Raw genomic sequence first — 60,948 nt, 5'->3', positions numbered from 1 at the left:
GAATGGCATCAATTTCATTTGAGTATCACTTTGCATTATGTTCCATTTTATTGATGAACGCATCAATAAATTTACTTGCAAATATGGAAATCCATATTCATATACAAATATATTTTTTATGGAAATAAAACGTAAGATGCATTTACTTCGTTATTTGGATGCATTTAAATATGAGTAATGTTTACTTATTGTGTTTTTTTATTAATACAGGGTGTGAGTTTTTGAAAAATAAACTAAATTCAATTCAGTATTTCAGATATATTTTCCAAATCAATAGTAATTAATTTGTCTTATACATTTGGAAATCCTGTTATAACTCAACTGATGGTTTTCTTTCATAAACTTTCCCATTTCGAATTTAAAAATTTTGCACAAATGTTAAAATACCTACATTTGAACCACCCGTTTTTGTATTGAGATTAAAAACTGTTTCTTTTGATTTAAATGCGTATAAATTTTGCATACGTGCATTTTTAAAAGAAACGTTTTACGAGCAAAAAAGCAAAATAAATTATATTATGGTTAAATGTAATATATTTTAATAACTCAAAAATTTATAATTTTCTCTTTGTTATGTTACGCAATCAATGAGTTATGAGTTCCTGGATTCATATGCGTCATTAGTTTTTTGCTTTTATTAAAAATACAAAAAATTTCAACTAAAATCCTTTGTTCTTTTTAGATTTTCTTTTAGTGTCTTACTGAAACGCTTAAGATTTAAAGACCAAAACTTTGAGTCGATTCCTCGTCCTCATTGACACAGGAAACGGATTCAACCCAGAAAGTATTTGATTGTTTGTGTAACGATAACGCCAACCCGATTATTCGGAGGAGCATTCGTCTCCGTTTTAAGAATTCTCATTATAGCTTAGTGTAGTTTTTAGATAGATAGATAATAGATCGATCGATAGATAGATCGATCGATAGCTCAGATAATAGATCATCGATAGTATAGCTCCTCTCTCGCTCGCTCGCTCTCGCTCGCTCGCTGCTCGCTCGCTCGCTGCTCGCTCGCTCTCGCTCTCTCTCTCGCTCGCTCTCGCTCGCTCGCTACGCTCGCTCGCTCGCTCGCTCGCTCGCTCGCTCGCTCGCTCGCTCGCTCGCTCGCTCGCTCGCTCGCTCGCTCGCTCGCTCGCTCGCTTCGCTCAGCTCGCTCGCTCGCTCGCTCGCTCGCTCGCTCGCTCGCTCGCTCGCTCGCTGCTCGCTCGCTCGCTCGCTCGCTCGCTCGCTCGCTCGCTCGCTCGCTCGCTCGCTCGCTCGCTCGCTCGCTCGCTCGCTCGCTCGCTCTCGCTCGCTCGCTCGCTCGCTCGCTCGCTCGCTCGCTCCTCGCTCGCTAGCTCGCTCGCTCGCTCGCTCGCTCGCTCGCTCGCTCGCTCGCTCGCTCGCTCGCTCGCTCGCTCGCTAGCATCCGTCGCTCGCTCGCTCGCTCGCTCTAGCTCGCTCGCTCGCTCGCCGCTCCCGCTCGCTCGCTCGCTCGCTCGCTCGCTCGCTCGCTCGCTCGCTCGCTCGCTCGCTCGCTCGCTCGCTCCTCGCTCCCCCCGCTCGCTCCTCGCTCGCTCGCTCCTCGCTCGCTCGCTCGCTCGCTCGCTCGCTCCTCGCTCGCTCGCTCGCCTCGCTCGCTCGCTCGCTCGCCTCGCTTCGCTCCTCGCTCGCTCGCTCGCTCGCTCGCTCGCTCGCTCGCTCGCTCGCTCGCTCGCTCGCTCGCTGCGCTCCTCGCTCGCTCGCTCGCTCGCTAGCTCGCTCGATCGCCTCGCTCGCTCGCTCGCTTCGCTCCTCGCTCTCCTCGCTCGCTCGCTCGCTCTCTCTGCTCGCTCGCTCGCTCGCTCGCTCGCTCGCTCGCTCGCTCGCTCGCTCGCTCGCGCGCTCGCTCGCTCGCTCGCTCGCTCGCTCGCTCGCTCGCTCGCTCGCTCGCTCGCTCGCTCGCTCGCTCGCTCGCCTCGCTCGCTCCGCTCTCTCGCTCGCTCGCTCGCTCGCTCGCTCGCTCCTCGCTCGCTCGCTCGCTCTCTCGCTCGCTCGCTCGCTCGCTCGCTCGCTCGCTCGCTCGCTCGCTCGCTCGCTCGCTCGCTCGCTCGCTCTCTCGCTCGCTCGCTCGCTCGCTCGCTCGCTCGCTCGCTCGCTCGCTCGCTCGCTCGCTCGCTCGGCCGCTTGCTCCCCTTTCTCTCCTGGTTCTCTCCCCCCCCCCCCCCTCCTCTTTTCTCCTCGTCCCGCCTTTTTCCCTTTTCCCTTTCTCTCCACGCGGCCTTCCTCCTCTGCCCGGGCCTTCCTCCTCCTCCCTCCGTTTTTGGCCTTTCTCCCCCTGGTTTCTTTCTGCCCGCGCTTCTGTCTCCCCCCTCCCTTCCTTCCTACTCTCTCCCCCTCAGTCCTTTCCCCCTAATGTCGATGACAATTTAATTTAAACAAATAATAACGATGTGTTAAAAACGCTTGTAATCAATTATACTTTGATGAGCAATTATAATTTATTACAAGCAAATTCCTCTTTAACAATTTAAATCTTTATTATCGATTAACATTTTTTATATTAATAAATTGTAAACGTGTTAAACCAAAGTCTATAAAAAGCGTAGCGATTTGCTTACGTTTAAAATTTAAGTAAATTAAATAAATTTCATGCATTTTTTTTTCTTTTTGCTTTAAACAATGCAAATTTTAGCTTTTTTTCGTTTTAATACCATAAATAATTTTATAGCTTTAAGCCAACAGCAAAGTGTCATCTAGAAAATAAAAATTGTTTATAAAATTTATTAACAAATACCTATCTTGTATTCGTTTTTTTATTTATTGTTTTAAATAACTTAAAACCTAATAAATAATTTTTTATTTAATATTTTGACTTTTTGACTGAAAATAAATCTATTCTATTGCATTCAAATGGCTAATTAAAAATGTTGATTGATTTTAATAATTAAATTGATTAATTGCAGCCCAAACACCATAACAAATGTACAAAAAAACTTTGTTTTTCAAGGTTATTTAAGCAACACCTGATAAACAAGTTTGTGGTGTTTTTTCAAAATAATTTTTAATTAATTATAAGTTTTTTGTTTTTTTTTAGTGTGGCAATTTTTGATTATTGTTTTTGTTAAATTATTTTTCATTTTTTATTTCAGTTTTTTTTTGGGAGGCAAAACTGTATGTATTTTCAAATATAAATAAATGCCAATATGGCTACTAAGAAAGTCAAGTTAATTGACTTATCATTAATCCTCCTATAAAAAAAAAACAGCTACATGAACATACACACTCACTCATACACTCCTCTCATATGGAGAAAAAAATTAACTAAAACAACAACACAACAACCGCATACCAAAACAAAACAGTAATATTTATATTTCTCTGTTTGTTTTTAGTTATCATTTGCTGAGCATGTGAGTGAAAGTAACAACTAGTGTTTGTTATTGGAAATAGGGAAGAGTATTATTATTAAGAGAGGGCGGAGTTATAAAATGAAAACAAAGCAGAAAAATTGATTTTACCAAAATGTGATAGATATAAAAATGTTGAAACATGAACAAATTTAAAGATAAATACAAGTTTTTGTAAATAATTAACATTAATTAATTTTCACGCATTTTATTGAGAAATGAAAAAATAAAATGGGAAAGGTCTAGGTAGAAATAATTGTAATTATTGAACTGTTAAATAAATGAAAAAAAAGGTTAGATTTTAATATTTCAAATTAAACTCAATGAATTAAAGTGAAACCTAAATATAGAAATTTCTATGACAACCCCACTGTTATAGCAAGTAATTTCAGAAGTGGGCCCTTATGAAATCCTATAACAAACATTTCCAAGTACAATGCCTGATCCAAAGAAAACGTTTTCTTTAATGTTATTAGAATTATTACACTATTTTTTATCTTAATAAAATGTAAATGAGATACCTATAATTTGTTCTAATCCAGTTAATATTATAGAAAGTATACTTCTTTAGGTTTTAGAGTACTAAATATTTCCCGCTAAACTATAGACTAACTAGGTACATATCAGACTATGACCACAGAGTATGCTATAAACTAAACTATATATGGACTAGATTCTAAACGATACAAGACTATAGAATAGACCTCGGACTATACTATAAACTAGACTATAGACCAGACTTCAGACTAGTCTAGACTAGAATAAAATATAATAGCCTAGAATAGACTATAGACTAGGCTATAGACTAGCTATAGACTAGACTATAGACTAGACTATAGGCTAGACTCTAGACTAGACTATAGACTAGACTATAGACTAGACTATAGACTAGACTATAGGCTAGACTAGACTATAGGCTAGACTAGACTATAGACTAGACTATAGACTAGACTACAGCCTAGACTACAGCCTATAGACTAGACTATAGACTAGACTATAGACTAGACTAGACTAGCTATAGAAGACTAGACTAGACTATAGACTAGACTATAGACTAGACTATAGACTAGACTATAGACTAGACTATAGACTAGACTATAGACTAGACTATAGACTAGACTATAGACTAGACTATAGACTAGACTATAGACTAGACTATAGACTAGACTATAGACTAGACTATAGACTAGACTATAGACTAGACTATAGACTAGACTATAGACTAGACTATAGACTAGACTATAGACTAGACTATAGACTAGACTATAGACTAGACTATAGACTAGACTATAGACTAGACTATAGACTAGACTATAGACTAGACTATAGACTAGACTATAAACTAGACTATAGACTAGACTATAGACTATATCTAGACTGTAGACTTGACTATATACTAGATTATAGACAAAACTAAATAGACTATATACTTGACTTATACCGTAGTCACTAGACAGTATATAAGTTAGAAAATGTACCAACGTAAAGAGTATATTTTCATAGTTTTGTAATTTTTTCACACAGTGTTATTTTCTGTTTGATTGATTTGCCTTTATTTGAATACCAAACATTTCTTGTCAACAGAAAATTCTTTGGAAATACATACTTAATATTCTTCTCTAGATGGACTTCATTTATAAGTTAAATTAAAACCCGTTAAATATATCTTTATATTCCCATTTAAATTTGTTAGGTTTTCAGAACTATCAACTTTTATATATGAAAGTTAACTCTCCACTATTACTATAGTACTGCCATACTGCTTTAAAAATATTTTTAACTAAGTTACCATATTATTTTAAAAACTAAGAAAAAATAACTTCCCTCACCGGTCACTATCAACAATAATCTTTTAAGCGCCGTAACATCACATCAAATGAGCTGTTTTTTACTAATACAAGAGAAAATTTAGTTTTAGAGCTAATTTTATGTGTGGTAAAAACTAAAAAAATACCGCTGAAAACAGCCGAATTAAAGTGGATTTTAAACGTCGGCGTAGTGTTTAGGGTCTGCCGCCGCCGTTGCTAATGTTTGTCGGCGCTGGTCTTGGCTCATTACCGGCTGTTTTTGCATTTGCGAATTTTTTTTCCTTTTTTTTTTTTTTTGTAAGAAAAAAAGAAGAACAGAATAAAGAAGACAAAGAAAAACAAAAAAAAAATTGGGTGTAACTTGTTTAAAATTGTTAAGAAATTAGAAAAACTAAAAAAATATATTACTTTTAATAAGAAAGCACAAAAAAGATCGAATATTAAAAGGTTTAATACAACTTTTTGGAGCAACTAGTGGCCAAAAATATTTAAAGGAAAATGTCGAAGAACAAATTGAATTTAACACTGCCTCCAGTGGATGCGTCAGCAGCTTCTTCACAAGTGGTACCAACACCACCGTTTAAAACTCCTTCTGGCACAGAGTAAATATTGATTTTATTATTTTTCTTTTAAATTAACTTCATTTTTACTTTCATTACTGTTGTTTTTTCACATTTAAATTGCTTTAAAAAATCAAATAAACACAATCTTTGTATTTAGCATTAAAAATATGTACATACCTATAACGAATGACGGAATGAATGATCTAACTGTTGTAATCTATACCAAAAGCACTTGAATATCCTACACCTTTATAATGGCCGAGGGTATTATGCGTTTGTGCTGAATGAAAATATTAACCAACTAAAAGTAAAGTGTAACATGTCTGTCTGCCAGATTCAAAGTACAGGGTTTCTATTTGTAAGATACCTTAAAGAAATTTGAAATATTTAGCTACGCTTTTTGAAAAACCTATTGTAAATCATAAAATTCTGCTTATGACTCCATGTAGGTCTTGTTTAAGTTCAACACTGGGTCTCCTAAAAAGTCATATCATAAATTTACATTAACAACTAAAATTGGCTAGCATTGTCTACATTCTAGTGTTGAGTCTGACCTCTAATATGGTCTATGGTCTAATCTATAATATAGTAAACAGTGTATTTTATGGCATTCAATCTACACTATAGGCTTGTCTATCTACTAGTCTATGGCCTAGTCTATAGTCTAGTCTACAGCCAAAATTATAGTATTATAGCACTATATTATACTAGGCTATATACTTGACAATAGAACAGTCAAGTATATAGCCACTTGACAATAGAACAGTCAAGTATATAGCCTAGTATAGTCTGGTCCATAATCCAATATATAGTCTAGTCTATAGTTTAGTCTAAAGTCCAGTCTATATGCATTCTAGTCTAGTATTTATTCTAATCTGTAGAGTTGTCAATAGTCGTAGCAAATCGGGTCATTAAAAGATTTAGCCTTCAAAATTAGACCCTCTGGTGTAAGGTATCATATGGTCGGCTGATCCGACTACAAGTTATTTTATTAATCAATCGTCATCACCTAAGGGTATTTTAGGAAAACAACAATAACAGATTTTTTTTTTTTTATAAACCTACACTTTACTCCACTTTAAATCTTTGAAATTGAAATGGGTTTTTCTCTTAACCATTAATAACAGCCACGAGATGATTTTAATAGCTAGATATGGTAAATCGAAGATCGTCATCACTCTATTAACTTAGTTTGGAAAATATTGAACGTGCAGTGATGTTTTCTGTTTTAACTTTATGATGTCACGTCTTGTTGTGATTTAGAGCTGTTGTCTTGATGTCTAGCGCGTTGTAATTTTGTGTAAAATCTTCTCTTCTTCTACGTTAACCATAACTAATCCTCCTTTCAGTGTGTGTGCGAGTAGAATAGTATTGTAACTTCAACATCTTCCACACATCTTCTCTACATCTACCACTTCTGTTTTAAGACTTTATTAGTTTCCTCTTCATTGTTTGCTTGCATACTTTTTTGTTTTGTTGCACAAAAATTCATTAAAAAGTTAATTAAAGAAAACATAGTTTGCTGGGCAAGCCGAAGACGAGCATTGAGGCGCTGACCGAAACCCTGGAGGAATTGGAGATGGATGACACAGCCCGTAAGCGTATTAAGGTGTTCCTAAGCCAAAAGGAGAAGATCGGCGAGTTGTCAGATGATGATTTGGAAAAGCTAGGCGAACTGGGTTCCGGCAATGGTGGTGTGGTCATGAAGGTGCGTCACATACCCACTCAATTGATAATGGCCCGTAAATTGATACATTTAGAAGTAAAGCCCGCCATTAAGAAACAAATTATACGTGAACTTAAAGTATTGCATGAGTGCAATTTTCCTCATATAGTGGGCTTCTACGGAGCATTTTATAGTGATGGTGAAATCAGTATTTGTATGGAATATATGGATGGTGGTTCCTTGGATTTGATACTCAAAAGAGCTGGCAAAATACCCGAACCCATATTGGCTAAAATAACTTTAGCAGTATTAAAAGGTCTAAGTTATTTAAGGGAGAAACATGCCATCATGCATCGGGATGTAAAGCCCAGTAATATTCTAGTAAACAGCAGTGGAGAAATAAAAATCTGTGATTTTGGTGTATCGGGTCAATTGATAGATTCTATGGCAAATTCCTTTGTGGGCACACGAAGTTATATGTCGGTAAGTTATTTAATTTCAAAATCATAAAATTTGTACTAATTTCATTCCAAATTGCAGCCTGAACGTTTACAGGGCACCCACTACTCAGTGCAGTCAGATATTTGGTCTTTGGGTTTGTCATTGGTAGAAATGGCTATAGGCATGTATCCCATACCACCACCAGATGCTGAAACCATTAAAGCCATTTTTAAGAAAAATGAGGATGGTACTCAGACTGTGGTTGAACCCAAAGTTATGGCCATATTTGAGTTATTGGATTACATTGTCAATGAACCACCACCCAATTTGGATTATGATGAATTTACCAGTGAATTTAAAGATTTCGTGGATATATGCTTAAAGAAAAATCCCGATGAAAGAGCTGATTTGAAAACATTATTGGTAAACTACTTAATATTTAAGAAATTTCTAAGAAATTGTTTTTTTATTTGAAAATTTTCTTTACAGAATCATGCTTGGATACGTAAGGCTGAGGTTGAAGAAGTTGATATTGCTGGCTGGGTTTGTAAAACAATGGATCTACCACCCTCTACACCGAAACGTAATACTTCACCCAATCAATAAATAAAAACTTTATTTATGAAAAAAAAATAGCAAACAAATACCCACTCATGCATTATACTTATACTTTTAACTTAATGTAATATCTTGTCAAACACAACACTAATGAAGAAAACAACAACAGAAACTAAACACACAAATTTCTTTAAATAAAATATCTCAATTAAGCGATACGATAAGAAAAATAAGAATGAATAGTCTGTGATTCAATGATATTGACTCATCGTTAATAATATCAAAAGAAAACTATCTTCAGCATTCATTCTATTTCTATTAAACATTAGTCACCAACATACATACCTTTCTAAAGACCTTATCCGAACACTCAAAAGCTTTAGGTCCTTGAAATATATTTTTGTAAATATTGCAAATGTTGGTAGTAGGATCCACAATATCGGATTTGTACATACAAGGTTCTAAAGAAAATTATGAGCGACAGTCAGGTTCCTATAAAAGTTTTAGGCGCCAAGCAAATTTCTGGAGGAAAATCGTTCAAATCAATTAATTGCAAAATTATAGGCAACACACAAGTTTCCAAAGAATTTTTGGCAAATAACTGGCTTCTGTAGAAAAAGTAAGCGACAAATATAATTGTAAAACAAGTAAGAAATTATAGTCGGGCGAGGCCGACCATATAATCCCTACACCTTTGACAAAAATATAATGTGATTTATTTGCCATAATAAAGCATTTAAATTGAATTGTACCTTGCCTCAGATATACATACTTAAGCCGTTTATTGTTGAATAAAATTGTGGACATTTAAGTGAAATTTTGATGGGGGCTTTTCATAGGGGCTAGGGTCATATGAGGACCTATTATTATGGAATTCGTGAGGGTCATCAAATCTTCAGTTGTATGGGGGCTAGGTGAAATAATGGACCGATGTACACCATTTTCAACAGGCTTCGTTTACGGTACCATAAAAGATCATGTGCCAAATTTCATTGAATTATCTCCAAAATTGCGACCTGTAGTTTGATTACAAAGTTGAAAAGCCCTATTCGGGGGGTTCAGACGGGGGGCTAGGTAACATAATGGACCGATGTTACCCATTTTCAATAGACTTTGTCTACGGTACCATAAAAGATCATGTGCCAAATTTCATTGAATTATCTCCAAATTTGCGACCTGTAGTTTGATTACAAAGTATAAAAGCCCTATTCGGGGGTTCAGATGTATGGGGGCTAGGTGAAATAATGAAACGATCTTAACCATTTTCAATAGGCTTCGTCCCTGTGACAATAGAATATCATGTACCAAATTTCATTGAATTATCTTCAAAATTGCGACCTGCAGTTTGATTACAAGGTTTACATGGACGGACGGACAGACGGACTGACATAGCTAAATCGACTCAGAAAATGATTCTGAGCCGATTGGTATACTTTAAGGTGGGTATAGGACCAATATTATTGTGCGTTACAAACATCAGCACAAACCCAATATACGCTCCCCACTGAAGTGGTGTAGGGTATAATAAACCTTACACAGATAAGTTTTGTGTGAAAAACAAGTTTCCAATGAATGTCTTGGTCATTCGATAAGCTCTAAATCTAGTTTAGGACGACAAAAATCATTTCAAGGGCGAAAAATATTTTCTAAAAAATGCTGGGCGAAATTAAGTTTTCAAAACTAATTATGGTTTTAAGAAATTTGTATAGAAATTATGCGGAAAATTATCGACTTACTTTTTTGAACAAAATAGTAGATTTTTCGACTTTTTTTTTGACAAAAACACGATTGTTCCAAAATCGATTTATAGAATCTATGTAAAGTTTACTTCTTAATATTTACATTTATTTGCTGTTGTACAAAAACTAACGATTTTTATCATAATAAAACAATAATAGTTCTTTTTTGTTTGACTTAACAAGACAGAGAATTGACAACTGATCCCTACTGATTCTACCTTTCTATGGTTGTATCATGGATTTTTATTAAAAAAAATTCATAGCAAATTTCAAAAATTTTCCTATAGTTTCATTCAAAATAAACCATCCAATAAAAAAATATAGGTTTATTTCCGTTTTTTAATTAATTTTACTAACTTTTTGTTGCATACCCTGACTATCACCAATTTTAACAGTCTGGCATCACTCACAATTTGTAAATAAAATATGTATAAACAAAACGGATAAAGCAGAAAAAAATTCATCAAAACAAAGAATAGCAACTGACAACAGAATACAGACAAATTAGATACAAAAGAACAATAAGAAAAAAGTAAACAACATGTATAAATTAAGCAAACAATGAAATTTAAATAAAATAATTACAGAAAATAAAGAAAAGCCCCAAAAGTAAATATAACAAAAAAGAAAACTACTGCTGATGAAAGAGAGTGTAATAAATAAATAAGCAAAAAATCAAGAAAAAAAAAACAAGATCTACAACGACGTTGTTATTAGTACATCCATTTATTAATCAAGTGCAAGTGCGTCTTTTTTTGTTACTTTGACTCTTGTTTATGAGATAGTGAAAAAAAAAAAGAAGAAAAGACAATAACAACTATTGTGGTGTATGATACCCCTGGACGTAACCGCCTCCTGATCCATCTACTAAAAGCACCATAAATTATATTAAGAAAAATTACCAACTACAATCTCGTTGACGATGTTACTTGCTGTTGCAGTTCCATTGTCAGATTACTAGATACAACCATATTGGTAGACGGGAGTGTGTGTTTTGTCTTTTGGATTTTTTTTGCTTTATTTCGCTGGTTGAGCAGAGTGGCGTGGAGCAGTGCATTGTTGTCTCAAGAGCTACTATAGCTAGCAATTGTAAGAAGCAGCCAGGTGCAGTTGCTGCTGTTACTACTAACACTACTTACTGCGAAGCTTACCACATTAAGAATGCTGGTTGTACTGGTTCAGTTCTTTAACGTGCGTTCACCACGACGGTCATAATTAAATAAAAATTATAGCAACACAAAAATCACAAAAAAAATTGCACTGTCTTTCCTCTTGCATTCGTTTCCACCCAGCAGCGAACTACATATACAACCATTAACAGCAGTGAGATTTTATTTTGCGTCTATTGAGAATAATTTTAATAAAAATTAGTACAAAGAAATCTTGATTTTTGTATTATTTAAAAAAAAAAATCAACAAACCAAAAAATAACCTAAATACTACATGCATAAAGTTTTTAAAAGTCTATAGTAAATATATTTAATAAACCAATTCATCAAATAAAGAAGAAAGAAAGAAAAAACCGGAAACGATAACACATTTAATATTCACATTGCATTTTCCTGCTAAAAGAACTAATGTTTTGTGCTTGATTAAGATCATGGCCAATACTACTACTACTAATGCAACAAACAAAGAGAGCCCCAGTCGTGAATCTACAAATTCCTCCTCGGCCCGTTTATCTTTACTCACCGATGCAGAATCTTTGACCCGTGATTACAGTTTGGGCAGCCTGAATTCGTCCGTCAGCCAAGATGAGTTCTTTCGCTGTCGCGATCATGCGGAAAGTGTCCTCAAACGTATGCAATTATATTTGGAAAATCAACAGCTCTGTGATGTTGTACTAATAGCTGGCATTGATGGTCGTAGGTAAGTGAAGACTTATTGAAAGGAAATTAATTTAAACGTGAGCTCTGACTGAGTTTAAACTGCAATTAAATTTAGAATAAATTAAGTGCAATTAAATCATTTATTGTCTGCAATTTCTATTTTTTTAAATTTTTTGTAATTTATAATTAAATATGTAAAGTAATAGATAGATAGATAGATAGATAGATAGATAGATAGACAGATAGATAGATAGATAGATAGATAGATAGATAGATAGATAGATAGATAGATAGATAGATAGATAGATAGATAGATAGATAGATAGATAGATAGATAGATAGATAGATAGATAGATAGATAGATAGATAGATAGATAGATAGATAGATAGATAGATAGATAGATAGATAGATAGATAGATAGATAGATAGATAGATAGATAGATAGATAGATAGATAGATAGATAGATAGATAGATAGATAGATAGATAGATAGATAGATAGATAGATAGATAGATAGATAGATAGATAGATAGATAGATAGATAGATAGATAGATAGATAGATAGATAGATAGATAGATAGATAGATAGATAGATAGATAGATAGATAGATAGATAGATAGATAGATAGATAGATAGATAGATAGATAGATAGATAGATAGATAGATAGATAGATAGATAGATAGATAGATAGATAGATAGATAGATAGATAGATAGATAGATAGATAGATAGATAGATAGATAGATAGATAGATAGATAGATAGATAGATAGATAATAGATAGATAGATAGATAGATAGATAGATAGATAGATAGATAGATAGATAGATAGATAGATAGATAGATAGATAGATAGATAGATAGATAGATAGATAGATAGATAGATAGATAGATAGATAATAGATAGATAGATAGATAGATAGATAGATAGATAGATAGATAGATAGATAGATAGATAGATAGATAGATAGATAGATAGATAGATAGATAGATAGATAGATAGATAGATAGATAGATAGATAGATAGATAGATAGATAGATAGATAGATAGATAGATAGATAGATAGATAGATAGATAGATAGATAGATAGATAGATAGATAGATAGATAGATAGATAGATAGATAGATAGATATGCTCATGTATTTTTAACAATATATTTACAATGTGGAAATTATACTTTTTAAGATAATAATTATGTTGAACTTAAGTTTAAAGCTTTAGATAGATCAGAAACAAAATTCAAATCTAATCTTAAACTTTAGGTTACGATATCTTGTAAAAAGAAGATATTGTAACAGATGTTTTTTAAGCGGATTCAGCGCAGCTTGATCCTTAAGAAAAATATAAATTGATCTTTGGATTTTATTTTTTTTAAATTAAAATTATAACATCAATTTCAATTTCGAATTCAAAACTTTAAAAATAATTTCTTGTATTTTTACCCCCTTATTCATAAACAAAAGTTTTATAAAACAAAATTTCCATACGAAATTTGATTTATAAATCGTTTATAAAATAAAATTGTGTTTGTGTATAAGGGGGTAAATAGTTAAAGTCTAAAATATTGCTATTGAAAAATGTATTTAAAATAATTTGTTTGCAATTCTTTTAAATAAAAAATATACCCTCTTTAAAAATTTAAAAGTTTTCAATTGTTACGATCCTGTTTTAAAGTGATCGCTGTGCTTTGTATTTGCTATTTCTTCGTCGTCATTATTCTTTATAGAAATAATTTTATTTATTTGTATCCAAAACAAACAAATCCATTAATTTCCCACCATTATACGATCTACTACAGCATCATCTCTTTGTTTTTATAAAACAACAACAATATATCTGCAATTGCAAGTTTTCTTTGTTTGTAATATATTTCTCAGATTTGTTTTTTTTTTTTTTGATTCCTTAACTCTAGCTGGCTGCAGCTTTAGTTGTTGACGATGAGAAGCGATCGAGAAGAGAGAAAAAAAAAACGAAGAAAGTGAATTGACTGTCTTAAGTTGTCTGGAGATTTTACTAAAGTTTTCAGTATAGTCACAGTTTCTTTGTAATAATTTTACATACATAAATTAATATACATACATATATATTTTTTATTATTTGTTTATTATGCATATTTGTATTCTTACAATATGCTTATGACTTGACATATGCGTTTATACATAAAATTGTAACTGGCAGCAACTGTTTAAAATTCATCTATTCTTCGCCGTGTTAGGAATGATCAATTAGTGTCTTTATAGTATTTTGCAGTTGGTCTGTCTGTCCATTCATCCGTCTGTCTGTCTGTCGTTCATTCACTTCTTTATTCATATTTGGCGTTGTTTTATTGTTGTTGATATTGTTGCCTTTTGTTGCAAGTTTTTTTTATATTCTTGTTTCTTGTTAAACCATCAAGCAAGTGTAGGTCGTAGTAAATAGAGAGTATATGCTTATGTACATAAACAAAAGAATAGACGTCGAACAGTCAGCCACAACCAAACAGTCCACTTTAAAATGAACAATTAAAGAAATACGTTGATCAAAAAAAAATACATTTTAAAATTGCGTTGGTAATGTGGGGGAATATTAACAAAGGTCATTGATGTCCTTTCCGTATAGCCTTTAGCATTGTGAAATATCGTTATAATAGGTTTATCGATAGAAATGTTTATTCGCAAAATACGTTTATTTCAGAATCTTTTAAATATATGAAAAGTTTTGAAATTGTTACATAAATAGATATATAGTTAAATAGATAGATAGATAGATAGATAGATAGTAGATAGATAGATAGATAGATAGATAGATAGATAGATAGATAGATAGATAGATAGATAGATAGATAGATAGATAGATAGATAGATAGATAGATAGATAGATAGATAGATAGATAGATAGATAGTAGATAGATAGATAGATAGATAGATAGATAGATAGATAGATAGATAGATAGATAGTAGATAGATAGATAGATAGATAGATAGATAGATAGATAGATAGATAGATAGATAGATAGATAGATAGATAGATAGATAGATAGATAGATAGATAGATAGATAGATAGATAGATAGATAGATAGATAGATAGATAGATAGATAGATAGATAGATAGATAGATAGATAGATAGATAGATAGATAGATAGATAGATAGATAGATAGATAGATAGATAGATAGATAGATAGATAGATAGATAGATAGATAGATAGATAGATAGATAGATAGATAGATAGATAGATAGAAGATAGATAGATACATAGATACATAGATAGATAGATAGATAGATAGATAGATAGATAGATAGATAGATAGATAGATAGATAGATAGATAGATAGATAGATAGATAGATAGATAGATAGATAGATAGATAGATAGATAGATTAGATAGATAGATAGATAGATAGATAGATAGATTAGATAGATAGATAGATAGATAGATAGATAGATAGATAGATAGATAGATAGATAGATAGATAGATAGATAGATAGATAGATAGATAGATAGATAGATAGATAGATAGATAGATAGATAGATAGATAGATAGATAGATAGATAGATAGATAGATAGATAGATAGATAGATAGATAGATAGATAGATAGATAGATAGATAGATAGATAGATAGATAGATAGATAGATAGATAGATAGATAGATAGATAGATAGATAGATAGATAGATAGATAGATAGATAGATAGATAGATAGATAGATAGATAGATAGATAGATAGTAGATAGATAGATAGATAGATAGATAGATAGATAGATAGATAGATAGATAGATAGATAGATAGATAGATAGATAGATAGATAGATAGATAGATAGATAGATAGATAGATAGATAGATAGATAGATAGATAGATAGATAGATAGATAGATAGATAGATAGATAGATAGATAGATAGATAGATAGATAGATAGATAGATAGATAGATAGATAGATAGATAGATAGATAGATAGATAGATAGATAGATAGATAGATAGATACTAGATACATAGATAGATAGATAGATAGATAGATAGATAGATAGATAGATAGATAGATAGATAGATAGATAGATAGATAGATAGATAGATAGATAGATAGATAGATAGATAGATAGATAGATAGATAGATAGATAGATAGATAGATAGATAGATAGATAGATAGATAGATAGATAGATAGATAGATAGATAGATAGATAGATAGATAGATAGATAGATAGACATAGATAGATAGACATAGATAGATAGACATAGATAGATAGAATAGATAGATAGATAGATAGATAGATAGATAGATAGATAGATAGATAGATAGATAGATAGATAGATAGATAGATAGATAGATAGATAGATAGATAGATAGATAGATAGATAGATAGATAGATAGATAGATAGATAGATAGATAGTTAGGTAGATAGATAGATAGATAGATAGCTAGATAGATAGATAGATAGATAGATAGATAGATAGATAGATAGATAGATAGATAGATAGATAGATAGATAGATAGATGGATAGATAGATGGATAGGTAGATAGATAGATAGATAGATAGATAGATAGATAGATAGATAGATAGATAGATAGATAGATAGATAGATAGATAGATAGATAGATAGATAGATAGATAGATAGATAGATAGATAGATAGATAGATAGATAGATAGATAGATAGATAGATAGATAGATAGATAGATAGATAGATAGATAGATAGATAGATAGATAGATAGATAGATAGATAGATAGATAGATAGATAGATAGATAGATAGATAGATAGATAGATAGATAGATAGATAGATAGATAGATAGATAGATAGATAGATATATAGAGACAGATAGATAGAATATGAATTGAAGTTCTCGATGTATTAAAGATTTTCAATTTCCGCTGCATGTGGGCAATATTAGCATCTGAATGTTCCGATTTTTATGACACAGCTTCTTAAATATATATTAATATTTATATTCCAATTTTAGAGTGCCTGCTCATCGTCTAGTATTATCAGCTTCCAGTGCCTACTTTTCGGCAATGTTTACTGGATCTTTGCGTGAAACCAAAGAGGAAGAGGTAACACTAGGCGAAGTACACGGAGATGCATTACAAATTCTAGTACAATACTGCTATACGGGCTTTATTGAACTAAGAGAGGATACAGTGGAAACTCTATTGGCCACAGCATGTCTTTTGCAATTAAATGCTGTGGTAACAGCCTGTTGTAACTTTTTAGCTAGACAATTACATCCATCAAATTGTTTGGGATTTGCATTTTTCGCCGAACAACAAAGTTGTAATACACTATTAAGATTGGCCAAAGCCTATACTTGTCAGCATTTTATGCAGGTTGGTAATAATATCAAATTGGTAATAATTATTTATGACACTAATGTTGTACGGTTTCTTTTTAAGGTCTGTAAAAATCAAGAGTTTTTCCAATTAAATGGCGAACAATTGGGCAAATTACTGGCCAGCGATGATCTCAATGTACCCTCAGAACAGGATGTTTTCCACAGTCTAATGTCTTGGATACAGCATGATCCCTCTGCACGAGAAAAACACATTCCTGAACTATTAGCGTTGGTAAGATTGCCTTTACTACAGCCGTCCTTTATAATGGATCATGTGGAGAGTGTTTGCGCCTCAAATGAATGTCAACAATTGGTAATGGAGGCTTTAAAATGGCATTTATTACCCGAAAGAAGATCACTAATCGCGTCAGAACGTACAAAACCCCGGAAATCCACGGTGGGCAGATTATTGGCGGTGGGTGGTATGGATGCTCACAAGGTACTTTTAAATAATACATTTTTAAATTTCGAAATAATAATTTCTTAAATGATTTTCTTATTATAGGGAGCCATTAGTATTGAAAGCTATTGCCCTCGTTTAGATAAATGGACTGTGTGGAAAAATATGTCTGCTCGTCGTTTGCAATTTGGCGTGGCTGTTATGAATGATAAGTTAATTATTGTGGGTGGTCGTGATGGCCTTAAAACCCTTAACACTGTAGAGAGTTTAGACTTGAATACTTTGGCCTGGGCCCCTTTGAATCCAATGGGAACTCATCGCCATGGTTTAGGTGTTGCTGTTTTGGAAGGCCCTCTATATGCGGTGGGAGGTCATGATGGCTGGAGTTATCTGAATACGGTAGAAAGGTAAATGAAATGTTTTTAACATTTAGCAATATGTTAATAAAAGTATGATTTCTGTGTAGATGGGATCCTGTGGCACGCACTTGGAGTTATGTAGCTCCCATGTATTCCATGCGTTCTACTGCAGGTGTGGCTGTTTTGGGAGGACGTTTGTATGTTGTGGGTGGTCGCGATGGTTCGGTTTGTCATAGATCAATAGAATGTTATGATCCTCATACCAATAAGTGGACTATGCGTGCTCCCATGAATAAACGCAGAGGTGGTGTTGGTGTAAGTTGTTATTTAAACTTAACTTTTTTCAAAAAAAAAATTAAATTTTAATAAAAATCTCTCATCAAAATTTTAAATTTTTTAAAAAATAAATTTTGAAATTTTTTCAAAAATTAAAAATTTATAAAATTTGTTTATAAAATACTGCAAACTATTTTCCTCATTAAAGGTTGCTGTTGCTCATGGTTTTATTTATGCTTTGGGAGGTCATGACTGTCCAGCTAGTAATCCTTCAGTTTGCCGTACCGATACAGTTGAAAGATATGATCCTGGTACAGACACCTGGACTTTGGTAAGTAAAAAAATAAATTAAACTAAAATATATCATGAAACTATACATTTTATTTTTTTCCCCAGATTTGTTCCTTAAGTATTGGTAGAGATGCAATAGGTTGTGCTTTATTAGGTGACCGTTTGATGGCCGTTGGCGGTTACGATGGTAATCACTATTTAAAAACGGTAGAGGAATATGATCCAGAAGCTAATGAATGGACGCAAGTATCATTATTGACATTTAGTCGTGCTGGAGCGTGTGTCGTGGCCATTCCAAATATAATACCCCCTTCTGCACCTATGCCCAGTTCTACAGTTTAGTTGATTTTAATACTATTTTCCTACTACGTATAAATAATAATTATAATTATCTGTTGTAATCTGTCTGCCTACATAAGTGTTGTTAGTTAGTTACTACAGCCAATTAAGCTTAAATAACTTAAAATTTTAAGAAAACCAAAACAAACTGAGCATGATTCAAAACAAAACAAGAAATTAAACTAAATCAAACTGCTAAATGATGTTGATCGTCATTTAAATGAAAAAAACTAAACAATTTTTATTATGAACATTTGCTATATGGAATGGAATGAATGAAAAAATGCCTTTTGCTTTTTAGGTGCTTTTGAATTAAACGCAGCAACAACATAACTCTCTTTATCACTATTTTGCTCTTACTTTTTAACTTATTTTAATTTTCCTTTTCTAAAAGAATATGCTGTAAAATTTATTATCTATCATAAATTCCTTTATTGTTCATATATGAATGATTTTGTTTATTACTTTTTTTCTAAAATATTTTAAACTACTTATTTTAATAACTGCTTTCCTAAATTGTTTATATTTAATATCTTTTTTCTTTTCTTTTATTTTTTTTTTTATTTTGCATAATATTTTTTAAATTATTTAGAAGCAATGGAAACCAGTGAGATTGAATCCTAGTTGCTATCGTCGTACTGTGGAATTTGTGGATTATTATAATCTATAAGATGCATATATACACACACACACATATACACATATTAACATACAAATATGATTTTCACTTTTTCACTATATCACCAAACCACTTTAAAAACTGTCACTGCACATTAGGGCTAAAATTTTGGCAAGTCTACAACAATTGGAAAATGAAGCCTTTTAAAAGGAAATGTCGCTTTGGAATTGTAATTATATTCAAAATTATTTATATTTGTTATAATAGATAAAAAATTAATTTAATAATAAATTTCTGAAAAAAATCCATTTAAATTTGTTTTCAAATTTTTGCCGATTTCTTTAAATGTTCATTATCCTTTTCGTTTGTTTGCCAAATTTTAATAGTTACTTGCTATAAATTTAAATTTATAGCGGTAATACTACTATGCACACACGAATCAATTATTACTTTCATATAAATATACATATTTATAGAAATTTACTTTTTAAGCAATCAAATGATATTTTATGGTATTTTAATTTTTAATATTGTATTTACTATAATTCTGACGATAATAAAATTTACTTTTATTAAGCACTATAATTATTACCGTTTTCGGAATTAAATAATTTTTGAAACAAGCTTGGGCAAAGGTAATAATAAGAAAATAATTATAAAGTGATTGATATACTTTAGAGTATAAAGACTGACCCAATGTATTTTAACTCATCCTGTAAAGGATTTGCTATAATATCGCCCCTAATGGGGATAATATTATTACATTTCTGATAACCTTATTTTTAACTTTGGATTTTTCAATAACAAAATCTTCATAACTGTAAAATTGAATTTTAAAATATTTATTTAAAAAATGTTTGATTTCGCAAAAACTCATCATTCTACATTCTTCATATTTGTCTACAAATTCTTCCGTGAATTTGTTTATTATATATTTTTGAGAAGGGTATATGTATGTATATAAAATTGTCATTATAATCAATGTCTTTACAAAATTTAGTTATAAGTGAAGGGTATTTACGATTCGACATGACCGAATATAGCACTCTGACCTGTTTTCTTACCAGACATTTTATAAAATAGCGTTTTTTTCTAATATATTAGTTTTCGTATATAAACAGCAATAATCGAGGGTAATTTAAAGCACTAGTAGTAGCAATACCTAACAGCTGTTTATTGTTGTTCTTTTTTTCATTTCATAACACCACAAAACAAAACAGCATTTTCACATTAAATTCATTTCATTTTAATTTATTTAAAAAAAATTGAATGAAAATATAAAACAACAATGGCTTTATCAAGGGCTCGTAGCAATGAAATACCTAAGGATGCTGTTGTCATCAGTGAAGAGCAGGCGCTAGCCTATCAATGGAAAATCATATCCAATTGGGAAAAATTAAGTGAAGTGTAAGTAGCAAAAATGTAAAGAAAGCATTATAAGTAAAGTAATTCTTATTGCAGATGGTCATTACGTTATGCTCCCGGCATCATTGCTGCCTTTGCCACCGGTACGGGCATTTTTGTTAACAACCACTACCGGCAAAAACTTAAATTAGGCACCTATGGACGTTTTTCCACTTATCTTCCAATCGTTGTTATACCGGCCTTATTTACTCTGTCGTGTCATAAATTATTTGTACAACGCTCCATTTTACTGCAACCCATGTCCGAATGTCCAACATGTGTGCAAATGAGAGCTGCTGCATTTCAAGTGGGTTTTGGTGTTATATATCCTACAATTTTGGCTCCCATGGCTGCCTGTATGTTTGCTACTCGCCATTACACTTATAGATTGCCTTCGATTACAGAAAATCCTTTGGAAGTTTTACAATTATTGAAGAAATTCACTAAACCAATTGTTCCTATATTGGGTTCAATACTTGTGGCACAATCATTGGCTACCGTGTATTTGACGTATAAGGAACAAGAACAGAATATTAAAGTTTTAATTAAAATGAGAAAGTTTGAACAGCAAGTGGAACAAGAGTTGGGAATGTAGTTAAAATTAATATTTAAGTATGTAAATAAAATTGTTACATATAAAAATTAACAATAATTAAAAAATTTTAATTTAAAAATAGTTTTTACCTTAAATTATACGCCTTAAACCTGTTCTGTAAAACAAACGTAATGAAATCGGTCAAACTTATTTACAAATATTATAATTATTAATTGCAATTCAAAGGTAAAGATTTGAACTCAAATAGTGAAACCTTTTTGATTAGAAAATAGGTACATATAACTGTAATTCTTAATATAGTGTCGGTCCAATGAATAGTAAATATGGACCGATCCAGGTTTTAGTTGATAATACAATTAACAATAAGTCCATTTTCTAATCTAAAACTATTCCAAATGAGAATAAAACGTTATATTTCCATGGGATGTTAAAGAATTTTGATTTATATCCCCTTTATTTATGAACCGATTTGCTGATTCTAAATATGAAACTTTTCAAAAGCATGTTATATAGAATCATTGAAGATTCGGGTCTCGCAAACATCTGCAATCTTCAGAAAACTGATTTCAACATACATACGGACGAACATAGCTAAATCGACTCTGTTATCTATAACGATTTAGAATATGTACATATATACTCTATAGGATTGGAAAATTATATTGTCGAAATTATAAACGGAATGCAAACTTATATATGCCCTTCTCCGGATGGTGAAGGGTTTATTAAGAATCTGAAACAAAACTTAAATATAATCTACTGTATTGGAACAATTCTTATTGGAATGTATGAAATCATAAAATTTCTATTAAATAAAACAAGTAAGAAAGTATAGTCGGGCGTGGCCGACCATATGATACCCTACACCAGTTATGAATATTAAATGTGATTTATTTTTCATAATAAAGCATTTATCTTCAATATTCCCTTGTTCCGATACATTTAAGCAATTTATGGATGAAAAACTAATTTTCTGAAAGAGGTTTTATATGGGGGCTAGGGGCAAATATGGACCAAGCCTGATAAAATTTTGTGAATATATTTATATTTACATAATATTTTATTGTGCTGAATTTCATCGCGATATTTGTGTTTATATGTTAATTTGGGACATTCAAGTAATTTTCTGAAGGGGACTTTGTATGGGAGCTAGGGTCAAATGGGGTCCGATCTTTATGAAATTTGGCAGGGTCATCAAGACGTCTATAAAACTTAGTTGTGCCGTATTTTATCGATATATCTGTATATTTAACATAATTACGAGCTCAGAAGCCCTTTTCGGGGGGTTCTGTTCTATGGCGGCTAGGTGAAATAATGGACCGATTTTAACCATTTTCAATAGGCTTCGTCCTTGGATCAAATAAAACGTGCGTCCCAAATTTCATCCAATTATCTTGAAAATTGCGACCTGTAGCTTGCGCACAAGGTTTACATGGACAGCCAGCCAGCCAGACGGACGGACGGACATAGCTTAATCGACTCAGAAAACGATTCTAAGCCGATTGGTATACTTTAAGGTGGGTCTAGGACGAATATTTTTGTATGTTACAAACATCAGCACAAATCCAATATACCCTCCCCACTAAAGTGGTGTAGGGTATAAAAATCGCCAAAAAAAATAAAAATTAAAGATATGCATAAAAACGTTAACAGAAACAAAACTAATTAATTTTATTGAAAATAAATCTATTTGAAAAAAGTCTTAACGGCAGAAATCAATTCAAAAAACTCAAATTGCAAATTACCGATATTCAATGTCAACGATTTTAAAAACGCTATAAAAAAGTTATCTTTTAAAAATCACAGTTTTAACAACACTGCAAAATAAATTCGAAATCGCTAGACTTAACAGGAAAATCATAAAATTACCATCACTGGCGAGAAGTAGAAAAAAATATATTCGCAGAAATTTTCACTGCTCTAAAAATAAACTTAAAAATCATCAATTTTAATTGCAATTTAATAACTTTAAAGTAAGTTTTTAACAAAAACAAAAGTTATTTAACGCTAATAAATGTGAAAAAAAGTGAATGAATAAAAAAATATTAGTGATTTAACCAAATTGAGAGCAGACGACCTCGACTATTACCACTACTACTACGACGACGACAGCAAGCAGAGCCACCATTCAACCAACCAACCAGCCTGCCGACCTCATCATCAAATTAACGTCATTATTATTGAAATCATAATGTGTTACGAGAGACTCGTAGCAAATACTCGTAGTAGTATGTTGTTGTTGTATTGCCATCGCAACCAATCAACCAACCCACAATTATTACCACCACCATCATCACTAACAATATCATCATCATCATCATTACCACCACTATCAAGTACAACTACCAACCAACACCACCCCACTGCTGACTCTTTTTCCTGTTACCACTTGGGCACTTAGCCAGCCAGCCAGGCTGGTCGGTTGGTTTGTTTTCGTCATCATTATGATAATAACACAATTATTAAAAAAACTAACGTGTTTTCATAATATTCCTACAATCTTCAATGATAATACAAATGATAATTAACTTTTTTTACACCTTTTTTATAAATTTTCCATTTTAAGTGAAAAAACAAAAATGTTTTCATTTTGCGTAATTCGTGAATCGCTCACTTTAAAAATAGATTTTTTTATGATTTGATTTGACTTTTCAACAACAACAAAACGTGCGATAAAAATGCTGAAAATTTGAGAGAAAAATTAAATAAATAAAAATTCAATAAAACACAAAAAAGTGCAAAATATTATCAAAAAAGAAGGAATGTTGAAAAAAAAAACTTGTGAAATATGCAGTGAAAAATGAGATCTATTTAAAAAAAAATAAAAGAAAAACAATTTTCCTTACGTGAGTGACAGAGCTGCCAGAAAAAAATTTATGAGGTCTCCCAAACGTAGTGCTAACAAATCCCAAATGCAAAGTTTTAAAAGAAAAAATCAATAGTACATTACAAAAACAATAAAAAGTTGCAAAATGTTTTTGTTTTTGGAATTATTTAAAACAATTTTGGGTTTTGTTTATGTTTTTACCAATAATAAAACTTATTAACAATTCCAAGATTAAATAATAAAGTGGCAAAAATCGATATTTATTGAATTTGAACAGGTGCCGAAGGTATCTTGTCCTTTTATTTGTTCTTAAGGTTATTTTGGATAATAAACCACTTAAATCCTAGTCATATGGGTCAATATTGCCCAAACTGATTTTAAGCTTCAAAACGGGATATTGCATTAAATTTCACAGAAATTAAAGTGAAGCATAAGAAGAGTTAGTTTCTTATTCCAAGTATGTAATTAACTTCACCTGCATAAGAATAGTATGTGAAGGTTTTTATACACTCGCAATTGACTTTTAAGTGATGTATAACAACTAAAGATTATTCATCCTGTCATGGCAATGGCTGTAGCAATATGTGGTACATAGTTTATTGTTTCATATTCATGAGAAAGATAATACTCTTGTCCATTGCAGGCTCATTTTTGGTTGGTGAGTTTGTGACCATTGGGGTAACGTGTCATACATTTATTTTTAAGGTTAAGGTAGTTGGAAGCAGTGCCAAGGGCCTGAATGTTTAATTAGTGCACAAATAATGTAGTTAACTGCTTCTCTCAGCGTTAGGGTAACGCGCTGTTGTAAGATAGTTACCCAGTCCTTGAACGCCGTCACTGGAACATGTATGTTCCATCCGAACTTAGAAAATCGTCTAAATAAGATAGAATCTAAGCAAATAAAATAAAAAAATGGGGAAAAATTACGAAAGTTAAGTAGAGTTGGATTAAAGGATTGTTCTTGTCCAAACAACCGATCGTATGTTTAGAACTTCCCTGGCCCATATCTAAAAATCAACTTCTTATAAATCTACAGAATATAGGTATGAACAGTTTGTTCAAAGGCATGTCAAATATTTGTAACTTATGTTAACCTTAATATTGCCAGTAAATCTACTACAAAAGTTCATTAAACTTTTCTAAACTTGTTAGCCCTAGTCCAAATATTTTGAAAATAAACTACATATTTCTAAACTGGCAGCTCTATTTGCAGCACTCTCTCTCTCTCTTTTACTAATTAATGAAAAAAGAATTGTTTGGTTGTTTGATATTTGACAATGAATGTTGAATGATGATCATCATCATTATAATCATCTTGATCGGAGAATGAGAATATACGGTACAAATCTATATATTACATATTCGTACATTCGTCGTTCTGGTGGTGATGTTTGCATACACACAATTTTATTTTCTGAAATTTGTATGTCTGTCCATCTGTGTATTTATTTAATTTTTCTTGGTCGCATAGTGGTTTTCCTTTGCATCTAAAAATAAATATCTGATATATTTTTTTGTCTGTCTTGATCCAAAAATCAAAATGTGCTATATAGTATCATTAATTAAGATGTTTCTTTTCATTCTTTTTATTTTTATTCTATTGTGTCCTATTTGAAATGTTTGCTATTTGGAGTAATTAAAAGTAATTAGCCTAATTTGGTAAAACGGTGAAATGTGTGTGAAAAATAAAAACATATTTTTTATTTACATCTATGTATGAATGAACTTTTGAAGTGGTCAATTGCTAAAAGTTATTTAAATTCAAACATTTTGTTTGAATTAGCTAATAAAACTTAATTTTTTAAACAAATTTAGAATATTGTTGGTTAATAAATTTATAAATATATACATAAATGAATAATCAATCAGTTAGTAATCTTTATAATACCAGCAATATATAAAAAACTGAACTGATCGAACGATTTACTTAAGGTTTATGTATATAAAATCTTAATTAAAGTTCAATTAGTTAGTAGTATTCAATAACTTAGGTCTTTGTAAGATATATAATTAAAATTCATCTTGTTCTATAGTTTTCAGGTTTTGTTCTCGAAACGATTAATAACTAAACAACACTTAAATTCAATATCAAGTATGTAAGAAGAATAGCAACTAAATGAGAAAAGTACCACACCCATGAGGGAAATTAAGGGTAAATATTATAAATTTTATATTAAATGTATTAAAAATTATATTAATATTTTCTTTTACAGAAACGAAGCAACATATTACATATATTATAAACTCTACTTTCTTGTTATATTAACTAACAAATTGAAAATATATCAGCATAAAAATACGCCTTAAAGAAGCGTATTAAAACAGACTTATAATTGTTTAAACGTTGACGTTTTTAATATGCCGGTTTCGATATCGCCACGCCGATCATCAACTTCAGCCAGTGGCAACATCTACGGCTCGTCAACTTCGTCGTCGTCAACTGGTGTTAGCGGTTCATCAGATTCAGCTTCAAGGTCCTCAATTACCGATCGCACCAGCAGTGGCTATAAATCGTATTTAGATCGTGCTAGTAGTCTATCAAAACTAACCTCATCCTCTTCGTCGTACAGTCCCAGCAGTTATTTGGGCTCTAGTTCTTATTCATCCTATTCGCCACGTTCTTATTCGAATTACCGTTCGACAGGTTCTGTTTTAACTGGTGGTTCTACTGGTGTCGGTACCTATCGCAGTACATTTTCTTCGTTAGGCTCAACAGGCGGCAGCAGTTATGATACAACTACGCTCAGCCGATATGGAGTGAGTAATTATTAATTATTAATGTTAAACATATACGTTTAACTACTTATTCAAATATGTTTATCAACATATCTACATATTTATATAAATATTATACTACTATATATGAACCTATCTTTGGAATTTTGTGATACAAGCTTTTGAGGTTTTTCCTATTGATTTCTGGTAACTGATGATCTCACACATAATCCATGCACAACACACACACACATTAGTTTGATATGAAACTCTTTTTCCTAACATTGTGAATTAAAAGTTTCTTGTGCATTATAGAATTTAAATTCAAAACTCACAGATTTCATATTAAACCAATAAGGGCTGTTTTAGATTTACTCAAAAATACTCTGGCTACAGTAATCATGCATTTCTGTTAATTATATCCAATATCAAACACTTATGCAAAAGTCATGTATATTGTGCTAGTTATCCTTCCAACATTAACTAAACCCCTTCAAAATACACCAAATTGTGAGTTGGTTTTTGTTAATAAGTATTTGTTAATGAACTGATTGTTATTTTTTTGTATGAAATAATATTGTAATTCATTCAACATTTTTGTAAAAACTAAATAGTATTTATAATTATTTTTGTCAAAGTACACAATTTCTTTTTTTATATACAAAAATAATACATGGTATCATTAACACACTCGTACTCTGAAGATTTGTGAGTTATTTTTATATTATGCATAATAATTATTTCAGTTCTAGTTTAATTTCTGTTCAGTCATAGTTCAAAACTAATTGAGTTCTATTTCAGTTCTAGTACAGTTCTAGTTCAGTTCTAGTTCAGTTCTAGTTCAGTTCTAGTTCAGTTCTAGTTCAGTTCTAGTTCAGTTCTAGTTCAGTTCTAGTTCAGTTCTAGTTCAGTTCTAGTTCAGCTTAGTTCTAGTTTCAGTTCTAGTTCAGTTCTAGTTCAGTTCTAGTTCAGTTTCTAGTTCAGTTCTAGTTCAGTTCTAGTTCATTCTAGTTCAGTTCTAGTTCAGTTCTAGTTCAGTTCTAGTTCAGTTCTAGTTCAGTTCTAGTTCAGTTCTAGTTCAGTTCTAGTTCAGTTCTAGTTCAGTTCTAGTTCAGTTCTAGTTCAGTTCTAGTTCAGTTCTAGTTCAGTTCTAGTTCAGTTCTAGTTCAGTTCTAGTTCAGTTCTAGTTCAGTTCTAGTTCAGTTCTAGTTCAGTTCTAGTTCAGTTCTAGTTCAGTTCTAGTTCAGTTCTAGTTCAGTTCTAGTTCAGTTCTAGTTCAGTTCTAGTTCAGTTCTAGTTCAGTTCTAGTTCAGTTCTAGTTCAGTTCTAGTTCAGTTCTAGTTCAGTTCTAGTTCAGTCTAGTTCAGTCTAGTTCAGTTCTAGTTCAGTTCTAGTTCAGTTCTAGTTCAGTTCTAGTTCAGTTCTAGTTCAGTTCTAGTTCAGTTCTAGTTCAGTTCTAGTTCAGTTCTAGTTCAGTTCTAGTTCAGTTCTAGTTCAGTTCTAGTTCAGTTCTATTCAGTTCTAGTTCAGTTCTAGTTCAGTTCTAGTTCAGTTCTAGTTCAGTTCTAGTTCAGTTCTAGTTCAGTTCTAGTTCAGTTCTAGTTCAGTTCTAGTTCAGTTCTAGTTCAGTTCTAGTTCAGTTCTAGTTCAGTTCTAGTTCAGTTCTAGTTCAGTTCTAGTTCAGTTCTAGTTTCAGTTCTAGTTCAGTTCTAGTTCAGTTCTAGTTCAGTTCTAGTTCAGTTTAGTTCAGTTCTAGTTCAGTTCTAGTTCAGTTCTAGTTCAGTTCTAGTTCAGTTCTAGTTCAGTTCTAGTTCAGTTCTAGTTCAGTTCTAGTTCAGTTCTAGTTCAGTTCTAGTTCAGTTCTAGTTCAGTTCTAGTTCAGTTCTAGTTCAGTTCTAGTTCAGTTCTAGTTTCAGTTCTAGTTCAGTTCTAGTTCAGTTCTAGTTCTAGTTCAGTTCTAGTTCAGTTCTAGTTCAGTTCTAGTTCAGTTCTAGTTCAGTTCTAGTTCAGTTCTAGTTCAGTTCTAGTTCAGTTCTAGTTCAGTTCTAGTTCAGTTTAGTTCGTTCAGTTCTAGTTCAGTTCTAGTTCAGTTCTAGTTCAGTTCTAGTTCTGTTCTAGTTCTGTTCTAGTTCTGTTCTAGTTCAGTTCTAGTTCAGTTCTAGTTCTGTTCTTTTTAATTTTAATCATAAAATAGCTTTTTCTAGCAGTCGTATTTGGTTAAAAGTACAAAAAAAAAAAAAAAAATAAAAATTCTGATTTAAAATATCATACGAAAGGTTACATAACTTAAAAACTTAACTTAAAGTGGCCCGATTGTAAAGAGTAAAATTAAGCTACTATTTTTTTATTAACCTATATAAAAATTATAACATGAAGTAATCATTAAGTTAAGGGAACATCAAATATAATCAAGTTAAATTACAAAAAATGATAAAATTATGTTGTTAGTATTCGATAGGTTACAATGTACGGTTATTTATTTATTTATTTAAATCAAGTTATTCACTGAACACATTAAAAAATAAAAAAGGAAATATAGTTAAGGTTGTTGTAGGTATTGCATTAAAATTATTCTATTAAATTTAAATAAATCACAGTTTTCTTCATATGACAATCTTTAACGATAAACATATTTTCATCTTATTATATTCAAACCTGTAATGTTTGGAACATATTTAAATACATCATCAATTGCTGCTACTACTGATCATCTCCATCATGATTATCATTATTTTACCACTTGTTGTAATTGTATCATGTATACTCATCTTATAAAACAAAAACTACTCTTGTAATTTTCGGAACCATTGTGTAAATATTTCAAAATGTTGTGACATCGTACGAAATTTTTTAATTTTGTGTAAAACCCAAAACATCATCAATACTACCAACCAACACACATATGATGAACTTTATAAAACCCGAAAACAAAAAACAAATCCATTTCCACCAATCAAAATAAATTTGAAAAATAAAAATAACCAAATTATGAAATGTGAAAAATGAAGGTGAACAGACGTAGCAAAGCCTCGGATATATTGAATAAAGACTCTAAAGATAAGGCGGTAACGAAGAAACCGCCTTCTGGTTCAGAAACTGGCGGTGGCAGCAGTAGAGATTCTAAACGTTTGTCAGGCTCATGTTCATCGTCATCCCTGGCGCGTTTAGTTGCCACTTCTGGTCTGGACCTTTATGAAAAATATAGTCCGGCTCATTATAAACCAAATACTCAATTGGATTCTGGTTCTAGATCTTCGCTCAATGAAGCCGGCACCGATTTAGAGGAGAGACGTGCGACAGTTGGTGATATAACAGCTAACATCACTTTGGATCGACCCCGCACTAATCGCTATAGTCGTATATATAGTCGCAATGATTCAGATGAAACAGATAATGTTGCCGCAGCTTCTTCATCTATCCGTAGATCTACAAGTGGTACTAGATCTTCAATATCCGGTCGTATAAGTGCTGCCAATTCAAACTCAAATCTTAATACATCAGACAGCACTGATGATATACCAACTGCTACTTTTACCCTACGTAGTACTCGTTTGCGCAAATCCAAAGTAAATGATGAAGACAAAAAGCCCTTACAAAATGGAACTAGTGGTACTGAAACCAGAAAGAAATACAATACGGATATATCACCATCTCCATCGTTTTCCTCATCAACTGCAGCAACATCTACAGCCACCAGCAATGGCATCGATACTGTGGCTTATGTTAAACTTAATAAATTAAAAATTTCCGAGCCCAAGCCGGAAATAGAGAATAACGCAACATTGGGAGTGTCATCTGCCTCAAGCATAACAAAGAGTGGTAGTAGTAGTAAATTAAAAACGTCCTCATCCCATGAAACCATTGTTCCCGACTTAGAAATCAACAGTTATAGTAGTAAGAATAAAACAGATGAAAATAATGAATTGGAAGACACCGATACAAGCAAGGTAATAATTAACGCCAAATAAAAGCCAACAACGTCCTATAATTATGACTGAAATATGGCTGAGCGGTTTTTTTTCTTACATGTGAAACAAATATACCACCTAACCCGGCAACTAACCCATAAACCTAAATACATAAGATGCATTCTAACCAAGTGCATGACTGCAACTAACACAACATGCACGCACACTTACAGAAAGTGTGTTGTACAACCAGCAAACATGTAGTTAAAAATTTTGTAATATGGGCTTTGCACGTGCCTATGATGATTGTTTGAAATTTTGCTTTTGTTTAAAAAAATGGTTTGGCTTAAAAAGATTTTTAGGGACGTTTTGAGAGTAATTAGATTGATTTTTTGATGAGAAAATATTTTTTTAAAGGTGAAATTAAGTTCTGCTACATATTTTTGGTAACGATTTCATAACATTTGTTTTTAGATTCATAGGTAATTTAGTACAAAAATTAAGTAAATAATTTTAATGGAGAAATAATGATTTGTTGAGATTTATGGTCTAGTTCAGTTCTAGTTCAGTTCTAGTTCAGTTCTAGTTCAGTTCTAGTTCAGTTCTAGTTCAGTTCTAGTTCAGTTCTAGTTCAGTTCTAGTTCAGTTCTAGTTCAGTTCTAGTTCAGTTCTAGTTCATTCTAGTTCAGTTCTAGTTCAGTTCTAGTTCAGTTCTAGTTCAGTTCTAGTTCAGTTCTAGTTCAGTTCTAGTTCAGTTCTAGTTCAGTTCTAGTTCAGTTCTAGTTCAGTTCTAGTTCAATTCTAGTTCAAGTTCTAGTTCAGTTCTAGTTCAGTTCTAGGTCAGTTCTAGTTCAGTTCTAGTTCAGTTCTAGTTCAGTTCTAGTTCAGTTCTAGTTCAGTTCTAGTTCAGTTCTAGTTCAGTTCTAGTTTCAGTTCTAGTTCAGTTCTAGTTCAGTTCTAGTTCAGTTCTAGTTCAGTTCTAGTTCAGTTCTAGTTCAGTTCTAGTTCAGTTCTAGTTCAGTTCTAGTTCAGTTCTAGTTCAGTTTAGTTCAGTTCTAGTTCAGTTCTAGTTCAGTTCTAGTTCAGTTCTAGTTCAGTTCTAGTTCAGTTCTAGTTCAGTTCTAGTTCAGTTCTAGTTCAGTTCTAGTTCAGTTCTAGTTCAGTTCTAGTTCAGTTCTAGTTCAGTTCTAGTTCAGTTCTAGTTCAGTTCTAGTTCAGTTCTAGTTCAGTTCTAGTTCAGTTCTAGTTCAGTTCTAGTTCAGTTCTAGTTCAGTTCTAGTTCAGTTCTAGTTCAGTTCTAGTTCAGTTCTAGTTCAGTTCTAGTTCAGTTCTAGTTCAGTTCTAGTTCAGTTCTAGTTCAGTTCTAGTTCAGTTCTAGTTCAGTTCTAGTTCAGTTCTAGTTCAGTTCTAGTTCAGTTCTAGTTCAGTTCTAGTTCAGTTCTAGTTCAGTTCTTCTAGTTCAGTTCTAGTTCAGTTCTAGTTCAGTTCTAGTTCAGTTTAGTTTCAGTTCTAGTTCAGTCTAGTTCAGTTCTAGTTCAGTTCTAGTTCAGTTCTAGTTCAGTTCTAGTTCAGTTCTAGTTCAGTTCTAGTTCAGTTCTAGTTCAGTTCTAGTTCAGTTCTAGTTCAGTTCTAGTTCAGTTCTAGTTCAGTTCTAGTTCAGTTCTAGTTCAGTTCTAGTTCAGTTCTAGTTCAGTTCTAGTTCAGTTCTAGTTCAGTTCTAGTTCAGTTCTAGTTCAGTTCTAGTTCAGTTCTAGTTCAGTTCAAGTTCAGTTCTAGTTCAGTTCTAGTTCAGTTCTAGTTCAGTTCTAGTTCAGTTCTAGTTCAGTTCTAGTTCAGTTCTAGTTCAGTTCTAGTTCAGTTAGTTCAGTTCTAGTTCAGTTCTAGTTCAGTTCTAGTTCAGTTCTAGTTCAGTTCTAGTTCAGTTCTAGTTCAGTTCTAGTTCAGTTCTAGTTCAGTTCTAGTTCAGTTCTAGTTCAGTTCTAGTTCAGTTCTAGTTCAGTTCTAGTTCAGTTCTAGTTCAGTTCTAGTTCAGTTCTAGTTCAGTTCTAGTTCAGTTCTAGTTCAGTTCTAGTTCAGTTCTAGTTCAGTTCTAGTTCAGTTCTAGTTCAGTTCTAGTTCAGTTCTAGTTCAGTTCTAGTTCAGTTCTAGTTCAGTTCTAGTTCAGTTCTAGTTCAGTTAGTTCAGTTCTAGTTCAGTTCTAGTTCAGTTCTAGTTCAGTTCTAGTTCAGTTCTAGTTCAGTTCTAGTTCAGTTCTAGTTCAGTTCAGTTCTAGTTCAGTTCTGGTTCAGTTCTAGTTCAGTTCTAGTTCAGTTCTAGTTCAGTTCTAGTTCAGTTCTAGTTCAGTTCTAGTTCAGTTCTAGTTCAGTTCTAGTTCAGTTCTAGTTCAGTTCTAGTTCAGTTCTAGTTCAGTTCTAGTTCAGTTCTAGTTCAGTTCTAGTTCAGTTCTAGTTCAGTTCTAGTTCAGTTCTAGTTCAGTTCTAGTTCAGTTCTAGTTCAGTTCTAGTTCAGTTCTAGTTCAGTTCTAGTTCAGTTCTAGTTCAGTTCTAGTTCAGTTCTAGTTCAGTTCTAGTTCAGTTCTAGTTCAGTTCTAGTTCAGTTCTAGTTCAGTTCTAGTTCAGTTCTAGTTCAGTTCTAGTTCAGTTCTAGTTCAGTTCTAGTTCAGTTCTAGTTCAGTCTAGTTCTAGTTCAGTTCTAGTTCAGTTCTAGTTCAGTTCTAGTTCAGTTCTAGTTCAGTTCTAGTTCAGTTCTAGTTCAGTTCTAGTTCAGTTCTAGTTCAGTTCTAGTTCAGTTCTAGTTCAGTTCTAGTTCAGTTCTAGTTCAGTTCTAGTTCAGTTCTAGTTCAGTTCTAGTTCAGTTCTAGTTCAGTTCTAGTTCAGTTCTAGTTCAGTTCTAGTTCAGTTCTAGTTCAGTTCTAGTTCAGTTCTAGTTCAGTTTTAGTTCAGTTCTAGTTCAGTTCAAGTTCAGTTCTAGTTCAGTTCTAGTTCAGTTCTAGTTCAGTTCTAGTTCAGTTCTAGTTCAGTTCTAGTTCAGTTCTAGTTCAGTTCTAGTTCAGTTCTAGTTCAGTTCTTAAATAATATGTAAATAAATTGAATTATTATTTCTATGGTTACTTTTATAGAACTGGACATAGGAGAAAACATAAAATGTTATCTCCATGGTCTAATGTAGTGTTATTAAACAATACGAAATGTATTATTAAGAACTATAAATCCACCCTTCTTAAATATAATTTGAATTTTTTACTTCGCTTATAATTTTTCTCGTTTTATGGCAAACTGAAAAATTCATAGTTTTTACCCAAGTTCCCAAAAAGTTTTCCTTATCTACTGATATAGACATCAGTGAATTATTATATTTGGACATTTTCCCATTATACATCATAAAATCACACTTTTTAACTAACAATTATCATATTTCATCATCATCATTTTCTAACAAATTTTTCCTTTTCCAGCTAATTTTTTACAGGTCCTACAATATACTAGCTTGTTAAACAAAACAAACATAAACACAAAAAAAGACTCTAATAATTAACAGCTTAGGATTACGAATTAAAGTGTTTTTACAAATTTACTTAAATAATAAACTTAATAAATTAATAAGAAAAGTTCAGTGAAAAGGGGAATAGTTTAATGTTATACCGCCAAAATTGTAACCAAGTGATTTATTATTTACATATAAATGTTTGTATATGTATGTTTTGCAAATAATGCCACAGCAACAACACCTTAACAAAATAAATAATAAAAAAAGTGAATAAACAATATGTAAAGGAAGCAAAAAAAGTATAGACAAAATAAATACAAACAATAATAAAAAAATTATAAAATGTTTATTTTAAATAATTAAATAATGATAGATGTTAAAAAAACAAGAAATAATTTTCAAAAATTTCCATCACTCAAGCAAAGATGTGATCCTGTAGTTAAACCACAAACTGCTGTAAGAAACACAAAACAAACGGCGACAACACTTAAAAATAATATTAAAAATCCAGCAACCGATTCAGCAACGAAAACCAAATCAATACATTCCACAAAAGCAACAAACGCTACAGCGAGCCCGTCTAAAACTAACGACAGAACAACAAATTCCAATCCTGTAAGAGAAGCAAATCAACATTTTTTCTTAGTCCAAGAATTCAAAGATCAAAATTTTCTAAAAGCCGAATGTGAACTGGCCCATGCTCAAGTGTATAAACCCTCTACGAGTGAAAATAAAACGTTACATAAGAATTTTTTACCAGCTGTGGTTGATAATCGTCGTTACAACAATAGTTTTATTAATAAATTTTCCACGACTAACAATAATTTGGTAAGCATTTCAAGGTGTCAAAAGAAAAATCTAACTTAAAAACAAATTTCAAACATTTCAATTTGCAATAGAAGAGAAACTTATAGACAAGATAAGTTGGCACAATTCTATATAGAGTTAAGGTATAAAAAGTGAAAGAAATTAAGAGAAACTTATTTCATTTCTATAAGAAATAATACTTTAATTCTTGCCTTAAAAATTTGTTTAAACTATTCTTGGCTTTTTCCGTTCAAATTTCAATTTTAGTATAGTAAAGTTAAAGTTAAAATATCCCTAATGTTAATCTAACAGAATAGCACAACGTTTTTTTTTTTCGAACTTTAAATTTGGTGTTTGAAATTAGTGTTAAATAAGTACATAAAAATAACAAAACATACACGTTTATAGCCAGGGAAGTCTGCAGCTTTAGCTGCCACAATAAATGGGATGCGACGAACTGGTAATGGGAGTCATTTGGGAACAACCACAGCGGTTGCCACATCTATCAATAAGGCAGACTATTCTGGTAGCCAGTTTAAAGGATTATCATCTGCCACAGCCACATCATTATCATCATCATCCACATCGTCTTCAACACCTGGCACCTCCAATACAACAGCTTTAAAAAAACCCACATCAGTCTATACGACAACAAATTCTTCATATAATTCGGCAAAATTATTATCACGTACCACAGTGAAACCTTTGGTGCATCGTAGTGGCGCTACCACATCAGCGGCATCAGTTTCAAATTCTGCTAGTGGCGCATTGTCGTCAGCATCGTCGTCTTCGTCCCCAAACCAAAGTAATAATAACAACAATAACGGTAGCAATAGTAGCTTAAATAGTATAACAAATTCCGGTAATAACAATATGCAGACGTCTTTGGATCAAGACGACATTAAATTCATCGATAGTGATGAACAGCCCGCAACAGGACCCATGATGTCCGAACGTAAATGTGAACAGCCACGTTGTTGCTTAAATCATTCGCATAGTTCTGGCGTATCGAAAAGTCGCGTTAGACCAAAGTCAACAATAATATGTTCCACATCGTCTACCACAGGCACCTGCTCTTCCTCGTCATCGGGTAATAGTTTGGTTTTTGAAAAAGTCAACAACTATAAATATGCTAATGGTAGTTTACCCTCATCAGCCACCACCGATAGACGCAGTGAAACGGCCATTGACTCGAATAGTATTCGAGCGTCCATTGAAAAGTTCAATAGTTATAGTGAACAGAAACGTTTACCCCTTAGTTCCGTAACGCTGCGTTCACACAGTGGCAGCGGCAGTACTAGTAATCTGCAACATCATCGGCACAGCAGTGATTTAGACAATTGTAATCTGCGACTAACGAGTGGAGGCGGTGGAGGCTCTCTAACTCGTACACCTTATCGCAGTTCTGGCTCGACGGCGGGCAAAGTAATAACTAGTATTTATCCAAATGCCTCGGCTGCTGTATCATCGGCTACGGCTCGTCATCATCATCACCATCATCATCATGCGTTAAGCAGTAGTCCGAGTAGTACTGGTAGTCTGCCACTGAAATCGAGTAAACATTATGTCCAAACGGAAACGGATTCATCATATACAGGACTGTCCAGTTCTGTAGATGGTGATGTGAGCAAAAAGAAATTAACCTCCATATCCGGTGGTCTTTGTAATAACACAGACGACAACAGTGTAAGTTCACCTTCAGCAAATGAAACAAAATTTACAACCCCCCCCCCCCCCAAAAAAAAAAAAAAAAAAAATCAATTTTTAAATTTTATTTCTTCAAAAAAAAAAAAAAAGATATGTAGTTGAAAATGTTGAATAAAAGAAAAGGAAATTGTACTTATTAAACGGTTTAGATTCATGATTGAAATGTATATTTGTATTTTTTTTGATTAAAAATAAAAAACTATCTTTTATTTAAACATTTTAACTACATATAATTTTTTTTACAATACTCTCAATTTAATTCGCCTTTGTATCATCATTTTCATTTTAATAATCACCCACAGCAAATATCACCGTATATTATTTTGTAATTTATTTTACAAGATTTTTAATAATTTAAAACTTTAAGAACATTTTCCTTAGCACCAATATTGTTTTGTTTAATTAGTAGGAATTTTTGTTTGTTGTTTTATTTTTTTCATTAAAATATTTGTCTGCTCTCTAGAGTTTAGGCACATTTTATATTTTTATTTATTTTTCTTTTCACAATATTTTCTGGTCGCAAATTAGTGGGCGTTTGTCGCCTCATGATCTTTTTGAAAAATGCTTTCGGTTGGGTGGTCGTATTCTCTCTCTTATGTTTTTGTTTTATTTTTTAATTTGTGTACTTTTGCATGCTTTTTTGTTGTTGTTATATTTTTATGTTTATTTAATTTGTTAAAATTGTTTTCATTGTAGTTTCTGTTTGCTTTTTTAATATCACACTCATACACGTAATGTAGACACTTTGTTTTGAAACACCAACAACAAACACATTTGTTTAACCTTGCCCTCTTAAATTTCCCTTGATTTCCTTACACTTTCTTCTTAACTCGCATCGAGGTAGAAATTGTGCCAATTTTGTTATTATTTGATAATCACTACTTATGCTTTTATAATTTGTAATGTTTTACGTTTTTATTGTTGGCTTTTTTTTCTAATTTTTTATTAACTTTTTTTCTATAGATTTTAATTTGCTTTTATTTTTTGTGTTTTTTTTTTTTTTTTTTTTTTTTTTTGGAAAAAGATTGTGCAAATTAATTTTATTGATGTTTTGTTTTAATAAATTGTTATTATGCTTAATTAGGTTCGCAGTTCCGCAACTTTACGTAGTGTTCTACCGCCGGCTTCACCGACTTCATCTCGTTACTATGATAGGGACAGCTCAAGATCAGCCCTATTAACTTCCTCAACGTCGTCTCATAATAATACAGACGAAAATAAGAAATCAACAGCAAGTGATGAGGAAACTGAAGGTGAGTTTAATAGAATGTTAAATTAAGGCCCAAATGAAAATGAGTTAAAATTCTATTAGTGTTTAAGTTAAAATTGATTTAACTACCTTTTTGAAACACTATTTATAACAACGTTAGAATCCTATAAAGCTTCCCTTTTTTTGCAACTTTGTTGGAATATTCTAACGAGTAACCGCTAACGGTGCTTAAATATTGTTTGCCACCAAATTTATGCTTGTTTCGTTTGACATTATAAATCACTTTTGATTTGTCTACGACACAAGCACTACGTGCAATTACATTTACAAAACCATCTACTTCTACGAGGTAATATTTTGGTTTAAATAAAAAGAGATCTTCATCTCTAATAAATTCGAAATACACTTTTGTTTTATTTTTATATAAAATCTTGGGAATCTTGTTGGAGCTGAACAATTAGCGAAATATAGAATTGAAAAAAATATCAAATTTTTAGTTGTTTTTGTAACAGCTTAAACTATATAACTTTTAATAAGGGGTTTCTGTATTTAGATCCAAGCCAAGCAATTGGGATACTTCTACAGGGTTAGTGCATAAATGCATTAGTCTAAGTAGAGTAGGGTAGGCTGAACAGTTGAATATGTGGTGGTTATCATGGAGATTCTGTTCACATGCTGGTCATATATTTGGGACGGCACGGTCAATCCGTAACCAGTAGGCGTTGCTACATCTGATCTCAGTTGTGCCGAATGTCAAAGCGCTTTACGTGAGTACCTGCCGTGTTGGCCTATCTCACGGTGGTCTTTTTCATCCACTGTGTAGCCTTGAGAATGGTCTACTATCGCCCCTTTAATCTTCAATGAAGAAATCAGGTGGCAATTTTTGAATATGGATAAGGCGGTCCATGTACAAGCATCTCAGTTGTGCCAGAGCAACTCTTGTTTTCCGCAGCAGGTTCTTCTCTAGACGGTGGGCGACCTCCAAGACATTCATGTGATAACTTGAAACCGCGGTATTGAGGGCGTCTCTATGAATGGCGTTCAAAGCTGCTGTACACGAATTACCCAAGGGATCCTGCAGATATTTTCATAGCATCCAACTGTGTGATGTTAAAGTTGGGAATACTCCTCCGGTGACATCCCAGGAGGAACTGTTTAGTCAGCATGACATTATATTGCTTGATTGGGAGGACGTTTCTTTGCTTGTGAAGGTGGTGTTGTGGTGGTGGATGTTATTTACATTCAGCCCGTTCCGTAGGGCAGCATTTTGGCAGCTTTGAACATGTCTCCACTGGGTATCACTCCGCGAACGAGACAACACTGGAGCAGCATAATTGACCATTGACCGGGTAATTGTTTTACAGGTAGCAAACAAGATTTCTTTGTCCATTCCCCAATTGCTGCCGGCTAGTGCTTTGAGGTCCTTGTTTTTACTTCGCAATCTGTGCGTAATTCCAGTGACATGAGCTAAGGAGGTAAACAGGTTGTCAAAGGTGATCCCCAAAATCTATGGTTGGTTCACAGTCAGTATTTGGGTTTCATCTACTACGACGCCTAAATTCATGTTTACATTCTCCGTCCAGGTGGTGTAGAGTGTTGCTGAAGACTTCGTTGGTGATAGTTTCAGGTTACGGCCAGTGCAGAAGTTATGTATTTCTCCGAGATAACCATTCACTCACAATTTTTAGTAATTTTCATTAATTGTCTCTTTTTATGTCAAAAGAATTCCAAATTATTTAAAAACAACTCTGTTTATAAAAATTTTCAAATTGTCATAAATTGTTGTTATTTTATTTTATTAACTTTATTTTGTTTTAATTTCTTTCCAAACGTTAAAAACCGAATGGTTTATAGGGAGAATAGAGGTCTTAATACTGAATAAAATAAAATTCTGAAAAAATCCTTCAAACTCAAACAAATAAATAACTTTTTCATTCTTATACTTTTTTTAGGACTATGTGGACTGAGAAATATTGGTAATACATGTTTTATGAACTCGGTTATACAGTGTCTTAGTCACACAAATGAATTGACAAAATTCCTACGAAATTATAATGCCACTAAATCGCCAACGTCCAAGGATCAACAAATTTTATATGGTATGAAGGAAACACATTTCATTTAATTTATTTAAAATTTATAAATAAATGCTTTCGCTTGCAGAATTTTCCAAATTAATTAAGGAAATGTGGACAAATAATGTAAATAGTGTTACACCCATGGAATTAAAACGATCCTTCTCCGCCAAACATCGCATGTACAGTGATTACAATCAACAAGACGCTCAAGAATTCTTAAGATTCTTTTTGGATTCGTTACATGGTGCCCTAAATAGTGGTACTAAAGGTGAACATTTAAAAATAGATGATAACTTAAGGTAATAATAATTTTATTTACTCCTACTCAATAGAACAATGTTATATATTTATGTTTCGTTCTTGCTTTCAGTGACAATAAAAAGGCCGAACTTACTTGGGAATGGTATGGCCGTCATGAGAATTCTTTAATACGTGATTTATTTGTGGGTCAACTTAAGAGTACATTAAGATGTACCACCTGCGGCAATAGCAGTGTTACTTTTGATCCTTTTTGGGATTTAAGTGTTCCCCTGCCTTCCTCATCGCGTTGCAAATTAGATGCCTGTCTTGATTTATTTATACGTGAGGAAGTTTTGGACGGTGATGAAATGCCCACATGTTCGAAATGTCAAACACGGCGGAAATGTACGAAAAGTTTTACAATTCAACGATTTCCAAAGTATCTTGTTATACGTAAGTGTTCTGTTGCTAAAATGTGATCAATATTTAATTGTATTTTTTTAATATTTCAGATTTAAAACGTTTCTCAGAAACACGCTGGAGTAAATTATCGAATATTGTTGAATTTCCAACGGGTGAACGTGAATTGAATATGGGTCCCTATGGTGCAAATGCCAATTCAAATCAATACTATTCTTTATATGCCATTTCAAATCATATGGGTAAGTTTAATGTAATATACCATTTGTATCCGAATCTCTTCCTGATGTCTATCTATCCATTTTAACGTTGCAATTTTTAAAATAGTTTAAACAAATTATAACAGAAAGTCTCCTTTTTTCCAAGGGCTTTTTGAACTGTTTAAAATTGGTTTCAAACTTTAAAGTTTTTAAAATAGTCCATATAGTGTAGTCTATAGTCTAGTCTATAGTCTAGTCTATAGTCTAGTCTATAGTCTAGTCTATAGTCTAGTCTATAGTCTAGTCTATAGTCTAGTCTATAGTCTAGTCTATAGTCTAGTCTATAGTCTAGTCTATAGTCTAGTCTATAGTCTAGTCTATAGTCTAGTCTATAGTCTAGTCTATAGTCTAGTCTATAGTCTAGTCTATAGTCTAGTCTATAGACTAGTCTATAGTTTAGTCTATAGTCTAGTCTATAGTCTAGTCTATAGTCTAGTCTATAGTCTAGTCTATAGCCTAGTCTATAGTCTAGTCTATAGTCTAGTCTATAGTCTAGTCTATAGTCTAGTCTATAGTCTAGTCTATAGTCTAGTCTATAGTCTAGTCTATAGTCTAGTCTATAGTCTAGTCTATAGTCTAGTCTATAGTCTAGTCTATAGTCTAGTCTATAGTCTAGTCTATAGTCTAGTCTATAGTCTAGTCTATAGTCTAGTCTTCTATAGTCTAGTCTATAGTCTAGTCTTCTATAGTCTAGTCTATAGTCTAGTCTATAGTCTAGTCTATAGTCTAGTCTATAGTCTAGTCTATAGTCTAGTCTATAGTCTAGTCTATAGTCTAGTCTATAGTCTAGTCTATAGTCTAGTCTATAGTCTAGTCTATAGTCTAGTCTATAGTCTAGTCTATAGTCTAGTCTATAGTCTAGTCTAGTCTAGTCTAGTCTATAGTCTAGTCTATAGTCTAGTCTATAGTCTAGTCTATAGTCTAGTCTATAGTCTAGTCTATAGTCTAGTCTATAGTCTAGTCTATAGTCTAGTCTAGTCTTCTATAGTCTAGTCTATAGTCTAGTCTATAGTCTAGTCTATAGTCTAGTCTATAATCTAGTCTATAGTCTAGTCTTCTATAGTCTAGTCTATAGTCTAGTCTATAGTCTAGTCTATAGTCTAGTCTATAGTCTAGTCTATAGTCTAGTCTATAGTCTAGTCTATAGTCTAGTCTATAGTCTAGTCTATAGTCTAGTCTATAGTCTAGTCTATAGTGTAGTCTATAGTGTAGTCTATAGTGTAGTCTATAGTCTAGTCTATAGTCTAGTCTATAGTCTAGTCTAGTCTAGTCTAGTCTAGTCTAGTCTATAATCTAGTTAGTTATTCCAATTGATACAATTTGTAATATTATTGCATGTTTAGTTTCAGTCGAATTTTTCTTTTGAATTTACAAATAGTTTTTGTTGCTATAATTTGTTATGTTAAAATTTTAATTGTATTAATTATATTTCATTTCCTTTCAATTCTAGGCTCAACAGCTGGTGGCCATTATGTGGCTATTTGCAAACATCCTGTCTCAAAGAAATGGCATGAATTTAACGATAATCTGTAAGTTTAACTCTTGACCACTTCAAACCCTTTACAAACATAAAATTTAAATTTTATTATTTCTAGTGTGAGTGATTCATTGTCTGAACATCATCTTGTCTCGTCCAGTGCCTATATATTGTTCTATGAACGTGCGTAAGTGATTATGATGTTAAACTTCCTCGTGCATATAAAATTACCCCCCAAAAGAAAAACGAAAAGAATATTAAACAAAACCAACAAACAAAAAAAGTAGACAATTTAAAAACAAGGAAACTTCCATCACTCAGCAATGTTTATTTAATTTAATTTTTTCTAAATAACAAAAGGAATCTACAATTAAGAAAAAATACTAACCAGACTGAGTATAAAAGCAAGCAACTCAGTTTAAATACAAAATGACCTCAACAGGACAACAAAATGATTAAATGATTTGAAAAGAAAAAAAATTGAGCTTTGATAAAAATAAAAAAATAGAAACAGAAATTAAGCCAGTGCTAACAAAAAATATATATATTTCCTTTTTTTTTTTTTTGAAAATTTACAACTAAAAACAAGCAACAACTATATATATGAAGAAATAAACAAACCGGCCATTCATGCAGTGAAGTGGTATTGCTGATTAACTGATTTACTACTAGGAAAATTTACTTAAATTCTTAAATCTTTATGTTAACTTATATATATTTTTGACTATCTATAATCCCCTTCCCCTAAAATTATTTGAAAATGTTTTTTTGTTTTGCTAAATAAGGTGTAAGTTTAAGTTATTATTTTATGGCCTCTAGTGACCCTTGTTAAAAAAAAATCTCGCTGAAACCGTTATTTATACTTACATTACATAGTTTAACAAAAGAAAAATCCTAATAGTTATTAATGACAAACAAATAAATTGACATAGAAATAGATTTTTATGAAAATGATGATAAATTTGATGAAATAAATAGAAATTATATATTTATTACAAAACTAGTCGTTGCAAATAAATAATGAGAACAAATTTTTTGATAGTCAGGAAAGTAAATTTAATTAAAAAAATCACTACAACAATACTTACAATTTATTATTGAAACAAGAAAGAAAAAATAAAATATTCTTGCTCCTTACTCCTAACTTACTGTATGAACAAAAGAAAAAAAAAAAACAAAAACAAAACTAATAATAATAATGTTAAACTGGCTTCATGATAAATTTTAAAGTATAAAAATTTGACACAAAATGTTAGCAATTGTTTATAGCTGTATTTCTAATGAAATATTTGTATTTGTGTTAATAAAATTTTATTAAGTTTAGTAATTAATTATGAATATTTCGTTTGGAATACAGAAATAAACAATAAAGTTTTGAAAATTTGTTTTAAAATAAACTAATGGAATTTTTTTTAATGTTTATTTTTTTAGCTAGAATTTTGATTTTTGTTTATAAAAAGTGATTTTGCTATTTAGAGTGAATATAAAGAATTTGTATTGCGTTTTTCTAAACTTTATGACTGATCAAATTTTATTAAAAGCTTTACTTTGTAAAAGCTTTACTTTTTAAAATATCGAACTTTTGTTTTGAAAATTTTTGAAAACTTTAAAATAACTTCTAAATTTTGAGGTTTAAAATCATATTTGTTACCAATTTCTTTCACTTTTCAATACGAAAATTTTTAAAAGCTTTAGAATAATCCTTAAATCCTGAGGATACATAAAAATAAAGTTTTTGTTGTAATTGGGGCCGATTTCTTAGATTTTTCAATTTCGAATTTTAAAATTATAAAAAATTTTCAAAACTTTTTATGATTTTTAATCTATCCTCAATGTAGTTTCAAAATATAAGCTTTTTAAGTCATGTTCGAAAATTCGAAATTAATTTCGAAAAGTCGAACTTAAGTTCGAAAAATTTTTAAAAGCTTTAAAATAATCTTTAAATCATGAGGACACATAAAATTATAGATTTAGTTATATTTTGGGGCCGATTCCTAAGATTTTTCAATTTCGAACTTTAAAATTATGAAAATAATTTCAAAACTTTAAAATTTTGAAAATATTTTCAAAACTTTTTATGATTTTTAATCTTCTTTCAATATAGTTTTAAAATATAAGCTTTTTAAGTCATGTTCGAAAATTCGAACTTAAGTTCGAAAAATTTTAAAAGCTTCAAAATGCTATTTAAATCATGAGGATATATAAAAATATAGTTTTAGTTATATTTTGGGGCCGATTACTTACATTTTTCAATTTCGAACTTTAAAATTTTGAAAATAGTTTCAAAACTTATAATGATTTTTGATCTACTTTCAATGTAGATTCAAAATATAAACTGTTTAAGTCATGTTCGAAAATTCGAACTTAATTTCGAAAATTCGAACTTAAGTTCGAAAAATTTTTAAAGCTTTAAAATAATTTTTTATCATGAGGATACATAAAAACATAGATTTTTAGATTTTTCAATTTTGAACTGTAAAATTTTGAAAATATTTTCAAAACTTTTTATGATTCTTAATCTATTTTTAATGTAGTTTCAAAATATAGCCTTTTCTAGTAATGTTCAAAAATTCGAAAATAATTTCGAAAACTCGATCTTAAGTTCGAAAAAATTTAAAAGCTTTAAAATACTCTTTAAATCATGAGGATTTATAAAAATATAGTTTTAGTTGTATTTAAAAGCCCAATTTAAGATTTTAGAAACAATTTGGAAAATTTTCAAGAGTTTTAACTCATTTCATAAAACATGTTCGAAAACTCAAAATTAAATTCAAACTTTACTTTGAAGTTTCTGCTAAGTTTAAAGCTTGTTTTAAACAATATTTTTCACATAAATTTCTGTCATTGTCATAAAGTTTAGAAGATTCAAAACAAATTTTTAATCTCATAAAAATGTTCACATGAAAATCACTCCACATGTTAACTCGCAGAAATTTTTAGCGTATCACATGAAAGTATATCTTTGTTTTTATAAAAGTAATAAAAACTCTTAAATATTCTCGAAATTAGTTTTAAAATTAGTTAGATTTTCTTATAATTACAGATTATTCTTTTTTTAATTCCAATTTTTATTTTAATTCGAATTTTCAAAACAAATTTGTAATAGCAACTAGTGATTGTCTTTTACTACGGGTACACACTTAATATATATTTATTAAATACATTAAAACAAAATAGGAAATTACAAAAACCACATTACATAGGTATGACATATTTATATGAATTACAGTGTTGTAACGAATACCACTCACGTCAGTGACTGATAGAGCCTAATTAATATTCATTTATTTATTTTGCATACATTTTTTTTAGTGACTAACTTACATATGTGCAATAATTTAAATGTTCAATGAAAAAAAAAAAGAAGTAAAGAATTGTTAAAAGGATTAAGAAACAAACAAAATTTTGGTCTAGATTTTTTGTTTATAAAAAACACACTTTCCAGGCAAAAGTTTTTGTTTGCCTTTGTAGATATATATTTTTTTAAAATTAAATAGTACAAATTTATTTTTAATTATTTTAAACACTTTGTTTTTTTGGGTGTTTTGTCATATTCCCTCCATTAAAAAGCCTTAATAAGTATTTTTGTTACTATTTTTTTTGAAATGGTTTTAGAAATTCTTAAATTTGTTATAAATTTTTCATTTTAATTTTTTAGTTAAATTTTTTTTACTCATAAGATTTTTTTGTTGGAATTCGCAAATTAGTATTATTTAGTATTTTAAAATATATATGCAGCAAACTTTTTTCTTAACAGTTTTCTTCTTTTTTTCTACTTTAACATTAAATTATTGTACATATATTTATAAACAAAATATAAATCATTCATAGTTAAATTAAAATAAACAAAAAAAACTTTAAATGCTATAATAGTAATTATTGAAATGCAAACAGAAATATTAAGATTTAATAAATATACATACAGTTATATACATACATACATAAATATATATAAAATAACAAGCGATTTCATATATTTTTGAGAGTAATTTATACAGTTTACTTGCAACAAATGGCAACAACAACAACACAATCATCTAAAAATTATAAACATAACCAATTAACCAAACTCATACATACAACTTCCTTTTAATTATTACTCTACAACAGCAACAGTCTTAATATTAAATATGTAAGAGAAACAAATCAATTACATGTTTTTTTTAGTTTTTTGTTGATTTTTATGTTAAATAGTGATGTGTTAAAAAAAAAATGTTTTTCAACTTTGTTAGTTTTTAAATAATTTTATAAAAAAAAATTATTTGTTTCGTTCAAGTTTATATACAAAAATTCTTAATTATGTTTGAAAATTATACAAAAATTTAGAAACATTCTTTAATTTTGAAAATAGTTTGAACATTTTTATGAATTTTTTAAAATTTTAAATCCATACCTAGATTAAAGATTAAAAGCTTAAGCTTGTTTTAAAGCTGTTATTATAATCTCTAAATCATTAAGATTTTAAAGAAATTTTCGAAATTTCGTAACTTATATTCGAAAAAATATTTAAGCTTTTAAATAATCTCCAAATCATTGAGTTTTCATTTTAATTTCATTCGAAAACAATGTCTTACATTTTCAAATTCGAATTTGAAAATTGTGAATTTTTCTTGAAATTAAGTTTTTTTTTTAAAGATTTTTCTAAAATTTTCGAATTTGTAGGCAATTTTTTATATTTTTCATTTTCGAACTTAAAAAATTTTCCAAATTTAAGATCTATTTTGAACATAAAAGTTCGAATTCGAATATTTGAAGTTTTATTCGAAACCCCTTAAAAACATATTTCTTACATTTTCTAATTTCGAACTTTAAAATTTTGAAAATATTTAAAAAATTTTTCATAAGTTTCAATCTGCTTTCAGTGTAGTTTCAAAATATTTACTTCTGTTCAAAAAATCGAACTTAATTTCGAATTTTCAAAACTAAGTTTTCAATGTAATTTCAGAATTTATAGCTTTTAAGAAATGTTCGAAAATTCGAAATCATGATCAATTTATTTTGAAATATCGAACTTTTGTTTTGAAAAATTTTGAAAACTTTAACATTAACACTAGATTATGAGATTTGAAATCATATTTGTAATCAATTTCAAACATTTTTCAATTTCGAACTTTAAAATTTTGAAAATATTTTCAAAACTATTTCATTTAATTTCAATGTACAAAGTTTTTAATAATCGAACTTTTATTTTGAAATATTTTGAAAACTTTAAAATTAACTCTCAATTATGAAATTTGAAATCAATTTCTTACATTTTTCAATTTCGAACTTGAAAATTTTGAAAATATTTTCAAAACTTTTTCAAAAGTTTTGATCTAATTTCAATGTAGTTTCAAAATATATACTTCTTAAGACATGTTTGAAAATTCGAACTTAATTTCGAATTTTCAAAACTAAGCTTTCAATGTAATTTCAGAATTAAGAAATGTTCGAAAATTCGAATATTTTAACTCTAAATCATGATCAATTTATTTTGAAATATCGAACTTTTGTTTTGAAAAATTTTGAAAGCTTTAAAATTAACTTTAAATCTTGAGATTTGAAATCATATTTGCAAAATCGAACTTTAAAAAATTTGAAAATATTTTCAAAACTTTCTCATAAGTTTTAATCTACTTTCAAATATATGTATACACTTCTTAAGACATGTTCGAAATTAAGTTCGAATTTTCGAAACTGAATTTTCATAAAACAATAAATTTAAATGAACTTTTCAACAATTTCGAACTTAAAAATTTTTAAATATTTTCCCCCAATTTAAGCATTTTAAACATTTTTCGAAAATTTATCGATTTTCTAAAATTTTTCGATTTCAAACATAAAAATTTTGAAGAAATTTTAAAAATTTGTTTCAAAATTCGAACTTAATTTCGTACATAATTTTAATGTTTTAAAACGATCTTACAATCATAGGGATTCATAAAAATATAGTTTTTCATTTTCAAAAACCAAAAATTTTTAAAGAAAATTTAAAAAAAAGTTTGAAATTTTAAAAAAATCTTAAAATTTTCATGAATAGTACAAATGTTTTTTAATTTTAAAATAAATTGTTAAAAGTTTTCAATTTCGAAAAGAAATAAATTTTTGAATTTAAAATTTTTGACACTTATTTTAAACTGATTCTAAGAAGTTGTTTCGGAACTAGTATGCGTAACATTCAGCAATAACTAGTGTCAAAGAACTAGTTCCTTGAAAACTCTTTGGAAGTCTTTTACAACCACAATAATGTTCCCAGGAACGGGTTCTACAAGTAATGACGATATCACTAGTTCCAAAGTAAGTGTTTAAAAATCTGAAGTGGTTCTCTTTGCTCTAGTTCTAGAACCAGTTTTTTAGGAAAAGTTCTAAAATTTTTCCTAGAAATTTCATAGTTTTTTTTTTTGTTAAAACTAAAAACAAACAAATAAGAAAAATTTTATAAAATTTTTTTAAATAATTTTTAAAAATTTGCAAATTGTGTAAAATTTTAAAAATTTCCACAAAAAGTTGAAACTACAGACATTATTATTTCACAATTTTTTCATTTAAATCTAAAATTTAACTAAAAAAAAACATAAAACTTAAACTAACAACATCACATCATAATTAATAAAATTAATTTTGAAGAAAAAACCAACAACATTACATAACACAAAAAAAAAGAAGAATAAGAAAAAAGATGCTTTATTTTACTTAATTTATTTTTATATTAATTAATAACATATTTATTTTTTATTGTTTATTGTTTTGTTAATAAAATTTATTTATTTAGCTTTTTTTGTTTTTCTGCCTAATGCCTGCTTTTGTGTTAAAATTTAATTAAGTTATATATTTTAAAAATTTTCGTTTAATTTATTTATTTTAACACTATTAAAGGAATAACAAAAATGTCCTTAAAAAAAAACAAATAAAAAAGTGAAAAAAAAACTTTTTAGTAATGTTATTTAACTAGTTTTATTATTGTATTTTTAATATATATATTTTTTTTTCTTAAAAACAACTTGTTGATATAATATAAAGAAATAAACCCTACTTTATAAACAAAATAAATTTAACAGAAATAAACTTACACTTGAAAATGTTTAATAAAATAAATAAATATACCACTAAGAAATAAAACCTAAAACATACTACCAATTATATATATATATAATTCTATATATATATATTTATTATTAAAAAAAAATCATTATAAAACAAAAATTATTCAATTTTATTTTCACTACAATTAGTAAATTTCAGTGTATAAATATTAAAACAACAACAATAAAATAAAAAACAAAAATTATTTATTAAAGAGAACAGAACTTTTTAGTTAATAGGTTACAATTGCTATTAAAAGTAAAATAATGATACATAAATGAAAACAAAAAAACAAAATGAAATTAAACAAAAAATTAATATTAATTGTAATAAACATTTTATTTCATTATAAATTAATAAAAAAAAAAAACAAAACGAAAAGAATATAAAATAAAAAAATTAATAAAACCAAAGAAATTCTTATATAAAATGTTTTAATTTTTTATAAAATTTTAAGTTTTAAAATAGTACTTTCGTACTAATATTCAATTTTTTCAAAAAAAAAATTGTAATTCACACCCATTTTGACAAGTTCAGAAGTACATATGATCGCTCTAATTAAAAGATCTTATAGATCATTAAAATAAGTTGACCCTAAGCTGGACAATGAAGGAGAAGATGGACTACCGCCGCCTGTTCATCCTTATTTCGGTAACTTCTACAGAAGTTATTATACGGTAAACCAATGCGCTTAGCGTGGTTGCGAAATTTGCAGTGGTCATTTTTGGCCGATATCATATTACCCATCTGAGGTCTTTTAAAAGACTAATAAAATAGGCGGTTCTATGTGGATCCATGTTGAGCCACATCATTCTAGAGATCGAGCAAGTATGTTCCCTCGACCAACGACTAATGCTCAAAGATTGCGAAATTTCAATAATGTGACTTTTTATGGCAGATAGTGGAAACCCATAGAACTGGTCTACATCCAGTTCACTTAGCATTGTTCCAGTTATTGCCAAGGTATTAGCAATATTATTGCCTTATGTAGTACCGAGTTACGTTCGAATGTCTCGCCTTCTCGCTGAGAGACACCCAACATTCATGGACAAACTGTGATGTAGAGAAAATAATCAGGAGCTTAATAGCAGCTTCAGTTTAAATTCCAATATCTCTGTTAAATTACCTCAGCCAATTTGACGCCCTCTTGGTCGCTGATATTTCAGCTTGGAGGTTACTTCAAACGTTATTGAGTCTAAATGAGATTTTAGTCCCACAATCTTCAATGAACTTTCTTTGTCTTGGATCCATCTGTATACACACGGAAGCTATTGTAGACAAAAGAAGTCATTCTTGAGATGTGATATTGGAACTGCCTCGAATGAGACGCTTCCGGGATGCAGTAATCAACTGCGTGAAGGGGTTGCGTTATAAGATCAACAATCTTCGCATGACCCCTAGAACAAGTGTTTTATTTGCCAGTCAAACTTAATCTGACAGCAGTGCCGATTGCAATTTGTTTGGCTACGATATCCACTGGAGGCCAGTTAAGCAAAGCAAACAACACCTTTGTGGCAGTTGTTCTCATAGCACCGGTGATGAGAAGAGTAGACGATCTCATAGCCTATTTCAAGATGATGTCTGTATGAGGCTTTTTCAATCGCTTACCACCATACGACCATATTGGCTTGTCAACAGCCTCAAATAGCCAAATAATATTTTTGAGGTTTATACCCCAGTGCAAACTAATGGGCTTTTTGCTCTCAAAAAGAGCCTTTATGGTCTTGGAACTATAATCATAACGGTATTTAGGCAATACCATGATGAAGTAAAACATTTGGTTCATAGAAACTGCTAATAACAGAAATAACTTTCCAGCCATTGCCATACTCCGCAAAGGACATGACAAAAACATGCTCCACTTAACATTATGATAAGTTGAGAACCACGTAATCCATCCATGCATACATCAGACTAATCTCAAAACAACTCCCTTGTTTAAATTATGGACATCTGACGAGTGGAGTGGTCCGGAGTCTGTTCGATTCTACTTGACTGTTTACGCGCAGTGAACTACCACGTTAACTAACCAACACTGAACATCAAGAAGTGAAACGCTGTCAAAAAGTTCTTAAGTCTACAGTCAGTTGTTAAAAAGCGTCAACGTTTTATTTCAGTAAAAACGCATAATAGCTCCGAAAGAACCCAGCAAACACAGACCAGCAAAAATTAAAAAAAAAAAAAAACGAAATCCAGAGTACCTTTTTAAAGGAATTAGCTGTTTTAAATCCGAATCCGGCGTTTTGTATTTCGACTTTCGGATAACATACCGATTTTATAAATAAAGTTATCTTTGCGTCTTAAATATGACCATAATTGGAGGTTTTTAAAACTTTTGACAGGATTTCCAAATTTAATCTTTCAAATCACTAAATCTGCTGTTGCATTTCCTTGTTATTGTTTTTGTCTATTTATGCCCTACACCACTATAGTGGGGAGGGTATTATACGTTTGTGCTGATGTTTGTAACACACAAAAATATTGGTCCTACACCCACCTTTAAGTATACCGATCGACTCAGAATCACATTTTGAGTCGATTAAGACATGTCCGTCCGTCTGTCCGGCTGGCTGGCTGGCTGGCTGTCCATGTAAACCTTGTGCGCAAGGTACAGGCCGCATTTTTCAAGATAATTTGATGAAATTTGGACCAGGCATGTTTTTTGGCACAAGGACGAAGCCTATTGAAAATGGTTGAAATCGGTCCATTATTTCACCTAGCCCCCATACAACCGTACCACCCGATTTGGGCTTTTTATGCCATAATTACGTCAAATATGCTATTATCTCTTTAAAAATTGGCACAAATAAGTTTTATATAAGTATAAATGACACTGCAGATTTTCGTAATGATCGGCCCTTATTTGACCCTAGCCCCCATACAAACCCCCCTTCAAAAAATGTCTTAAACGTCTAAAACTGACTTGTAACCATTTGTATCGCAATGAAACTCAACATAATTAACTATTATTTAACAATATATCCTTTTCCCAAATTTAATGAGGATCGGCCCATGTTTGACCTATACTCCTACATAAAGCCTCATTTAGAAAATCTGTTTTTTTTATCAATAAATTGCTTAAATACTTTGGAATTAAGGTAAAATTCAACATAAAAGTTTCTTTGTGAAAAATTTAAATTTTTAAAATATACTCATGGTGTAGGGTATTATATGGTCGGCCATGCGCGACTACACTTTCCTACTTGATTTTGTATTACTTACTCCTTAGTTAATCTCTAATGTCAAAGATTAAACTTATTCTTTCACTTGCATTCTATTACATCAACTCTTTCCAGTTTAGTTTTCATCTTCTTTCCGTAACGCGTGGTCGATTGTGGGTAATAAGTTAATAAACTTTAAAATATTTTTTAAATAAATTTGTCTTCGCGCTAATAACATCTTAAATATGACTATAATTGGAGGTTTTTAAAACTTTTGACAGGATTTCCAAATTTTATCTTCCAAATCACTAAATCTCCTGTTGCATTTCCTTGTTATTGTTTTTGTTTACATTTTTTCATTTCTCTATTTTCTATTCTCCTTTTTTTGTATTATTTACTCCTTAGTTAATTTCTAATGTCAAAGCTTAAACGTATTCTTTCACTTGCATTCTATTACTTCAACTCTTTCCATTTTAGTTTTCATCTTCTTTCCGTAACGCGTGGTCGATTGTGGGTAATAATTGTGTAAATTTATTAAAATAAAAAAAAATATAATATTAAAAAAGTTGATAAATTTATATAAAATGTGTTAAAAATAGAGCAAATATCAAGTGTAAATGTTTAATATGTTTTAAATGCAGTTGTCAGTTGTTGCTAATTTTGTTTATTGTTTTGCTATGAAATGTCGGCTGAAATGCAATTAATACAACAGCGCAGCCGTCGTCGGTAAATGCTGTTTGCGTCGTGAGTGTTTATAAAAAAGCAACAAAGTGTATGTGTGTGTGTGAGTAGGCAATGAAATGTGAGCAAAATGCTTTTTAATTTGTTGTTAGAAATGATCTAAGTAAAGAAAGCTCACTTGTTTACAAAAAAAAAAAAAAAAATAAGTTCTTTTAGTTTCCGTGGTTATTAATGAAAAAGGAAATAGAGCTTTTAATATTTATGTTTATCTACGAAACGGAAATTTTAAATTTGAAATTGTAAAGTGATTACAAATTTAATTTTAATAGAATTAAAGTGAATTTAATGGAATTAAAGGTAAGTAATTAATTAAAATTAATAAAAAATTTAAAAATATAATATATTTTATTCATAAGATAATATGATAATATGATATGTACAGTAATTAAATTAATAATGATTAACAGAGAGCATGTAAAGTATGTAAATTTGTGTTTAAAGTTCATTTTTCAATTGAAAATCTTTAGCTGTAATATGAGGATTAAGGCTGTGCCAGAAATCAACTCTATCTTGATAAAGTTTTTTATCGAATTGGAAAACGTTTGAGTCTTCTTCATTTTTATTGCCTATTTTGGCAAATAATACTGGATAATCTTTAGTGGGAGACCATTTAGGTAAATTACTATCGGTAGGTGTAGGATTACTATAAATAAAAAACGATTAGTATTTAAAAATAACAAAAAATAATTCAAAACTTACCTCGTTTTAGCAAAATTAACCCACAAGGAAACCATAATTTCTCTTACTTTCAAATCATTTTTACTAGGACTGGCACTCACGAATAATTCGCGAGCTATAGGGAATAAATATTGTAATTCTTCAGCATGGCAAGCGCCTAAAGCAAGAAAATTCATTAATTTAATATTTTTTATAATAAAAAGTAAACAATTTATATTAATAAATTACCATAAAACATTTCCCGGCCTCCTTTGAACAATTCCGAAAAACTAGCTGCTCCTTTGTGTTCAAATAAGTAAACATAGGTGGGTGCCACATTTTTGGGAGCTGCTTTATAACTTTTAAGACGTAAACGTAGGTACTCATCAATACCCGCAATAAACCAGCCATCAGAAATTAACTATAAATCAAAAAAACAAACAAAATATGAAATTTTTCAACTGAAATTTGATTAGAAATTTTCGAAAAACTTACATCTGTTATATTTTGATGATTATTACGATTATAATCATGTCCATTTCTAAAATAGAAAGCTTCCAAATCTTCGGTTACTTTAGTTTGTTCCGTCTGTGATAAATGATCGTAATTAAGTACTATGGGTAAAACATCATGGAATTTTTCTTTAAATTCATCCAATAAACCGGGAAGATTTAATAAAGAGGCCGTTTTTAATAAACCTTCTTCAGAAGTGGCTCCTATCATTAATGGCAAAGAAAAACCATGAGGTTGGGCTGCCTCTCTAGGATAAACGGTAAGGAAAGCTTGTGGATGTTCAGGTTCTACAACGGGTGGGTAGGGTATCATAGGATCAAAGTCCCATTCCTATAGAAAATCATACATTATCTTTCTATCCTTATTATTTAAAACAAAATTACTACTTACAAACAAATCATAAACTGTAGCCACTATATCATCTACAGGTTTTTCTCTTAAACATTCCAACATCTTAGGCCAATCACCATCACTGTTACAACCTACCAGTTTAGCCATTTTCTTAGCTCTTTGGGCGGCCACTCCTCTGTGAGCTGGCTGGGCCCAGGGATTGAAATATGTACCCGATTGGGCAATACCTTTGTGGAATAAACCTTTGGATTTTTGTGACAACATATGATAGGTAACACTAGCTCCTCCCGCACTTTCACCAAAGATTGTTACACTCTTTGGATTGCCACCAAAAGAGGCAATATTTTCTTGTATCCATTTCAAGACCTCCAATTGATCTTTCAAACCAAAGTTACCGGGGCAATCAGTAGTTTCGGTACTTAAGAAACCCAAAGGACCCAAACGGAAGTTGGCTGATACTAAGACAATATCATGATTTAGCAGGAAATCTGGTCCATAGAAACTGCTAATACCAGAACCACATTCCCAGCCACCGCCATGAAACCAAACCATTACTGGCAAGGGTTCATCAGTATTGGGCACCTTTTGGCATAGAAAAAATGGTAAAATTATAAAAATGCATGTTTAAATATTAAGTAATAAGTACTATTACCTCTGGTGTATAAACATTTATATACAAACAATCTTCGCTGCCTTCAATTTCCATATCACGTCTAAAGGGATCACGTTGTCTACATTTAGGTGAATCTTCTATAACCTGTTTCTCACCTTCCCAGGGTCCATATGGTACAGGTGACTAGAATAATTACAAAAAAATTTAATAATATCAATTTTAAAAGTTTAAATTTTTATTGTAATAAAAATTCAGATAAATCGTTCATACAGAATAGTCCATATAATAGTAACTACACAGACTAATCTATAGGATTGTACATAGACTTGTTCATAGACCAGTCGAAATACATATATACAAGTCTCCAATCTAGTTTCTAGATTAGTCCACAGACAAGTTTACAGACTTGTAAATAGATTAGTTCATAGACTGGTCCATGGACCATATAATATGTCGTCCAAATGTTAGTCCATAAAATAGTCTACAAACTAGTCTATAGACTTGTATATAGATTACACAGTTTATAGACTGGTTCATAGACTAGTTCATAGACGAGTCTAAAGAACAGTATATATAATAGTACATAGACTAGTCCACCGAATAGTCCATAGGCTAGTTTATAAATTAAACTATAGAATTGTCCTCATACTACTTTTTACACTATTATATAGACAGGTCCATAGACTAGTCTATAGACTGACCCATATACTAGTCTATGGATTAGTCCAGAGAATAGTCCATAGACGGTCCATGGATTTGTTTAAAAATTAGTCCATAGCATGGTCATCTAGTCCATAGAATGGTTACCAAAACAGCAGAAGAACCAGTCAAGGGTCTAGTGTTAAAATAGTTCTCTTTCATATACCTCAAAAGTATTAAACTGTTTTATACTTTATTTAAAATTTAATACAGATTTTAAATTATTTTTATCTAGATTGATCCAAAAACTTGTTTACATTTTTTAGGCCACGGAGTGTCGATTAATTTTGTTTACATTTTTTCAAAATTTTAAACAACAAAAAAGTTTCTATATTCATTAAAAAAAAAAATAAATGATTTACTTAACAATACAAATTTTATGCAAATTTATTCATTTAGATAATTTCTTACTCTACTAAAATATTTATATAAAATTCAAAAATTTTATATATATTTTCCATTCGATTTGCTTATTAATTTTATGACATAGTAATAGAGTTTTCGTTAAACTTAAACATTTACAATTCCCATTATTTCCCACGTAGTAGTTGTAAATTGATTTCGTAATAGTTATTGTGTACTTTTTTGCGGTAATTACCCTTTTTTGTTGATAAATAAAAATAAAAAGAAATTGTTATAAAACGTGCTCTGTTTATTGAAAATTTATTGTTTTGTTTTGCAGGTGAAAAACTTTCCGCGAAATTCTATAATTTCAATAATAAGAATAAAGTTTATACGGTAATTCCCGTTTTAGGAAAGTACATATAGGTTTTTATTTTCTTTAATTGTTTTAAACAAGAAATTAGCTTAGAATGAATTAAAAGAAAACTAATCTATTTTAATGTCTTGTTTTAATAGAATTTCTTAGTACCCTATATCATTAATCCTACATGTACCTTAAAGTATACCAATCGGCTCAGAATTACCCTCTGAGTAGATTATGTAAACCTTGTGCGCTCGCTACAGGTCGCAATTTTCAAGATAATTTGATGAAGGACGAAGCCGAACATTATTGAAATCGGTCTATTATTTTACTTAGCCCCATACAACTGTAACATACCGCCACCTCCCCCCCCAACCCCGAATAAAGCTTTTGAGCTCATAATTATGTGTAAAGTGTCGGTATCTCTATAAAAATCTGCAAAACTTGTATAAGTCGTAAGAATGGGGCCTAGAAAAATCACTTAGTAAAATAATTCACTTAAAAACACTAGTATCTCACGATCTGAATAAATAACTTTAATGTAAACGTAAATCCCTCTACCAATATTTATAAGGAAAGGGCCATATTTACCCTTGCCTCCCGTATAATCTCGAAATCGGTCTATTATTTCACTTTGCTTCATAGAACCGTGCCCCCGAATAGGGCTTTTGAGCTCTTGAGCTTACTTTTGTATAAGTCTTAATGTTAATGCCGATTTTCGTAATAATGGGGCCTCATTTGACCCCCTAGAAAGACCCCTTCGGAAAATGACTTAAAGGCTAATAATTCACTTATAAACACTAGTATCTCACGATCTGCATAACTCATTTTAATGTAAATGTAAAGAATTCTACCAATATTTATAAGGATAGGACCATATTTACCCATGACCCCCGTATAACTCCTCTTTAAGAAAATCACTTGTTTGTCAACAAATTGTTAAAATAGCTATTTCGGAATGAAGACAAAAAACAACTTAAATGCTTTATGATTAAAAATAATCCAAATTTTTTACATACTACTCACTGGTGCAGGGTATCATATGGTCGGTCATGTCCGACTATATCTTCTTACTTATTGCACCAAGGTTATAGTTACTAGTAGATAGTAGGCCAGACACAAATTTTCAGTTCTATCGGTCAAGAACTTCTTCATTGTTTCGTCATAAACAAAATATTTTTTAACACTAAAACATTATTAAAATAGTAATTTGAAGCAAATAGATTTTTTTTAGTACAAGTTCAAACGATTATAACTTTCATTTATTTAACTAATTAAATTATTAATTGTTAAATTGCTAATATTATTGTTTATTTATATTTGTTTACTTAAAACACGCATTAAGCACTTTACAGCAATTATTACTCTTGTAATTGCAGTTGTAAACAAGCAATACCTCATAAGTATCTTTTTGAATTGTTTTTTTTTTGTAATTAAAATACAATAAAAAAAATTTAAATTTCAGCATTGAACACTTGTCACAGTTTCTAATTTTAACAAACAAATTCATTTTAAAAAAATTTGTATAAATCACTTTTAACAAAATTTTAGCAAACTCATGTTTTATAAACAATTATAATCTTTAATCTTTTCACAGATATCAAGACAAACACACACACACACCTTAAAGCGTAATTCTCCTACAGGTGGTTTAGCATAAGGTATTCCCATAAATGCTCTCATATGTCGACCCAAATGGGTCAACAAATGACGACCCACCAAAATGCCTCCGTGTGGCAATTTAACTTTTAAATTGGGTGATGTACGCGCCTCACAGGTCTTTAAACCAATTTGTAAACTCAAGCATATCGTTAGGGCAAATATCACAATAAATTTGAAAAAATTAAACGTTAAACACGAGTACCGATCCGTTTGTTTATTTGACGACATCTTGTGTGAACGTATTAAGAACTCAGACTGAGGTTTTAAGTTGGATGTTGTCGTCGTTTATTAACTTTTTCGAAAAATCTTGGCTGATTGTTATATTGTTGCGTTGTTGTTAGTTTTGTTGCTGTTGTTGCTATCGATTATTGGCGCTTTACATTGTGATTCAAGTTGTAGTATTTTTTGTTTTTAGAATTCTCTTTGTATGTGTAAGGTGTATAATTTTAAATTTTGTTTAAAAATAATAATAAATTAACGAATTTGTTTATTGTAAAACTAGGCATTTGTATATTTTTTATCTGTTTTATTGGCAAAAAATATTAAGCTTTAAAACTAATTAAACTAGTTTTAACTATTGGTTATTAAGTACATTTAAAATTTCAGTTAATATTCAAAAACATTGACTTTAAACCGTTAGAAAAATATTTTATTATCGAAAAATTTAAATTTTGCTAATTATTTTTATTAACGTGGTGACACTGGCATTCAAATTAGTTTAATTATGATTTCAAATGCATAAAAATATACATAGTTGTGAAAGTATAATTTTTTTAAAAATAATGTAATAATTAACATATTTGATCAATTCTAGTACTACTTTAAAAATTAAAATAAGATTGAATCACAACTCAGGAAAACTAGCATTGAAAAGCTAATAAAACCACTGTTTGCTATTTACTCGTTGGCATTTTAACTCATTATTTTAACACGGCGCGCCGCGGTATTGACATTGGAGGCTTACAAAGAAGGACTTCAGTAAGTCATTGGACAAGATTAGTCTATAGTCTGGTCCTATAGTCTAGTCTATAGTCCTAGTCTATAGTCTAGTCTATAGTCTAGTCTATGTCGATCTAGTCTATAGTCTAGTCTATAGTCTAGTCTATATCTAGTCATAGTCTAGTCTATAGTCTAGTCTATAGTCTAGTCTATAGTCTAGTCTATAGTCTAGTCTATAGTCTAGTCTATAGTCTAGTCTATAGTCTAGTCTAGTCTATAGTCTAGTCTATAGTCTAGTCTATAGTCTAGTCTATAGTCTAGTCTATAGTCTAGTCTATAGTCTAGTCTATAGTCTAGTCTATAGTCTAGTCTATAGTCTAGTCTATAGTCTAGTCTATAGTCTAGTCTATAGTCTAGTCTATAGTCTAGTCTATAGTTTAGTCTATAGTCTAGTCTATAGTCTAGTCTATAGTCTAGTCTATAGTCTAGTCTATAGTCTAGTCTATAGTCTAGTCTATAGTCTAGTCTATAGTCTAGTCTATAGTCTAGTCTATAGTCTAGTCTATAGTCTAGTCTATAGTCTAGTCTATAGTCTAGTCTATAGTCTAGTCTAGTCTATAGTCTAGTCTAAAGTCTAGTCTAGTCTATAGTCTAGTCTATAGTCTAGTCTATAGTCTAGTCTATAGTCTAGTCTATAGTCTAGTCTATAGTCTAGTCTATAGTCTAGTCTATAGTCTAGTCTATAGTCTAGTCTATAGTCTAGTCTATAGTCTAGTCTATAGTCTAGTCTATAGTCTAGTCTATAGTCTAGTCTATAGTCTAGTCTATAGTCTAGTCTATAGTCTAGTCTATAGTCTAGTCTATAGTCTAGTCTATAGTCTAGTCTATAGTCTAGTCTATAGTCTAGTCTATAGTCTAGTCTATAGTCTAGTCTATAGTCTAGTCTATAGTCTAGTCTATAGTCTAGTCTATAGTCTAGTCTATAGTCTAGTCTATAGTCTAGTCTATAGTCTAGTCTATAGTCTAGTCTATAGTCTAGTCTATAGTCTAGTCTATAGTCTAGTCTATAGTCTAGTCTATAGTCTAGTCTATAGTCTAGTCTATAGTCTAGTCTATAGTCTAGTCTATAGTCTAGTCTATAGTCTAGTCTATCTATAGTCTAGTCTATAGTCTAGTCTA

The 60,948-nt window shown here is 30.9% G+C and overlaps 5 protein-coding genes across 13 annotated transcripts; 4 read left to right on the top strand and 1 right to left on the bottom strand.

The window, feature by feature from the left end:
* Positions 1-5,471: 5,471 nt before the first annotated feature.
* LOC119608188 (dual specificity mitogen-activated protein kinase kinase dSOR1) lies at positions 5,472-8,637 on the top strand. 2 transcript variants are annotated; one of them, XM_037962514.1, is made up of 4 exons: positions 5,472-5,778; positions 7,258-7,888; positions 7,946-8,269; positions 8,336-8,637. In XM_037962514.1, exons 1-4 carry the CDS (start codon positions 5,675-5,677, stop codon positions 8,450-8,452), a joined length of 1,176 nt encoding a protein of 391 aa, XP_037818442.1. In that variant the 5' UTR covers positions 5,472-5,674; the 3' UTR covers positions 8,453-8,637. The 2 variants fall into 2 exon arrangements, with proteins under 2 accessions (XP_037818442.1, XP_037818441.1); XM_037962513.1 differs by having other exon boundaries at positions 5,489-5,778; positions 7,249-7,888.
* A 2,063-nt stretch (positions 8,638-10,700) lies between these two features.
* Positions 10,701-19,753, top strand: LOC119608187 (kelch-like protein 5). The gene is made up of 8 exons (XM_037962512.1): positions 10,701-12,012; positions 16,921-17,284; positions 17,351-17,728; positions 17,795-18,096; positions 18,156-18,363; positions 18,533-18,655; positions 18,721-18,951; positions 19,547-19,753. The coding sequence occupies exons 1-8, from the start codon at positions 11,744-11,746 to the stop codon at positions 19,622-19,624; spliced, it is 1,953 nt and encodes a 650-aa protein (XP_037818440.1). The 5' UTR covers positions 10,701-11,743; the 3' UTR covers positions 19,625-19,753.
* A 956-nt stretch (positions 19,754-20,709) lies between these two features.
* On the top strand, positions 20,710-21,637 carry LOC119608191. Its single transcript, XM_037962519.1, has 2 exons — positions 20,710-20,980; positions 21,035-21,637. Exons 1-2 carry the CDS (start codon positions 20,862-20,864, stop codon positions 21,570-21,572), a joined length of 657 nt encoding a protein of 218 aa, XP_037818447.1. The 5' UTR covers positions 20,710-20,861; the 3' UTR covers positions 21,573-21,637.
* A 1,725-nt stretch (positions 21,638-23,362) lies between these two features.
* LOC119608186 (ubiquitin carboxyl-terminal hydrolase Usp2) lies at positions 23,363-43,730 on the top strand. 8 transcript variants are annotated; one of them, XM_037962503.1, is made up of 12 exons: positions 23,404-23,506; positions 26,394-26,512; positions 26,574-27,117; positions 34,438-35,297; positions 35,685-36,962; positions 38,068-38,236; positions 40,146-40,292; positions 40,357-40,570; positions 40,642-40,964; positions 41,024-41,173; positions 42,642-42,720; positions 42,787-43,730. In XM_037962503.1, exons 4-12 carry the CDS (start codon positions 34,836-34,838, stop codon positions 42,857-42,859), a joined length of 2,895 nt encoding a protein of 964 aa, XP_037818431.1. In that variant the 5' UTR covers positions 23,404-23,506; positions 26,394-26,512; positions 26,574-27,117; positions 34,438-34,835; the 3' UTR covers positions 42,860-43,730. The 8 variants fall into 8 exon arrangements, with proteins under 8 accessions (XP_037818434.1, XP_037818435.1, XP_037818438.1 ...); XM_037962506.1 differs by lacking the exons at positions 34,438-35,297; positions 35,685-36,962 and adding an exon at positions 30,084-31,022 and having other exon boundaries at positions 23,363-23,506; XM_037962507.1 differs by lacking the exons at positions 34,438-35,297; positions 35,685-36,962 and adding an exon at positions 30,326-31,022 and having other exon boundaries at positions 23,375-23,506.
* A 10,228-nt stretch (positions 43,731-53,958) lies between these two features.
* On the bottom strand, positions 53,959-59,103 carry LOC119608189 (venom carboxylesterase-6). Its single transcript, XM_037962516.1, has 7 exons — positions 58,792-59,103; positions 55,806-55,949; positions 55,193-55,735; positions 54,785-55,132; positions 54,539-54,710; positions 54,332-54,467; positions 53,959-54,275 (listed from the first exon to the last, which is right to left on the bottom strand). Exons 1-7 carry the CDS (start codon positions 59,056-59,058, stop codon positions 54,068-54,070), a joined length of 1,818 nt encoding a protein of 605 aa, XP_037818444.1. The 5' UTR covers positions 59,059-59,103; the 3' UTR covers positions 53,959-54,067.
* Positions 59,104-60,948: the final 1,845 nt, after the last annotated feature.

The sequence above is a fragment of the Lucilia sericata genome, unplaced genomic scaffold (genome assembly GCF_015586225.1).
Source record: "Lucilia sericata isolate MDLA Ls3-8-SP2 unplaced genomic scaffold, ASM1558622v1 Contig000804F_arrow, whole genome shotgun sequence".
NCBI lineage: Eukaryota > Metazoa > Arthropoda > Insecta > Diptera > Calliphoridae > Lucilia > Lucilia sericata.
The sequence above is the reverse complement of the archived record's forward strand: the minus strand, read 5'-3'. Positions and strand labels throughout refer to the sequence as shown.

Excerpts from the sequence above, each read along its gene's own strand:
- LOC119608186 (XM_037962503.1), top strand. The coding sequence starts at position 34,836 with ATGATAGATGTTAAAAAAACAAGAAATAATTTTCAAAAATTTCCATCA. Across the intron at positions 38,237-40,145 it reads AAGTGATGAGGAAACTGAAG|GACTATGTGGACTGAGAAAT; the intron begins GTGAGTTTAATA and ends TACTTTTTTTAG. Across the intron at positions 42,721-42,786 it reads CATGAATTTAACGATAATCT|TGTGAGTGATTCATTGTCTG; the intron begins GTAAGTTTAACT and ends TATTATTTCTAG.
- LOC119608188 (XM_037962513.1), top strand. The coding sequence starts at position 5,675 with ATGTCGAAGAACAAATTGAATTTAACACTGCCTCCAGTGGATGCGTCA. Across the intron at positions 5,779-7,248 it reads AAAACTCCTTCTGGCACAGA|AAAACATAGTTTGCTGGGCA; the intron begins GTAAATATTGAT and ends AGTTAATTAAAG. Across the intron at positions 8,270-8,335 it reads CTGATTTGAAAACATTATTG|AATCATGCTTGGATACGTAA; the intron begins GTAAACTACTTA and ends TTTTCTTTACAG.
- LOC119608191 (XM_037962519.1), top strand. The coding sequence starts at position 20,862 with ATGGCTTTATCAAGGGCTCGTAGCAATGAAATACCTAAGGATGCTGTT. Across the intron at positions 20,981-21,034 it reads TGGGAAAAATTAAGTGAAGT|ATGGTCATTACGTTATGCTC; the intron begins GTAAGTAGCAAA and ends TTCTTATTGCAG.
- LOC119608187 (XM_037962512.1), top strand. The coding sequence starts at position 11,744 with ATGGCCAATACTACTACTACTAATGCAACAAACAAAGAGAGCCCCAGT. Across the intron at positions 17,729-17,794 it reads GTGGTATGGATGCTCACAAG|GGAGCCATTAGTATTGAAAG; the intron begins GTACTTTTAAAT and ends TTCTTATTATAG. Across the intron at positions 18,656-18,720 it reads GTACAGACACCTGGACTTTG|ATTTGTTCCTTAAGTATTGG; the intron begins GTAAGTAAAAAA and ends TTTTTTCCCCAG.
- LOC119608189 (XM_037962516.1), bottom strand. The coding sequence starts at position 59,058 with ATGTCGTCAAATAAACAAACGGATCGGTACTCGTGTTTAACGTTTAAT. Across the intron at positions 55,133-55,192 it reads CTACAGTTTATGATTTGTTT|GAATGGGACTTTGATCCTAT; the intron begins GTAAGTAGTAAT and ends GATTTTCTATAG. Across the intron at positions 54,711-54,784 it reads ATCATCAAAATATAACAGAT|TTAATTTCTGATGGCTGGTT; the intron begins GTAAGTTTTTCG and ends TTTGATTTATAG.